The 72,089-nt window shown below is 39.9% G+C and overlaps 3 protein-coding genes and 1 long non-coding RNA gene across 8 annotated transcripts; all 4 read left to right on the top strand.

Annotated features, from left to right (window-relative positions):
• Positions 1 to 19,580: 19,580 nt before the first annotated feature.
• Positions 19,581 to 30,182, top strand: LOC143124934 (XK-related protein 8-like). Of its 2 annotated transcripts, XR_012987188.1 has the most exons (4): positions 19,581 to 20,088; positions 21,263 to 21,453; positions 27,862 to 29,940; positions 30,129 to 30,182. XR_012987188.1 is itself a non-coding variant. In XM_076286557.1 (3 exons), the coding sequence occupies exons 1-3, from the start codon at positions 19,760 to 19,762 to the stop codon at positions 28,566 to 28,568; spliced, it is 1,227 nt and encodes a 408-aa protein (XP_076142672.1). In that variant the 5' UTR covers positions 19,581 to 19,759; the 3' UTR covers positions 28,569 to 29,969. The 2 variants fall into 2 exon arrangements, 1 of the variants encoding a protein (XP_076142672.1); XM_076286557.1 differs by lacking the exon at positions 30,129 to 30,182 and having other exon boundaries at positions 27,862 to 29,969.
• LOC143124918 (polymeric immunoglobulin receptor-like) lies at positions 30,150 to 37,412 on the top strand. Its single transcript, XM_076286556.1, has 8 exons — positions 30,150 to 30,395; positions 31,518 to 31,832; positions 31,981 to 32,292; positions 32,897 to 33,208; positions 35,846 to 35,887; positions 36,077 to 36,178; positions 36,374 to 36,420; positions 36,916 to 37,412. Exons 1-8 carry the CDS (start codon positions 30,359 to 30,361, stop codon positions 37,150 to 37,152), a joined length of 1,404 nt encoding a protein of 467 aa, XP_076142671.1. The 5' UTR covers positions 30,150 to 30,358; the 3' UTR covers positions 37,153 to 37,412.
• A 2,678-nt stretch (positions 37,413 to 40,090) lies between these two features.
• LOC143124872 (polymeric immunoglobulin receptor-like) lies at positions 40,091 to 48,029 on the top strand. 4 transcript variants are annotated; one of them, XM_076286553.1, is made up of 8 exons: positions 40,091 to 40,274; positions 41,240 to 41,554; positions 41,720 to 42,022; positions 42,466 to 42,780; positions 45,256 to 45,357; positions 45,598 to 45,699; positions 45,792 to 45,832; positions 46,555 to 48,029. In XM_076286553.1, the coding sequence occupies exons 1-8, from the start codon at positions 40,235 to 40,237 to the stop codon at positions 46,813 to 46,815; spliced, it is 1,479 nt and encodes a 492-aa protein (XP_076142668.1). In that variant the 5' UTR covers positions 40,091 to 40,234; the 3' UTR covers positions 46,816 to 48,029. The 4 variants fall into 4 exon arrangements, with proteins under 4 accessions (XP_076142668.1, XP_076142669.1, XP_076142667.1 ...); XM_076286554.1 differs by having other exon boundaries at positions 41,711 to 42,022; positions 45,328 to 45,357; XM_076286552.1 differs by having other exon boundaries at positions 41,711 to 42,022.
• A 692-nt stretch (positions 48,030 to 48,721) lies between these two features.
• LOC143133089 (uncharacterized) lies at positions 48,722 to 52,541 on the top strand. The gene is made up of 3 exons (XR_012988465.1): positions 48,722 to 48,862; positions 49,833 to 50,156; positions 52,429 to 52,541. It is a non-coding gene; the product is annotated as an uncharacterized LOC143133089 (long non-coding RNA).
• The last annotated feature ends 19,548 nt before the right edge of the window (positions 52,542 to 72,089 follow it).

Below are 72,089 nucleotides of genomic sequence, written 5' to 3'. Positions count from 1 at the left end.
AGAACTATAGCCCACTTAAGAAAGTGAAAAGACGTAGCCTATAGCTTACTTATTTCGCAATATCTAAAAAAACCCACCAAGACCTACGATAGAATAATTGAAACATTCTTACAGGTGATCTAGTATATTTAGTGTTCTCACCAATCTAATATTGACCATCAAATGTCCAATTGCCCTCGTTTAGGAGAGGAAGGCATTCAAAAAGGCATTCGAACAGTTTGATAATGTTGGAGGTTATTGTGCAGTATTGGGAATATAGGATAGTATTTGATCATACAGTTTTGAATGTTAAAAGTGAATAAACTTTTTTTGAGAGGTGGATAAACTCTAATAAGAGGTGGGTAGGCCTAAACTCTATTTCTGAAATTTCAGAGGTGGATAAACTGCGTTTACTCGCGTTTAGCCTCCACTACATCCTAATTTGCGCTCATAGGCCTATTCCCAGCTTCGTAACAGAAAGGTAATATTTGACTGTAAGCTATACAATGTAGGCTATAGATATTTTATATCATATATAGCCTACACAACCAAGGGACGGAAGTTATCCTCTGAAAGCAGGGCATCTTCATATTTAGTGTTGCATCGGAATTGCGTAAAGAGGTGCAGAGCGCGCACCTGTTTGTTTTTTGACTGGCAGTGCCCAAGATCAGATGAGAATACGTGAGTTGAATAATGTAGGCTAAAATATAAAGGTAGGCCTAAAGCAAAGGACAATGTTTAAGCCATTGGACATTATTAAAAGAAAACGATAGCAAAGATATGCCTATCCTAAAAGAAACGTTAAGCCTACATGACATATCACGCTTATAATTTAGTCCTCTGTTTTGTAGGCTAAATCAGAGTAGGCCTAAACATAAATGCTGATTATTCACATTACTGCAAGCAAAGGGAATGAAAGCGAGCATTGGACAATTGACATGGATGCGATCTCTTTCCAGAAAGCTTTGCTGGAAAAAACATAATTAGTTAAGCTATTCGAACTGACGCATATAGGCTAGTTAACATCAGATGGCATAGGCTAGGCCTATACAGTGTTTATATATAATTTTACATAGGCTACAGCTTTTAGGCCATTGATTTCATTAAAACATATGCTAATGATATTGATGAGGGGGTGTTTACAAGGCGGAGACCTAAAACCATCCGGCTGCGCACAAGTTGACGTTCATTTGTGATTTATAATCGGCACATCTGGAAGGGTGGTGTACGCACGTTTTTTTGTGCGTACGTTCGTTTTCTCTGAATCACACGTACGATCATTTCAGAAATTATCTAAGATCAAATGAAGGATGGTTTCTACGCAACCCTTTTATAAATGAGGCCCCAGGCCAAGCTCTGTAGTGGTTGATCAACGGAAAATACTGTCTCCACGGCTTATTTTTGATGTGTTATAATGCAGAAAAACACCCTGGGGTCAATATCTGCCGGAATTACACTTTAAGAAATCTACAAATCTACACACCTATGGCTACTGAAAAATGTAAGGTTAATTTATCAAATGTTATTTTGAAGTATTAAAAAACATCTTTGTTTTAGAATTTTCAAACGAAAGGGCCGGGGAAAGCAGGGAAAATTGGTGCTTTTACATACGAGACACCACATTAGGATGCTTCAGTTGTTTCAGTCTCAGGCATGAAGGAGGAGAAGTCCAGAACAGGCAATGTTTGGCAGAACAGGCCTGTTTGACGACAAAGTTGCCAGGGTGTTGCCACTGTGACCATTAATGGGCTTACAGCTAATGACACTGGAGGTTATTCCTCACACCTGTTGTTTCCAAAGACAGGATGTTAGGGTACAATGTTTTCAGCAAAAGTAGAGTATTTTGTGGTGAAACCATTTTTTTGTCATTCTGTCACAGTTTGAATTCATGTCAGGTGCTGTTAATATAAATATAATTGTTTTTATGCCCATCCAGTGGGGCACAGTGTAGATTCAAAACAAAATAGCCACACACTAACATAGGAGTCATAAACAGGCCGACAAATGCATTAAAATAACATCTGATCCAGCGGACCGAGACAGGAAATGTTGCGTAGAATCAAAATGCTAAATAAATATTTTGATGTTACCATTTTGCCTGGGTGATGGGGACAGATGGGGCTAGACAATTCCCTACCTTACAAACAAAAAAAGTTTGATAACCACTTCCTTAAAATAACATTTCCAAAATCATTTTGATGGCACATGCTATTTTATTAACCAGCAGAGGACACTCTGTCACTTTAGGAATGACGATAAAAAATGTAGAAACAGTGGTTTGGATGAAAATGATCACTATAGTGCTTATAGTACTGTATAAAGACATCTCAGCGTACACACAGTATATGTTTCTGATGGCCACTGTAATATAACAGCTGCAGTATTAGATAGGGTTTGGTGAAGCAGTGGTAGAGTGGGCCTGGGTTTGGTTCCTGAACCTGCTCTTGTAGCATTGTGGTGCTTTGAAAGGTGTCTGCAAAATAATCAGCCTCAGCTAAATAAATAACTCATGTTTAAAATGACATATGGGGACAAACCCTCACTGAAAAGAATGCTTTAGAGTCCAGTGTCTACGACACAGTGGGCAAACCGCTGTTGATACCATCTTGCTATTCGTTTACTCCATCCAGCCCTGACCACACTTGCCTCTTCATTTCTCTAGAACTGTGAGGATGTCACACGTACAGAGGATGTGGCTGTGTGTAAGTGTGTGTGTGTGTGTGTAAGTGGGTGTGTGTGTGTGTGTGTGTGTGTGTGTGTGTGTGTGTATTAATATCATTCTGCATGAGCCAACATCCTTTCTTTAATGTGTCACCTTTAAGGTTTGGGGTCACTTACATGTAGAAATGTCCTTAATTTTGAAAGAAATGCACTGTGTTGTCAATGAAGATAGCATTAACTTAATCAGAAATACAGTCTAGACATGTTAATATGGTAAATGACTATTCTAGGTGGAAACGGCTGATTTCTAATGGAATATCTGCAGAGGTGTACAGAGGGCCATGCATTTCCAGCAACCATCACTCCTGTGCTGTTATGGTACATTGTGTTAGCTAATCAAGGCTAATTGATGATTAGAAAATCCTTGTGCAATTATGCTAGCACAGCTGACAACTGTTTTGCCGATTAGAGAAGCTCTAAAACTGGCCTTCCTTTGAGCTAGTTGAGTATTTGAATAGTTGCTAGTTGACTATTTGAGTAGTTGAGCTGTACCAGCATTTATGGGTTCATTTATACTTAAAATAGCCAGAAAAAGATAACTTTATTCTGAAACTTGACAGTCTATTCGTGGCTATTCCAAGCGAGAAATTGCCAAGAAACTGGAGTTTTCCTACAACGGTGTGTGCTACTCCTTTTAGAGAACAGCACAAATGGGCTCTAACCAGAATAGAATGAGAAGTGGGAGGCCCTGGTGCACAACACTCTGTCTAGCACTCGCTCTTTATCCCTTGATCTGTGACGTGAGATAACGGGGAATCTGTGGGTTGTGGTGAGGTTTACTTTTTTAAAATAACACCACATCAGACACCAAGCTTCTCAAACTGTTTCAAATAGATCATAACTGTTGACCTGGCATAGACACTTTAAGGTAAAAGGAAAATATAATGTATGTTAATAGCACAGTTATATTTCATCATTTATTTAAAGTTATTCTAATACTACTCACTCACTCTCTACTCCCTACTTTACACGTCCCTCCCACAGCCTCCTGTTTGCAGTTGGACTGAACTGGGACGGTCGTCAGCCTTCAGCTCTGCTCGCCCACTCCGTCTAGCGCTTTCAGTTCATCTCTTTCATCACGGATGTATGTGAGAGGAGGGAAGCTGTGTTTTTTCCCCGTATGTTTTGCATGGCAACGTGCAGAGCAAAGAGAGAAGCAAGTCAGAAACCAAGCCTCTGAAACTAGTTTATACATATTCATGGGTTTCACCAGGTCCCTTTCCACAGGTGTATAACATTAAGCACCATGATTATGAATGCAGACTGCATGGTGCTTGATTAATACACCTGTGGAAAGGGACCTGATGAAACCCATGAATACACATAAAGGGTGTCATTATTTTACTAACACAATTGCGTCATTATTTTCTATCCTAATACTAGCCGCTCATCACCCTCAGCCCACTTCACATGTCCCAGTGTTTGGAGTGGCGTGTCACACATAAGAGGAAATTACAAAACCACAAAGCCAGAGACTGACCAATCCTGTGTATAGTAAAGAGTCTTTAGCCGCAGTCTACTGTGTGTGACAGTCTCTGAGTTCTCTCTGCCTGGCGGACCAGTGATTCTTACACAGTGGACGACATAAGAAAACCTGTTAGGATGAAGATTGTTTATTTTCTCCTCATCGGCCTACTTTTAGGTATTGTTGCTATGGTTACTCACATACCTCTTATTAGTTAATAGTTTCACTATAATCAACATGTCCTGTTAATGTGCTCACATGCTAACATGCCAGCTTCATAGGCCTACATTTAGCCATTTGGTGTTGTATGTACTTTCAACTGTGTATGCAATTGATGGGCAAGGCAGAGTTTATAAAGTACATTTCACACATATTTTAAACTTGATGGCTTTTTTCATGAAGATGTTGAAAAGTTGCATGACCCTCCCTTGCCTGCAAGACATTTTTCAATCACCCTCCTATAGAATTTTCAAGAAAGACATGACCCTCCTGCCAATTGTCAATGTCTTCCGCCCACGCTGCTTTGCGTTTTGAAGACACACTGTCATAACATTCTAAAATCAACCTCTGCTTTCTGATCTTACACATCACACTACAACAAGATGGTGGCCATTTCAGTAGATTTACTCACTAGCATTGTGGAAACACAATAAGCATGGATACTAAATGCACACTTCCTGCATAACTGCATTACTTCAAATACTAAGTTACTACTTTAGTGAACTAGTATTCAGACAAAATAAAACAATAAAACATTGAGACCATTCAACAAAGCACACTGGGTAATAACAAATTTAACACATGAACTGATTGCTATGGACTCGTCGTCTCTAGGCTTCCTCAGTCATTGTATATTTTAGCATATAGGTAAAACTGTCGAAGCTGAACATTGTCCAAAACTCCATTTCTCAGACGAGCGTTAATTTGGGAGCTTGCAAGCTACCACTCCTTCCTTCTCAAATGACTTGAAAATGCTATTTGCACAATTTCACAAATAATCACAGGGTCCGAAATATACCTAACATGCCAACTTGCCGACATAAGAAAACCTGTTAGGATGAAGATTGTTTCTTTTCTCCTCATCTTCCTACTCTTAGGTATTGTTGCTATGGTTATTCACATACCTCTTATTAGTTAATAGTTTCACTATTGTAATCAACATTAATGTGCTCACATGCTAACATGTCAGCTTCATAGACCTACATTTAGCCATTTGGTGTTGTACGTATGAACTGTGCATGCAATTGATGGGCAAGGCAGAGTTTATAAAGTACATTTCACACATATTTTAAGCTTGACGGCTGTTTTCATTAAGATGTTGCTATAGACAATAATGTCATCATGTGTGGAAATAGACGGGTGTTATGTATGTCTAGAATGTGTGATTTTGCAAGGTGATTTTCAAACTCTGCTCCTCTAAGTACCACACTAATGGTAAAAGGCTCCTGTATGCAGTGAATGAGTAAACAGCAACAAACAATTATTGGTTGAGTTGAATGAGTGGACAGAGGAGGCTCTAGTATGTATATCTTGACAGAAACAAGATGCAATGTCCTACCCTTAATTTACTGACAATTTAATAACTTTGGGATATTTCATATGACTTGTGTCATTAGCAAGACCAATGGGAGCTGGTAATTATAATGACATCAATGCATACCGTGGAGGAGCCCTCATCATCACATATAGAAATTCACTAAATTGCGAGAGGATATCACCCCATTGGAAGTCACATCCTGAAGGATGTATTATGGATCCGGTACAGAGAGACGAATTGGAGTTTGGAACACATGAAATGGAGATAATATTCCTCTCAGGTCAGTGGTGGTCAACCTGTGTTCTTAGTTATTCTTTATATTTTTCAGTGATGGTAGAACATTCTTATTTGAGTCCACTGTAAAGTGTAATGCATTCTAATGGATGCTCATATAATTCAAAACACATCTTGTTACGACATAGTACAGCTGGCTACCTATTTTATACGGATTATGTAAATAGTACTGAACAAATTGAGCTTAAACAAATCTGATAAAGGTGTAAACACATGCTATTGTGTATTATCATCACCATGTGTGTTAGAATCTGTTGCATATATTTCAACACACCTTATTAAGCATGTTTCATTGACCCTCTAGTGGGCTTTAATGTGTTATGTTGTGTTTGACTCTTAGTTCCCTCTACTGGTAAATACTACAACCTGCAGCTCATTGCTGGGGGCAGTGCAGAAATTACCTGCAGCTTCTCCAGTTATCATGCTAAAAGGGAGAAATTTCTCTACATGGGAGCAGACAGTTCAACATGCACCCGCCTGAGTGATAATAGGTACACTGTTACTAGTGGGCAAAATGGAAAGACTTTCAAGGCCACCATCAATAACCTTGTCAAAGCTGATGCTGGAGTTTATTGGTGTGGATGCAAAGTCAATATGGAAATTATATCCTACACCACCCTTTACAAGAGAGCACAGCTTATTATTACAGGTATGAAGGCATATTTGAAAGATTTTAAATAACCACATTTAAATGAGTTCTTTAAGCTTTCGCTTCACATATATTTTATTGTGTTTTTGGGAGGAGGTTTATGTGGATCAGTCACAGTAAACCAACTGACTCTTACAATAACTACAATTTCAACATTCCACAGGGACAACCTCCACCACTACGACTACATCCCAAGCAACAACAAGACAATTAACATTTCAGTCAACATCTCCTCCAGGTCTGTGAATCATTCATACATTCATTTATTATTTTTTCCACATTTAGTCAACATCTCCAGGTTTGTGATTTTTTTCCACATTTAGGGACTGTTCGTTATTTATTGAAGGGGCCACCGGAGGGATTTTTAGTGCTTCAGTCAAAAGTTGCATGACCCTCCCTTGCCTGCAAGACATTTTTCAATCACCTTCCAACAGATTTTTCAAGAAAGACATGACCCTCCTCTGCCAATTGTTGATGTCTTCCGCCCACGCTGCTTTGCTTTTTGAAGACACACTGTCATAACCTTCTTAATTCAACCTCTGCTTTCTGATCTTACACATCACACTACAACAAGATGGTGGCCATTTCAGTAGATTTACTCACTAACATTGTTGTGGAAACACAATAAGCATGGAAACTAAATGCACTTCCAGCATAACTGCATTACTTCAAATACTAAGTTACTCCTTTAGTGAACTAGTATTTAGACAAAATAAAACAATAAAACATTGAGACCATTCAACAAAGCACACTGGGTAATAACAAATTTAACACATGAACTGATTGCTATGGACTCGTCGTCTCTAGGCTTCCTCAGTCATTGTATATTTTAGCATATAGGTAGGCCTAAAGCTGCCGAAGCTGAACATTATCCAAAACTCCATTTCTCAGACAAGCGTCAATTTGGGAGCTTGCAAGCTACCACTCCTTCCTTCTCAAATGACTTGAAAATGCTGTTTGCACAATTTCACAAATAATCACAGGGACCGAAATATACTTAACATGACAACTTTTTCTGGGTTTATCACATATTTAACATTTTTCCCCGCTGTCTTGCCGTTAATATTTTCCCGTAGAATATCCCATAGCCTATTAATACTCTCATAACATTAGCCCTGCCGTCAGGCCTGTCTCTGTGATGTCCTGTTGTTACCGCCTTGCCCTTCCAGCGAAACAGATGTCTTCAACTAATCGTTTTGTTTGCTTGAAGGTGAACTTAGAGTGATGTTAACCTATTTAAGTTAACGGCGTAGTTGTCGTGAGAGCACGATACATTGGCGCTTACATAGTGTTCGGCCGTATGTCTACGTGCGCACCTGGCTGCTTAGCTACGAGTACAGAAGGAATTTCCCCTGTTTGTATATTCACTTCAAGTTGGCCTACCATAACTTACCAACTCTACACTGTAGACCATAAACTGGCTATTTATATTTTTCTGTGAAATAACGTAACACATTTTTGTTTGCGCAGGAGAGAGAATGACAGCGATTAACAAATTGCACTTGTTGCTGGTTGCAAACAACAAAAACAGAAAGAATGGAGACAGAAAGCTAGTATGCTTTACTAATTAGTTACTACTTACAATGTACTAATGCACACTGTTTAAAGTTACATGGTAAACTAAGTAAACCAAAGGTTAATATAGCCTTTTTAGGGCTGTATAAAGTTGACCAAATCAATATAGGCTGGTTTCATAAATGCAAAAGTTGGGTGACCCCCCTCCTAGACAAAAAAAAGGTTGGGTGACCCTACCCTCAACAAAGAATAAAAAGACATGACCCTCCCTATTTTCCTCCGGTGGTCCCTTCAATAAATAATGAACAGTCCCTTAGTACATTGATATGTTTATATAAAACATAGGTGACTAAAGTGATGCGCAGGCTGACCCGTAACCCACGGGTCAGAGGGGTGTGGGTAGGATGTATAGATAATATTGCAGGGTGCAGGTGGGTCAGATAGCAACGTTCTGAGTTATATCCATAAAATATCCATGTGCAGAATTGCGTGTGAGGTTTCCACCTCCTCTTCCCCTCTCTGTCTCAAATGCACATGCACACCAGAGTTACAAAAATATCCCATCGGAGGGGACAACGCTTATCTACACAATAAATTAAACTGTTGTTTAGCCTAAATAACGCTTCTATTTCATAAAACACCTGATGTAAGCAAAGAGACATTTAGATCCTAACCACAATTATCTGGTAACAGCTCTGCTGCTCAGATCACTCTTTGAAAAAAGAAAAAAAGAATGTTATTTCCAGGCATGTTACTTACACACTCCACAGGCCTGTAATCTGTAGGCTAGTTCAGTTTAGGTTTTAATTACTCTACAGCATTAATTAGCTACATTAGCATGCAGACAAAATCATCTCAATGTTATTAATTGCTAAAGTGGTAGCCTTTTGCCTACCTTTTGTTCTGATTACAACACTTAAACTGTTGTCAGTAAGACAAGTGGAGATGATATGGGTAAATACTTTGCCCAAGCTCCTGTATAAAAATACAACCCATACACAAAAAACAAAAAACAAAAAACAAAAATATATATATATATATATATGTTCACAATATATTTTGAAAATGTAAATATTCAAAATTGGCCCACACATAATCTTTTGACAATTAAAAAGATATTTAAATATTTTTAAAAAAATTCTGTATGGGATTTTTTTTTTTTTTTTTGAGAATGCTAGACCTTCAGATCTAAAACAAATACACATCTACACATGTGTAGGGGAAGGTCTCAAGCCGTGATCAGTATTAACAAGGGCAAAGTCATACATATTCTGTGACTTGTTTCTGTTCATCATTATTTTTTATAATGCTTATTTAATCTAATTAAAGCATTAAATAATTACTTGATGATATGCTGTGTCGCATAGAACAATGCACAGCAGCAAATGGGTAGTTTGTTTATTTTATAGAGGCCTTTAATTTTGGTATGTCCATTATAACAGTGTACATAAACCTAAACAATATGGATGCACATTTCAATTCACAGTTAAATAAGGAGTTATTGGAGGAGGGAGAAAATGATTTGACATGGAACTATACTCTCATTCAGATGTAATAATCCAGTCACTTACCAATTTGTCTGCTGCAGCTCAACCTTGTTGCTGGAAGTTAGCCTAAGTGGACTATTTTCAGGTGCTGCATGATATTGTGCTGCTGTGCCCATGGTGTTCCTTGATTATTACACTGGAATGAGAGTATGGTTTCATGTCAAATCAGCCTAGAAAATCGCCACGTTTCATTTTCTGTTGATCTTATTACAGTTTCTAACTTGAGAGGAGACAAGTTTTAAAAGAACCGTATGTAAGAAATGTAATTCAATTAATCATAAAATGGCCCTGATTTGTCACTAGACATTAGGAAATCATGCTAATTTCAAATACTTATATCACTGACAACAGTAGTCCGGCCAGGATATCGTCATTTAAAAAAGTGAAGTTGCAGCCCTCAACTGATGTTGATGTTTACATATTTGTGTTTTAGCCTGATCCGCCACCCTCCACCTATCTAGTAATCACAAAGTCAGTAGTGTTTCGGCATCTGGGTTACCAGCTCTGCTCTAGTTACCACATCTGCGGTGTACACCGCTCTACAGTATTTTAAAAGTGATTGTAGTACCAGTTTTGGCCAAAATCCTACATACGGTTCCTTTAAATAGGAAAATTACTGGAAATCTTAGTCACTTTTAAACATGATGCTAGCAGGCGAGTAACCTGACTCCGCCAGATGAATTGCTTCGTATTTGCTCCGCATATCCATCTGGGAACTTTCCGTTGGAGAACGTTTGGGACGGGGCGAAAATATTGGTTAGCTTATTGGATAAACCATCTGTCTATCACCACCTATGTTGGTGATAGACGGGCCAAATCAACCAATCAGATCAACGAAGCGTTCTTCTAATGCCATTTTTTAACATACAAGTTAAATTTACCATTTGTATGTGACATGAACCTCATCAACGACAATCCCCACCAAGTTTTCATGATACGCTACACTTCTGAAGAAAGCATATTCCTTCTCGTTAAGTAACTAAGATTCAGGGCTACCAAACAGATTGAACAGTAGCTTCTTGTTGCTTCACACCTAAACCCGCCTCAAAACCAACGCTGATTGGACGTTCGTTTGGCTAACTGCTCCAAATTTTCTCTATCAGAGAGATGCCAGACTGATCTGCGAGTGAAAATCTGAAGCTCGAGAGATCAGGATGGTCTCACGAGACTAAGCAGGAGAGATGCTAATGGTCTAATCCGATTCAATGATCTATGCTAGGCTGGAGCTAAAAGTGGTATCGCCAGACTCCGAGAACGCCTGGATGAACTGGAGAAAGGTAAAAATCAATTGTTTAACTCAAGGGGAGGTGGAAAATGAGTGTAATTCCCCAAATGGTGGAATATCCCTTTAAGGCCTAATCCAAAACTCCTAAACTGAAATTTAAGATATCCTAAGTAAAGGTTCATTCACAACAAGAACAAAAAGAATAACAATGATGACAAAAAAATATCGCTCTAGCTAATATGAATGACAACATCCAGAAGAACTGACAGCGACAGCCAATCAGATTCCAATAAATGTTAGCCGTCACATTGATCAACACGAGGAGAGACTTTCCTTATTGTTCCTTATCACATTCAGTAACTAGATGTACCGCAGAGCGGTACAAAATATGACCGCCACCCAGTCCAGCACATTTTTTCCACAAAAAGAAATCACGCTGAAAGGCCTATATGATTCTAACTGTCTCACTAAATTGCATTATCCACACTCAATTCTGACTGGTATCTGCTAGACAACAAGTACCAAAACATGATTAGTTCATAGATTTCACATGTAAAATTAATTTTATACAACCCCACCTCCATCTTGCCTGTTCATAATTATGAGAAATTCTTGATTGTTTGTGTTATGTTTATGTTATGTGTGTGGGTGTGTGGGTGTGTGTGTGTGTGTGAGTGTGTGTGTGTGCCTGCGTATGTGCTTGTGCATGGAAGCGTACATATGTCTACTGTGTGAGTATGTGTCATACGCAGTGCCGGCCCAAGCCTTTTGGGGGCCCTAAGCAGAATTTGATTTGGGGGCCCCCTCCCACAACGCAGTCACCTGTGCTTGGTGATAATTGACAACTTCACACTATAATGTCATATTATAAATTAATACAGTGAGGTTATGTATTAATACAGCGACTGATTATGAACTACTGTCCCCTTGGACACAGATGCATAAGGACCCTCTCCCCCTACCCTCTTTGTGCAAATGTGGGTACAAACGGGTGTGTGTGTGTGTGTGTGTGTGGGGGGTGGGGGGGGGGGGTTAGATGTGATTTCCTGTATTCTGGTGCATTTTTGGGATGGTCAGCTGGAGAAGGGCAGTACCTAAATTTGTTCAGATTCATAGCCTTTTGCTTTTTGACTTATTGGTAGTGAATTCACACAACTACTTGGGGTTCAGGGTCCCTTGACCTCTTGGGCTCGGTAGGCTCATTCAGTAATCCATCCTTGCTCACATGCCAAAAATGTTTTGGGCCTCCAATCTAGACTTCTGGCCCCATGTGCTTGGTAAACCAATGTATTAATATAGTTGTTATTTACACCAACCCTGTCACCTTTTAATCTTAGAGGGTACTAAAATCACAGATTTATTTGAAACATTCATATTCAAAGTGAAGCACTAAGGGTGGTTTACTGAAGTTGAATTGACAAATAACAAAATACAACAGCATTTGTATTTGTTGTAAACAAGTACATCAGTTTAATGACTTGTTTTTCATCAGATTTGCTGAACAAATCCGCAAATGTGCATTAAATGAGCAATTTTCAACTACAAAATAAAAACAAAATAGACAAACATTAATAATCAAAAATAAAATGTCCCAAAAAATAGATAATTATTCCTACTTCGTTCCTGGTTTTTAGGCATCTGCAACTCTGCAGTGGACGAATCTGCAATGATTAAATAAATACATAAATAAAAATAAAAAAAACGATGTTAAATGTGTCGTGTCATATTAACAGGCTATGTAACCATTTGCCATCAAGAAAACCTCACCTTCTGGTAGGTAGAGTTAGGTAGAGGTAGAGATGTGCTCCAAAGGACTTCAACAGTGTCTCTAAAAAAAAAAAATATTGCATAAGTGCATAGTTGATCGAGCAGAATGAGTTTATTTTGCTATCATTACTTACACTCAAATAACAAGCAATTCCACATGTAACAATTCATATTCTATTGGCAAATGAGGCATACTCAAAAGAGTATACTTAATTGCAGTATGGTGAACGCTTAACATGGTGATCTACTACAGCCTAAATATTAGGGTAGCACCGCTACATCACTTGCCACTATCTTAATCAAATGTAAATTTATTTTCATCACAGTAGTCTCTTCACCCAACATGGTATATTTTCTCAAACACTACCATCTCTCTCCAAAGATCTTAGAGCAGAGCGGACGTACTGTTCCATCTTTGCCTATGAAGCTGGAACGTTACCGATGCCCAGAGTCGCGCTAGTCAGTGGGTTGGGTTGGGACTGGGAGCCTGGGCTTAGTCTGTTGTTGCTATCAGACTTACCACTATGTAACATATTATAGAGCAGTAATAAACTATCAACACTTTCAGGTGCGAAATCAGAAACAATCCCTCTGTGGTAAATTTGCCTTCAGCTACGTTTTCATGTAGCTACTGTAGTGCTAATGTCCACTTCAGTCAGCTAGCTAACTTTAATTTACGACATAATAAGACCACCTAGAGCTAGGGTACATGCTTGATTGAACATCCAAAACAATCCCAATATCCTTGACATCTGAAATACATCTAGATAAATATATATTAATGGGAGACATTTCTCTGTTGATGGCGGAGATTTAGCTCTGGTGATGGCTTATATTAGATCATGACAGCTAGCTAGCTACCTCAAGCACAAAACATACTGTAAATAATCATGCAAAACATACCTGTATCTTGCTCGTTTTTCTCCTCCTCTGTCATTTTCTTCGTTCTGTTTTCGGCACCAGAGGGATACGTCCTTTTTTGTGACTTGTCTGAACATTACCGTCTCTTCCGATTGTTGAACTTGATGCAGTGTCTGCACGAATTGTATATGCACCCGAGGTGTCTACTTTATGCGCGTGACTCAAAGGCTGGCAGACACAGTAGCAGTAGGCAGGCATATTAATCATGAAATCATAATTTTCTTGATTTGAATGATAATTGTTTCATTTATTCATTCATTGATGTCACTTGTTTACGTTATTTATTATGTAAAAAAAAAAAAGAAACTCGATTGGGGGCCCCCTGGTGGCCAGGAGGCCCCAAGCAGCCGCTTAGTTCGCTTATGCCTCGGGCCGGCCCTGGTCATACGTATGATTACTGTGAATGTGTGTGTGTGTGTGTGTATCTGTTTGTGCACATGTGTGCACATGAACTGGGTTAACATGACCCCTGGAGGCAAATATACGGAAAAAATGGTCATCCTAGGTCCTACAGTTCTCAAGATATTCACAGAGAACTGTGTCTGGCCTACCCTCCTTTCGGGGGGTCCAGTCCAGCGGGGGGGCTACAGATCAAAACGAAAAATGACAGTTCCATGCTATCCATGTGGGGGTACATGCCCACCAAGTTTTGTGTACCCCGGTCTTTCAGTGTCCCGGGAATCCTTGTTGGTGTACGTCACTAAATGTACACATAAATTGTTTAATTGTAAGGCCCCCCCATGAACGAAAGTACACAAAACTTGGCATGCATTCGGAGGGTGTCATAATGATCCTACACTTTCAATTTGGTGCAGTTTTGACCATGTCAGCCAGAGATATTGTGATGAAAACACCTAATTTTTTGCTTTTTAATTTTTAACTAGGTGGCGCTATACATGAAATAAGTGGTAATGGGATGGGTTGACATGGCCCCTTGAGATCAACATACAAAAAAAAGGTGGACCTCCTAGGCCCTACGGTTCTCGAGATATTCACAGAAAACTGTCTCCGGCCACCTACAGGCCAGTTGGTGTATAGTAACATAAATTAATTTATTGTGTGGCCCCCCATGAACGGAATTCCACGAAACTTGGCGTGCATTCAGAGGGTGTCATAATGATCCTACACTTCCAATTTCGTGCAGTTTTGACTATGTTAGGTCACAGATACCTGCGATTACAACACCTCATTTGTACTTTTTTGGGTTTAACTAGGTGGCGCTATACATGAAATGAGGGGTTATGGAATGGGTTGACATGGCCACTTGAGATCAACTTACCAAAAAAAAATGGTCCTCCTAAACCTTACGGTTCTCGAGATATTCACAGAAAACTGTGTCTGCCCTACCCTCCTTTCGGGGGGTGCAGTCCAGCGGGGGGGCTACAGATCAAAACGAAAAACGATGGTTCCATGCTATCCATATGGGGTTACATGCCCACCAAGTTTCGTCTACCCCGGTCTTTCAGTGTCCCGGGACTCATTGACAGAAATTTGGGCATGCGAAAAAGAAAAGAAAAAAAAAAAAAAAATCTGACTAAACCTATATGACCGCCGCTTCGCTGCGCGGCGGTCATAATAATCTCATCATGATCCGCTAGCTCTCCATTCCGTGAAAACATCGGCCTCTGTAGGCAGCCCTGTGTCCGAAAACTAGAAAAAAACTAAGTGAGGGCAGCCTGGGAATACTGAAGGGAAGGGTGAGCTATCTCTCTGGTGTGTTTTGTTTGGTCCTAGGTTAAAATGTAATGTACATTGTTGTGGACAAAAGCATCTGCTCAAAAAAGACATACTACTGTACTTTAACACAGTTATTCAATAGTGTAACAGGCATCTACACTGAGGCATGCAGATGAAGACAAAAAGTGATGACAAGAGAAAAATGCAATTAATTATTAGTTATACTTGTATTGATTTTGAGAGTCAAGTCCGCTATTTTGTAGTACAATAATCTGAATTACTTTATGTTCACTATGACATGGCATGGGCATAGCCACCGTGAAGCCCACCCTGATTCCTAATCATGAGTTGGAAAGTGCCACTGCAAATAGAATGAGAATATTCACATATATGACAACGATTCCACCTGCACTTTGACAGGAGTCCCCAAAGTCTCATGGTACAGTTGATTTTTTTACCATAAATGCTACACCCTGTTTCTATATGTGTGATTATACAGTATATGAAGACCCCAGTACTTCATGTCCAGGATCCCCAATAATCTATTTGACCATGGTGGTGGTGGTAGTGATGGTGGTGTTGGTGTTGGGAGCTGTAGTCTTCAAGCTCTACAGAAAGCGAAGAAACACTCCAGGTTGGCTCGAAATCCTGTTACATATTTGTATCTTGCAGAAGTGGAAACATGAAAAAAAGTGTGATTCTCTTCAACAGATCCTGCTGCGTCTGTGTACCCAATGAACAGAAGTGACAACAGATGGGTGAGCAGATACGAGGAGATAAATGAAAAGAGACTGTATCTCTGTAATGTGATTAGATGCACATCAATGATTTAATGAGGAACATACTGTAGCTAAGTACCTACTTAGTGTTTCAACTTCACATGTTTTTTTTTTCTGGTATCCAATCACAATCTTGTCCATCGTACATTGTGTGCTAAGCCAAATTTTGTTTTAAAGTGGTTCATTTAGAACTAAGAGAGAAAGAGAGAGACAGAGAGACACAGATACAGTAGAGAGAGATAGAGAGGAAAAAGAGAGATTAGTCTGTCAATTGCAGGGTTGTGCAGAATTCCAAAATTTAATTGAAACTGGCTCTTAAATTCCAATACAATTGTTGAATTTCACTTGCATTTCAATTGAGGTAGCAAACAGGAAGTAGAATCGCAATTCAAATTTTGCACAACCCTGGTCAATTGCACACTGAGTGATATATGATCTGTGTGGTTGTGTTTTAGAGTATTGCAGATTATGAGAACGATACAGCAAGAGATGATGTAACTCCACCCAGCATTGTGACACGCCCAGTCAATCAGAACCTGAACCCCAACATCATGCAACAGGAACCAGCCTATCAGAACCTGAACCTCAACATCATGCAACAGGACCCAGCCTATCAGAACCTGAACCTCAACACCATGCAACAGGAATCAGTCTATCAGAGCTTGAATCCCAACACCATGCAACCGGAATCAGTCTATCAGAGCTTGAATCCCAACACCATGCAACAGGACTCAATCTATCAGAGCCTGAACCCCAAAACCATGCAACAGGATTCAGCTTATGAAAACTCCTAACTTAACACACAACAATGATGTCCATCACTGCATTAGGGTGTGACTCTGAGCCCCAAAACTGAGCATTACCCATCCGGGTGACCTCTCGGTAGATACCTTGGCTGGTGTGTGGTGATCTCATCTTGTACTGTCTGTTTTCGTGTCCTGTTGTCCACTGTTGCTTGTCAGTCTTTTGTACTGTACTGTTTTAGTTTATATATTTTTTTTTATATCTTTTGTGTAACCTACCTGTTTGCAAGATAAGTTTACCTTTTAGATAACACACAACAATGTTGTGGTGTGTTGTGATCTCATCTTGTACTGCACTGTTGTTCTGTGCTGTTGTCCACTGTTGCTTGTCAGTCTTCTGAACTGTACTGTTATATTTTATACTTTTTATATCTCTTGTGTAACCTACCTGTCTGCAAGATAAGTTTACCTTTGGGATAATAAAGTTACTGAACTGAAATAATCCACTGCTTTAGTTCATAGACCCAACCCTAGACCTCAACACAATACAACTAGACCTACATGGTAATGGAAATTTTGTTTAGAAAAAAACAAAACAATAAGCTATTATTCTGTGTGGGTGTGTGTAGGTACCTAACCCTAGTGGCTTACATGCAGAGCTGCCTGGAAGACGATGTTAGGGGCTTAAAACACCATAAAATGTGTGTGTGTGTGTGTACGTGCAAAGGGGGAAAGGGAAGGTTGAAATGTGTGGCTGTGCCATTTGTCATTATGTGTGAGCTCTGCTACGTCAGCATGTACTTTGAGTGTCAATGTTAATCTTTCTGAGAAAGACTTGCACCTCTCCTTCATTTGATTGTGTGTGTGTGTGTGTGTGTGTGTGTGTGTGTGTGTTTGCACGCCTCTCTGGCTCAGTGCTGATGTGTTTATATATGGCGGCTGTGTTTATACACTGCTCTAGAAAAGTAATCGAATGTCGAAAGCAGAGTGTGCCACACTCATGTCGGCGTCGGTGTCCACAGCGCTTAAGATAAAATGTCTATTTCCTGTTGAGAATGTGACCCAGTTGGGATTCATGCAGTACCCATGTTCAGTAAGCTCATTTCTAGCCCATGTACAGTATATTCATTTGGGTTGCCCATGCGGATCCCAGCATCAACCTATTGAAAAACCCACTCTGAGTCCACTCTAAGCCCACTCTAAGCCCATGCCCAGTTGAAGCCCATCTAACCCAAATAAAGCCTGTGTTTGCTCCACCTGGACATGTTGGCTGGGTCGTTTTGCTTTCCTAGCTTATACAGCAGTGTAATAGCGATGAATAATGTGTGAGCCTGCATGGTTTGGAAGGACTGCACCCTATACCTTCTGCTGAGATGGCAGCAGCTCATACACCTGGAATAGGGGATGTAACACACATCACCAATAATTGACGTGTTGATTGTCCTTTCCTCACCACTCTGGATTCACAGATCATGGTCATGGAATTTCAAAGGCTTTGCCCAACAATGTCATACTTAAAAGTTTTAATAGATAGATGGATAGATAGATAGATAGATACTTTATTGATCCCCAAGGGGAAATTCAAGGTCTCAGTAGCATACAGACATCACACACAACATGCACTTACAGCAGAAAAAGTAATATAAGTATATAAATATAAAAAACTCCACTGCACAATAGAGACAGTAGAAGATAATACTAAAATACTAAATACATAATGCACATAATAAATTCATATTGGGCTATGCACGTCCCACTGATTTATATTATGTAATATTCACAGGAGCACAGTGGTGGAAACCCGTTCATCTCACTGTAATAGTTTTGATTATTATGATGATATGATTATTGGATTATTTGCACTGCATACAGCTGCTGAGCCCATAACTGTTCACACCCAAACATGACTTTGAACTTAATTGATGTCTTCATATTTCATTCCTTTTTTATTTTTATCTATAGCACAATGTACCATCATGTGACTGCTTATGTTGTTGCATTTTAGCCTGGAAAATCCAGACCCTGATAATCTAGAAAGATTAAGGGTCTGGCAAAGAACAATGTAATGGCCCAACTCGAGGGGCGGCAACAAGCATGCATTTAAAATTCTCACTGCACGCAATTGGATAACACTAGACCATATTTACTCTGAATTATTTCGGACTTCGACGCAATCGGATAACACTACGACCAATGTGTACTGTCCTCCAACGTTGCAGCGCTGTCTTCATCAGTTTAGCTGGTTTCCCGGAAAGTTGGGGTAAAAGTAACGTCTCGCAGAGACAATTCCATTGTGCTCTCGCGAGAACTCTGGATTTCCAGGGTAGTTGCATTTATGGGTTTGGCTCATTTTGGGCTCAACCATGTCATACTTTATGTTGATGAAGGGTTGTGTGTGTGTGTGTGTGTGTGTGTGTGTGTGTGTGTGTGTGTGTGTGTGTGTGTGTAAGTGTGTGTGTGTGTGTGTGTGTGTGTGTGTGTTTATATGTGTGTGACCACAATCATGGACATGGCTGAGGCAGAGGCTATGACAGTTTAGTTTAGTTTATTAGTTTAGTTGACAGGGACAAAACTAGTTCTATACCAGAGTTAGCTAGTTAGCTAATTTGCATCTGTGGTCCCTGGGCAGGAGTTATATCAGACTGATATAACAGCATGTTATATCATAGCTGAAGGCGGAGTCATACTCTCTTTAATGGTGTTTTGAGTTTGAGGACTTTTGCCGTTTACTTTCTTTTTCAATCACGGTCACCCCTTCAGTTGTGCACACCCTGGAGACTATTACAGGTCACCCTTGGGCTATTTTCTATTGAGGAAGTCAGTCTGTACACAGTGTGCTACTTTTTGTTGCTTTGTCCCCCTCTCCTCGGGAAGAATGCTTGCAACCCTTGATTGTGTCATTCCGTGAGAGGACATATCACAGCTCCACTCCTGAAGAAAATGGCCGCCTCCTTCCCATGTACCAGCTGTTGCTCCTCAGACTGCATTTTGAACATACTCGCTCTTGTTTTCTTTCTCTCAGACGTGGTGTCTGACGTCTTGGCAGTGGTGAGTTTTTACCAGGAGCAGGCGTACATCAGTATGGGAGCGCTGGTCTTCCTGTTAGTGGGGTCATCTGTGCTGGTGCAGGCGTTCAGCTGGCTTTGGTATAACTATCGTTCAGAAGAGGAGAGGAACTGCCTGGACAGATACGCATATCTAGAAAAGTACTTCAAGAACAGATGCTTTCTTGGGGCACTCCACGTGTGTCAGATGGGAGTCTTCCTCAGGTTGGTGATTGTTTATGCTTGTGTTAATCAGATAGGCACTGTGTCTCTGAATACAGAGGATGTTGTTCCCCTTAACCCTTAAAGGTGTGGGTTTTTGAACATTCTAACATAAGATTCCGTTCCGCAACAATTCAAGGTTCTAAAATTCTATGTTGAATTCAATGAACCCAGATATTCTATAGAACGTTCATTTTCCAACATTCCAGTCACACCGGTGTGATGGTATACCTTTAAGGGTTAACTTATCAGTGCAATGGGGAGCAGGAGTAACCTCCTGCAGGACATTTTGTTACTTTCTATTTACAAGTGGTCACCTGAATCAATCTGACCAAACACACAGAAGCAACACACATCCATGTTGGTTTCAAATTTGTACAACATTGGGAGTTACCGTAATCTTAGTTTGTTTGCTTCCATGTATTATTTGAAGTGACACTGTGGATCTTTTGGAGAACAGATCTTGAGAATTCTAAAACTAAATATACACACATAATATAATATAATAAATATCAGGTTACACTTTACTTGAAGGTATTTACATAAGAGTGACATGACACTGTCATGAATGTGTCATAAACATTATAAACAAGTCATAAATGTTTAGGACAACGCTTCTGTCACTCGCTTCTGTCAGTTGTCATTCGTTTTTTGTCATGACAAGTTAGGGTTAGTGTTAGGGTTATGACAGTGTCATGTAACTCTTATATAGAAACATAAAGTAAAGTGTTACTAAATATAATTTAATTATGTCACATAGACAGCCTCATAACTTCACCTTAAATTCAAAAAGGGTATTTACTGATATTTTATCTCATTTATAATTAGGTGGACTTCATCCTTATGTAACTTGTTACCCCCCATGCCAGTCCCCATAACTTTCCAAGCCTTTTTAATTACTGAGGTCACAACACTTTGGTGATCCACTACCCCATATAGCATAATTCCCACTTGCTTTGCTCTCTCTGGGACTTAATTTAAATGCTGGGCAACATGCAAAGTCAGTTGATGAGTCCTCATGCATGAACTAAAGAACCCACTTATGTTTTTCATTCAGATCTTTCTCATCTTATTACATTTGCAAATAGATTTTGCGTAGATATTAAGCAACCTTTGGTCAGACTTTAGACTTTGCCTAGCATTTGAATTAGGACCCTCTGTGTCTGACTGCACACAGGCTTGTCTGCATGATGGAGATCTCCTGGCGCAACCTGACCTCAAGCTCGCCCCTAACGGAAGGCATCGCCGTCTACCTGACCCACGACCTCAACCTGCTCTACCTCATCGAGGCGTTTGCAGAGAGCGCACCCCAGCTCACGTTCATGACCGCTGTCATCGCACACAGACAGGATGTGGAGTGGGTCACAGGTACCGCACCGTTATACACTCATGTACAATATGTATTCAGTAAGTAAGTACGTACAATTGGACTGTGCAAACGATATGTACAATATGTATTCAGTAAGTAAGTAAGTACGTACAATTGGACTGTGCAAACGATATGTACAATATGTATTCAGTAAGTAAGTAAGTACGTACAATTGGACTGTGCAAACGATATGTACAATATGTATTCAGTAAGTAAGTAAGTACGTACAATTGGACTGTGCAAACAGTATGTACAATATGTATTCAGTAAATAAGTAAGTACGTACAATTGGACTGTGCAAACGATATGTGCAATATGTATTCAGTAAATAAGTAAGTACGTACAATTTGACTGTACAAACAGTATGTACAATATGTATTCAGTAAGTAAGTAAGTACGTACAATTGGACTGTGCAAACGATATGTACAATATGTATTCAGTAAGTAAGTAAGTACGTACAATTGGACTGTGCAAACAGTATGTACAATATGTATTCAGTAAGTAAGTAAGTACGTACAATTGGACTGTGCAAACGATATGTACAATATGTATTCAGTAAGTAAGTAAGTACGTACAATTGGACTGTGCAAACGATATGTACAATATGTATTCAGTAAGTAAGTAAGTACGTACAATTGGACTGTGCAAACAATATGTACAATATGTATTCAGTAAATAAGTAAGTACGTACAATTGGACTGTGCAAACGATATGTACAATATGTATTCAGTAAGTAAGTAAGTACGTACAATTGGACTGTGCAAACAGTATGTACAATATGTATTCAGTAAATAAGTAAGTACGTACAATTGGACTGTGCAAACGATATGTACAATATGTATTCAGTAAATAAGTAAGTACGTACAATTGGACTGTGCAAACGATATGTACAATATGTATTCAGTAAGTAAGTAAGTACGTACAATTGGACTGTGCAAACAATATGTACAATATGTATTCAGTAAATAAGTAAGTACGTACAATTGGACTGTGCAAACGATATGTACAATATGTATTCAGTAAATAAGTAAGTACGTACAATTGGACTGTGCAAACGATATGTACAATATGTATTCAGTAAGTAAGTAAGTAAGTACGTACAATTGGACTGTGCAAACAATATGTACAATATGTATTCAGTAAATAAGTAAGTACGTACAATTGGACTGTGCAAACAGTACAATATGTATTCAGTAAATAAGTAAGTACGTACAATTTGACTGTACAAACAGTATGTACAATATGTATTCAGTAAGTAAGTAAGTACGTACAATTGGACTGTGCAAATGATATGTGCAATATGTATTCAGTAAATAAGTAAGTACGTACAATTGGACTGTGCAAATTATATGTACAATATGTATTCAGTAAATAAGTAAGTACGTACAATTGGACTGAACAAACAGTATGTAAAATATGTATTCAGTAAATAAGTAAGTACGTACAATTGGACTGTGCAAACGATATGTGCAATATGTATTTAGTAAGTAAGTAAGTACGTACAATTGGACTGTACAAACCCCACTGTTGCCCGTGTGGTACCTCTATGCAGAGACCTCAGAAGCCATTCACCACATCTGAATTCATCAGCTCTCAGTGCCACAGGATTTCTCTAATATTGTATGGACAGCATATAGTTATCAGTGTAACGAGCATTGCAATTCAGTTAGAACTTAGGTTTTCTGAGATAAAAAGAACTTTTGAAAATGTCAGTACTTTCTGCATTCAACACTACACCCTGTCAAGCAGTGAGTGTGGAGTCCTCTCTTTCTGTTTCACACTCACTGTGAGTTAAAAAATACATTTTTGATGGCATCTGCTATTTCAAGACATTCCATTACACAAACAGGAAATTCTTATCTCCGCTTCCTCTTCCTGCTCCAAGAGTTCATGCCCTCTGTGTGTCTCGTCAGATGTATCAGGTCTTGGCAAGCTGCCAATAATCTCAATCACATATATAAGCACACACACACACACACACACACACACACACACACACACACACACACACATAAGCACACAGTCTGCTGACTAAATATATTTATCTAAGCTATGGATGCCCAAGTTCTTCCATGTAAAGGGCCAAAAATGAGGCAGGGCTGCATGCCAAAAAATAGGCGTTCATGTCATGTCACTTCACATTAAATTGAAATGTATCATATCTCTGAAAGTATGCCACTGCCTCAGACAGCACTCCAGACAGCACTCCTCCTGGTACAGGAGCTCCACAGCGCCCTCTCTATTGCCTCATGTAAAACTGTGGTCAGATAATGAATTGCAGCTAACCATTAAAAAGTCGATGAGACAGAAATTCCCAGCGGCTTTCATACATTAGAACTAATGTAGATGGGCAGGGGGGGGAAAAACGTGGCTGTACAAAAATCATCAATAATGGTCTAGATTGCTGGCACTCTAGGACAAAGCTCCCGAAAACAGCTTGGCATTCAATGAGTTAAGTGTGATTTACCACCATGCGTGCAGCCTTTTAAGTGTTTCAACTCATGAATAGTAATGAGCTCATCAATTTCAGGTCAATCTGAAGAGCTTTTGCAATTGGCCTAATTTCTCTGCTTATTTCTTTTCAGTGGCTAGAGCTGACAGAGGAGGTAGCTGTTTATTTTCACATTTGCACATGGCACAAACACATATGGACCTAACATGTTAAAAAAAATACAAGTAAAAACGGTTCTGAGTGGCAGTGTGATTTACCACCATGTGTGCATCCTTTTACGTGTGATTTACCACCATGTGTGCAGCCTTTTCAATTTAATTTCAATTTATTGTGCTTATAGAGCGCCAAAACATAACACATGTATCATGGCGCTTTACAGAATGTAGGCAATCAGAGAAAGAAGGAAAGAAAGGAAGAAAAGGAAAGCAAGAGAGAGGCCCATGGGTAACAGGGGCGAGGAAAAACTCCCTAGAATTGGAGATATATATAGGAAGAAACCTCGAGCAGATCCACGACTCAAGGGCCTGACCCATCTGCCTAGGGTCAGTACATGACAGTAAGGTCTGTATACATGACAAATGCATATGATAGTCGGGTGTAGAGAATAAGACATGGTGTTAAGCACTTGAGCTGAAAGTTACAAGAGGTGGGATGATTACGTATCCGTTATGGTAATTCGTTATTCCTGATTTAGTGACAGAAAGTTCAATAGTCCAGCATTGGGATTGTCCAGGGGAAGGGAGTTTCCGAGGGGCATGTGGTGGGTTGGTGGATGGGCCAGTAATCCAGGCAGAGTTGTCATAGGCTGGTGGTGGGTCGCTAGGCTGTACGGGCCAGGAGTCCAGATAGGGGGCAGTAATAGGGCAGTCGAGGATGGGACTTCAGGTGAGATGGGTGAGAGGAGGGCCAACACACGGATGGTTGATGGCTGGTGATGATATACCTCACAAGTGAGGTACAGTAAGGGGGAAGAAAGAGAGATGTAGAGTGGGTTAGTATTACTGAAAATCAGAATGGTTAATGTCAATAAGTAATCAGTAGTACTATATATTGTTACAGTATACCATGGTGGGAATAGGCAAGAGAGGGAGAGTTGAGAGAGAGAGAGAGAGAAGGGGGGAGAGGAGAGGGGGGGGGTTGTACGGCGTGACACATGAAAAGTCCATGACAGCACTATGCTATAGCAGCATAACTAAGGCATGGTGAGGGGTAGTCGACACCAGCGCAGGTATGGTCAGTGACCACCATCGCACGTGCGACTGGGGTGCCAGTCACACGAGGACTCAGCAGGGTGGTCCATTCCAAAAAACCCTGAGGTGGGTGAATTTCCACGCACCATACCTAACTATGGGAGGCAGTAAAGAGGTATGTTTTAAGTCTAGACTTAAAAATAGGGAGGGTGTCTGCTAGTCGAATTGAGGTAGGAAGATTATTCCAGAGGAGGGGTGCGCGATAGCTGAAAGCTCTGCCTCCTACTGTAGTTTTTGAGATTCTTGGAATTACAAGAAGGCCAGTATTCTGTGATCGTAGCGGTCTGGGTGGGTTATATGGAACTAGGAGATCTTTAATATATTCTGGTGCCTGGCCATTAATGGCTTTGTATGTTAGAAGTAATATTTTGAAGTCAATGCGACTTCTAACAGGCAGCCAGTGTAGAGATGCCAGGATAGGGGAAATATGTTCATATTTTTTAGTTCTAGTGAGTGTGCGAGCAGCTGCATTTTGTATAAGCTGTAAGCTCTTTAGACAGGTGTTATTGCAGCCAGCGTATAGAGCATTGCAATAATCAATCCTTGAGGTGACAAAAGCATGGATTAATTTCTCAGCGTCTGGTAGGGATAAAGACTTCCTTATCTTTGAAATGTTCCTTAAATGATAGAATGAAACTTTGGTAATCTGTTTTATGTGATTACTTAGTGATAGGTCTTGGTCAATTGTAACTCCTAGATTTTTAACACATGTGGATGAGGATAGTCGGAGATCAGTAAATGTAGCCTGTGATGAGGATAGGATATCCCTCATCTTTTTAGGACCTAAAACCATGACTTCTGTTTTATCTGAGTTCAAAAGCAGGAAATTGTTTGTCATCCATGTCTTTATGTCTCGTATACATGTGTCAAGTTTGGCTAACGGAGTCAATTCGTCAGGTTTTATGGAAAGGTATAGTTGTGTATCGTCTGCATAAGAATGAAATTTAATGCCGTGTTTCCTAATTTCTGAGCCTAGAGGAAGCATATAGAGAGAAAATAACAGGGGCCCTAGTACTGAGCCTTGAGGCACCCCATATTTTACCATAGTCTGGGTAGATGGTTCATTGTGAACCTGTACAAATTGTCTGCGGTTGGAAAGGTATGATCTAAACCAAGCGAGTGCTGAGTCTTTAATGCCTATCGAATGTTCAAGCCTGTGGAGTAGTATGTTGTGGTCTATGGTGTCAAAGGCAGCACTGAGGTCCAGGAGGACCAATATTGATATATGTCCATTATCGGCAGCGATGAGGAGGTCATTAAAAACTTTAACTAAGGCTGATTCAGTACTGTGGTGAGCTCTGAAACCAGACTGATATAATTCTTGGATTTTATTCATATGCAAGAAGGTACCAATTTGTTTCGACACTATTTTTTCTAGTATTTTTGACAAAAAAGGGAGATTAGATATAGGCCTATAGTTGGCCAGGTTGTTAGGGTCAAGGGTAGGCTTTTTGAGGGATGGCTTAATGACAGATAACTTAAACGACTGTGGTACATGGCCTGATAGCAGTGAGTTATTTATAATCTGGAGCAAAGCATTATCCAACAAAGGAAGAGCAGTCTTCAGAAGATGAGTAGGAATAGGATCTAGTAGACTAGTTGTAGATTTTGATGAAGAGATTGTGGAAGTGAGGTCTAATATGTCAATAGGTGTAAATGAATTCAACGTTGTTCGTCTCATCTGTGATTCAATTATGTTTTCGCTACCGTTCAGCAATGGAGTATAAATATTTGGTGAGACTGACTGGATATTAATCTTATCTCTAATTGTTTCAATTTTGTCATTGAAAAAGTTCATGAAGTCATTACTGTTTAGGCAAATAGGGATAGATTCGGTTACTTCGGTGTGGTTCTTCGTCAGGCGGGAGATTGTGGTAAAGAGAAATTTTGTATTGTTTTTGTTTTCCTCGATCAGCGAGGAGTAGTAAGTTGACTTGGCTTCGTTGAGTGCTTTTTTGTAGGTGATAAGGCTATCTTTCCATGCTTGGCGAAAAACTTCCAATTTAGTGGTACGCCATTTTTGTTCAAGTTTACGCGCTGTTCGTTTGAGTGTTTTTGTCTGTGTGGTATACCATGGAGCACGCCTTACTTGTTTTCTCATTCTCTTTTTGAGTGGTGCTACTGAATCAAGGGTTGAGCGTAATGAGTTCATCACATTATCAGTTAACAAGTCGACCTCGGCTGGATTAAGGAATGGGCCTTCTGATAGGCCTACTACATGAGTCCGGAATGGGGCAAGCGTAAGCGAAATTTTTTCTAGAAAGTCTGCATTAGTTTTTTCAGATAAGCCGCGGCTGTAGTATTCAGCTAAATTGGGTACTGCATGTTGTAATGTCATTGTAAAAGTAATTAGATGGTGGTCAGTTAAGGTCGGGTGTTGTGGCAAGATTGTTAACTGCTCTATGTTTATGCCGTATGATAAGACTAGATCAATAGTATGGTTATGTCGGTGCGTGGGCGAATTAACATTTTGGCAGAACCCGACATGGTCAATTAGGGATTGAAATGCAATTGTACACTTTTAAGTGTGATTTACCACCATGTGTGCAGCCTTTTAAGTGTGATTTACAACCATGTGTGCAGCCTTTTACGTGTGATTTACAACCATGTGTGCAGCCTTTTACGTGTGATTTATGACCATGTGTGCAGCCTTTTCAGTTTGCTGCACCAACCTTTACCATGTGTCTTGCTTTCATCCCTGCAGGATTCAAAACTGTGGTTTCGCTCAGTGCGATCGCCCTCAGTGTGGTCCTGTACCACCGTTCCATGTGCTCCCTGCACGAGTGCAAGACCCAAATAACGTGGACTTTGTCTCTGCTCTACTTCCTGTGGAACTTCCTACTTATCGCCCCACGTGTGGTGGCTGTGGCCCTCGCTGCCTCGGTCCTGCCCCCTGGGGCAATTGCCATCCACTTCCTCTTTCTGTGGCTGGCGCTCTTCCTCTGGGTCTGGCGGCAGAAAACGCACTTCATGGACAGCCCCACCGGGGAATGGCTCTACCGGGCCACCGTAGCGCTCGTTTGGTACTTCAGCTGGTTCAATGTAACCAAGGGCGGCTCCCGAGGAAGAAGCATCATCTATCACGCCGTCATAGCGGCGGACATCACACTCCTGCTGACACTGTGGTGGTGGCAGAGTCACAGGGATCCGTCCCTATTTGGCATGACAGCATGGGGAGTGGTCATTTTAGAGGCTGTGTCCTACACCATGGGAGTCCTAGCCAAAGTAGCATATGACAAACTGTTCCGCCCTATGGAGTCAGTCACTGTGGATCGGATGCCGCGCTTTGAGGAAGAAGTGTCGAAAGTGGACGACGTGGACTTTTCAGTCTCGGTTCTGCCGCCCCCACTCCCACCTCTGACTGCTTCCCAGAGGAGGATGCAGATGTTGGCTGAGCATTTTTACTCATAGCACGGAATGATGTATAGATGTACGGAATGTTGTACAGAATGATGTACGGACAAAGATCCTTGATTACTAGCAAGATAGAGCAACGTAATTCGTTACTATGGGAGCAAAACTGGACAGTTCCGGTCTGCAAGTGGGAGTGTCACCTTACGTCACTAAATAAACTTTCTCTCTTAATAAGCAATAAGAACAGATAAACATAATTGTGTTCACAGTATTATTGTCTATAATCATGTATGATACCAATGAATCATTCTTTAGGACATAATATGAATAATTTAATTAGTCATGTGAACCGAGCTAGCTAGCTGGCTAACGCTAGCTAGTCAAAGTCAAAGTCAAAGTCAAAGTCAGCTAACGCTAGCTTAAAATGCTATACAAGTGGATGGGAGTTGCTATGGCAATACAGCTATGCGCTAACAAGTTATACATTTACACAAACCACTATTGATATTGTGGACAGCCATTGGCTGAAGTACTGCCAATTTGGCAATTGCTGTCACACCAGATAAAAAGTTTTTTTACGTTTAGTCATGTTACAACATAACTTTCTCTTTCTGTGTGTGTGTGTGCCTAATTATGCAAGCAGTGTGTTATTTCATGTTTGCTTTTGTTTCGGTGACCAAAATCCCTCTGGTGCGCATACGTGTATTAAGTGTTAAGTTAAGCAATTTAGTGGACCACATAAACACAGATATCTACAGAGTTTGGGAGGAGTCATTGCAGGATATTTTTGTATCATCATCATCCAATACAGTCTTCTTTCTTCTAAAACTGATAGTTCCGGTCCTTGATTGTGATTGGCTGAATCGCGTTCGATGCTGTTGTAAAATGCAGCATAAACATACACCTTGAGCACATTTCGTTTTATATTACTGTGATACCATAACTTGATACAGAAGTTTAAGTAGCTACGTCTCGACGTTGCTTGGCAACCATTCAGATAGAGGAAATATATTTCTTGGCGGAAGAATGATTATCTATTAATAAAGCGTTACATTTCTAGTTGCTGTGCTTTTACTTTATTAAATTTTGCCAGGTACAGTATTTAACAGTTTTAGAAAAGCAATAAGCCACTCGAGTCCCTTGGTTACACTGATTCTATAACAGCTACTGTAAGTGGGGTTTTAGGCACTACGCTAGCGTGTCATGCCTAACAACGCCCCTTAGCTGTTGTAGAATCAGTGTACCCCACGGCCTCTCAGGGCTTATTGCTTAATTAACTCACAGTCATCAGGTAAGCCAAGTCCCAGGGAAAGAACTTAAGCAACATAACAAGTACATTGTGATAGCTTGATATCTTCTCATAAAGATTTGTTTTATTTCTTCTAGAGTATAAGTTCTGTGAGGCAACACGGCAGAGGCAGGTTAAAAGGTGAAGTTGTTTTTTTTTCTCTAACACACTCTTTTGATCGCTTGCTCTCTCTCACACTCCCTTTTTTAATCTGAATCTCTCGCTCCCTCTCTGACACATACTGTATATGCTCACTCTATTTTCTTCTCTCTCTCGTTCTCTCTTCCTCTTTTTCTATCTCTCTCCTCTCTCTCTCGTTTTTGTGCAAGAGGTGACAGAGGCAGAGATGAGAAGTGGGAGGACTTGACAACTCTGAAATACACAGGAAGTGCTCAAACAGAAATAGAGCATAAAAAAGAGATGTCCAGTTTCATGTTAATAGCCAGTGCCTCTTATGACAAAGCACACTGCACAGTTTGCAGGAGTCCTTGTGAACACACAGCTGCCTTGTAAACACACAGCTGATCACACGTTTGGATCTTCTTGACCTAAATCCACAATGAACCTCATCTTCCTTCTTATCTACCTGATCTCATGTAAGTCACCTCATTTTAAGAATTATGGGTCAAGACTTGTTTCAACCTTTGACACTATAGGCCAACCTACATAGGTTCCATTTAGACAGTGACTTTGAGTAAACACGCAGGGTAGCAAAGTAAAACAATTAATAACAGTCACGTCACCTCAATGAGGTTATATTTTATTTCACTTTCAATAAAAAGTGTGCTAAATACTATAACCATATGTTGTTTAACAAAGCATATAGTTTATACAGCCTATGAGTATGTTGTGTAGTCCAAGCTTGACTTGACTGAGTTGGATATGAGTTGAGAAGAGTTTGTGTTGTGTTCACGTAATACAGTACACATACATACAGTTCTAGTTCTATTATCCAGGATGCCTGTTTTAAGTTGCACATTTTGACACTGAAAGGCCACTGTAGGTGTGCACTATTTTTGTAATGTTCCGGAAATAAACGAGTGAGTTGATGCATTGAAAGTTGATTCTAGTCGTTATTTTAGTAACAGTAACAATTTTAGTTAGTAACCATTTTAGTTATTTTAGTTCAACAGGAGAAGTTCTAGACTGGAGAAACCAGTCATTTCTTCATCGTTGAACACACTAATGCCTCTGCTTGCTTGTTTCATCCACGGGAGTTTTTTGGGGAAACTCATTTGCCATCTACCCCACAGTTAGATAAGAGGATACATACCCTTCTCTTCTATGAGTTACAACATTTCGCCCATAGCTCCCATTTAGCTATAGGTTAACTGGTGTAATGCACTTCCAGTGAATTACACAAAGCTTAATGGTGTCAGATTTCCCAAAAGAGTTGGCATGTTCCATTAAGTTGCCTTAGGAGTGTACTGGTGTGCAGCTGGAAGGGCATCACCATCAGATCCACCAGACCTGCTCAATGAAGTCCATCAAGACTTGCCATAGCGGGGGTTTCCCTTTCCAGCTTTCTGCTAAGTGCCATCATTGGCCCAGACTCTCTACGACTCGACATGTGTTCTTGACTGAACACATGTATATGGAATCAAAATAGTCCATACAAGCAGAGAGTAGATCCGAATCCAGCCATACATGCGTGACCTTTTTACTGTGATGAATCATATCAAGACAATGAATGGAATTTGTGTTTTGGGGTTTTATAGGTTATTGTAAGGATATCAAAAAGGAAACTGGACCTCCTGCTGGAGTAGTTACCATCAAATGTCCATATGATGCACAGTATGTAGACAGACACAAGTACTTCTGCAAGGGTACAGGATGTGACATCATTGTATCCGATGAAGAGAGCAGACAGCCAACATCTCAGAGACTGAACCTGACTGACCATAAACAGGACAGATACTTCATGGTGGCCATGACTAACCTGACTGGGGAGGACACAGGAGTGTACTGGTGTGCAGCTGGAGGAGCATCACCATCAGACACACCAGACCTGCTCATGGAAGTCCACATACAGGGTAGGCTCTTTTGGAGGGAAAACCTGTAAAACTATGTACTACTATACTAAAGTTTACTTTTTACTTACTTTTTAAGTGTTCTTTCTGCATTTCCTTTCTATCTATCTAACTGTCTATCTGTCTATTTATCTATCTATCTTGTTAAAAGTGAATCCAGTCATTGGAGATGTTGGAGATTCAGCAACATTCAGATGTCCATATGCAGAGGGCTATCAGAATAACAGCAAGTGCCTCTGTAAGGGGACATGTGATTACTGGGGAACAAACTGTCTGATTAAATCTGAACAAGGGCAGACTCAGGCTAAAAATGGAAATGAGACTCTGTATGACGACACCGCTGCCAGGGTGTTCAGTGTGACCGTCAGAGGACTGGCAGCTGAGTATTCTGGGAAGTACTCTTGTGCAGTCATTACTGGAGTAAATGTTGTAACCACTGAGCAGGAATTACTTGTCAGAGAAGGTAAGTGACAAACAAACAAACAACAAACAAACACACACAAAAATAGATACAGTACAAACAAATACTGCAAATCCACAGATGTCCAAGTCTTTCTCCTAAGGGCTATTCACACCAAGAACAATAACCAGCGATAATGGCAATAAAGTATCGTTCTAGCTAACGTCCACACATGAACTATAACGATAACAACATGGAGTGGAATATTGTTGGGGATCACTTTCAGAGGATCACTTTCAGAGTCTTTGACAGCCAATCAGAATCCATCAAATGTTAGCCGTCACATTCATCAACGCAAGGAGAGACTTTCCTTATTGGTGGCCAGAGTGGACGCCTTTATCAATATAGTTATAGTTATCTTTATAGTGATTGTTCCTGGTGTGAATGGCCCTTAAGTCCAGGGCCTCTGGATTTTCCACAGGTGGAAGATGGAAAACCAAAGGCTTTTACTCTGACACCAGGATTGTACCCTACTGTATATAGTGGAACAACATATGCTCAACATATGCTATCATGTGCTCTGTCTCTCAAATATTAAAAAAAATTAAATAATATAGAAGCTTTAATTATTGTTGTAATTATTGGTAATGTCCTTTACATTTCACAGTGGTGGTAAGTGATGAGGGAAAGTCTGTCATCATCACCTGCAAATATCAAAAGGTTAAGACCAGCGAAACTAAATTCAAGTACTTTTGCAGAGCAAAAGACGCTGGGTGTAATCTTAAAGATTTCCTGGTGTCATCACTAGCTCCAAGCCAGGGCAGATACATTTTAAAAGAAGACAAGAATCAGCCTGAATCTTCTGCCAGAACCTTCAATGTGACCATCACTGACTTAAGAGCAGAGGATTCTGGGATATACTGGTGTGGGGAGGTCGAAGGAGAAAGAAAGACTGTGGTCAGACTGGAGGTCAACAAAGGTGAGTTCTTACCCCATCATGTTTCTTAAAGGCTCCCTATGGATTTCACAAAGGCAGAATTAAGAAATCCAAGTTAAGTGATAAAGCGAGGCTTGACATAATGTTGTCTGGTCACCCTGAACACGTTTCATTAATACCAATACAGGATAAGTAGGAACGACTGTCAAATCTGGTGTGTTTTCTCCTAAAAAACAGGGTTGATATAAAAAAAGATGATGAAAATAGCATCCTTCACACAAAGTGAACAACCGCTTTTGACAGACTAACAATGAAGTAAAGTTTTTTTTTTGAATGGGGAAACATGGTTATATCTGTGAAATAGGGAGGGTAGGCATGGTGGACCAAGTGAATGCAAATTTACGTATGCACCGACGTGTGAGTGCTTTCCCTATCTCGACACGGGACGTCATTAAGAAAGCGCTTGCCACTGAAGATGCACATAGTATGATATGCCTTTATATTATATAACCAAATTTGTTGAAAACACCTTTGAAACCTTTAAATGCTCTCCATTTCCAATCAACTAGTAGGATATTCATCAAACGTCTGACACCAGACACCAGGATTTTATCCTATATAGTGGAATATGCTCAACATATGCTATCATGTGCTCTGTCTCTCAAATGTAAAAAAAAATAAATATATTGGTCATGTCCTTTACATTTCACAGTGGTGGTAGGAGATGAGGGAAAGTCTGTCATCATCACCTGCAAATATCAAAAGACCAGCGGAACTAAATTCAAGTATTTTTGCCGAGTAGAAAAGGCTGGCTGTAATTTGAAAGATTTCCTGGTGTCATCACTAGCTCCAAACCAGGGCAGATACATATTAAAAGAAGACAATAATCTTCAGCCTGAATCTTCTGCCATAAGCCCCACAAGGAAAGCATGGAACCATCGTTTTTTTGTTTTGATCTGTAGCCCCCCCGTTGGACTGGACCCCCTGAAAGGAGGGTAGGGCGGACACAGTTTTCTGTGAATATCTCGAGAACCGTAGGGTTTAGGAAGACCACCTTTTTTTTGTATGTTGATCTTAAGGGGCCATGTCAACCCATTCCATAACTACTCATTTCATGTATAGCGCCACCTAGTTAAAAACGAAAAAGTAAAAATGAGGTGTTGTAATTGCAGGTATCTGTGACCTAACATGTTCAAAACTGCACGAAATTGGAAGTGTAGGATCATTATGACACCCTCTGAATGCACACCAAGTTTTGTGGAGTTCCGTTCATGGGGGGGCATACAATAAATTAATTTATGTTACTGTACACCAACTGGCCTGTAGGTGGCCGGACACAGTTTTCTGTGAATATCTCGAGAACCGTAGGGCCTAGGAGGACCACCTTTTTTGTATGTTGGTCTTAAGGGGACATGTCAACCCATTCCATTACCACTCAATTCATGTATAGCGCCACCTAGTTAAAAATTAAAAAGCAAAAAATTAGGTGTTGTAATCACAATATCTCTGGCTGACATAGCCAAAACTGCACGTAATTGAAAGTGTAGGATCATTATGACACCCTCTGAATGCATGCCAAGTTTCGTGGACTTTTGTTCATGGGGGGCCATACAATAAATGAATTTATGTGTACATTTAGTGACCGTACATCAACAGAGTTTTCTGTGAATATCTTGAGAACCGTAGGGCCTAGGATGACCAATTTTTTGCATATGTTTGCCTCCAGGGGTCATGTTAAGCAATTTCATATGCACACATGTGCATAAACAGATATTCACACACACACACATACATTCACAGTAATCATACATATGACACATACACACACAGTAGACATATGTACGCATGCATGCACATGCACACACACAGGCACACCCACAAGCACATGCACACATACACACACACACACACACACACATGCAATTCAACAATTTCTCAGAATTATGAACACGTAAGATGGGGGTGGGGTTGTATAAAATGTATTTTACATGTGAAATCTATGAACTAATCATGTTTTGGTACTTGTTGTCTAGCAGTGAGAATTGAGTGTGCATAATGCAATTCAATGAGACAGTTAGAATCCTATATGCCTTTCACCTTTTGTTTTTAGCCAGCAGCCAGACCAGCAGATACCCTGACTTTGCTGAATTACTGAAGCTAAGCAGGAACAAAGTAGGAAATGAACACAATTTGACAAGCGTGACTTATTTTTGTGGAAAAAATGTGCTGGACTGGGCGGCGGTCATATTTTGTACCGCTCTGCGGTACATCTAGTTACGGATGTTCTTGATCTCAGCTACTTTGTGATCAGAGAATAAAAGTCTTTATTAATCACTTCCCTTGTAATTTAGGGAAACTAGGGTAAGATAAACTGCTTTACTGTATTACGTTTACAAAGATAAAAACATTACATGTTTTGGAGGTACATGTACTACTGGTCAATTCTAAATAAATATGATCGACATTATTTGTGCAGCTATAACAAAAATATTCAATATTATAACTGGCATTTACAATGAGGCATGCAGTTGAAGGGGAAAAAAGTAATGACGAGAAAAATGCAATTAATTATTAATTATACCTATAATGATTTTGAGAGTCAAGTAGACTGTCAGCTATTTTTTAATACAATATTCTGAATTTCTTTATGTTCACTATGGCATGATATGGGGATAACAGCCACCGTGAAGCCCACCCTGGTTCCAAATCATGAACTGGAAGGTACCACTGCAAATAGAATGAGAATATTCATATATGGGACAACGATTCCACCTGCACTTGAAAAGGAGGCCCTATGGTCTCACAGTAAATTGATTTTATACCATATATGCTACACTCTGTTTCCGCATCATGGAATTATATATGCAGACATTGGTATTGCGTGTGCAAATGCCTCTTGTCTTTTCTCAGTATTTCCCATAATCCTCTCTGTGGCCGTGGTTATGGTGGTGGTCCTGGTGGTGGTGGGAGCTGTAGTCTTCAAGTTCTACAGGAACAGATGGACCACGCCAGGTTGGTTCGAAATTCTGTTACATTGTTTTTACATCTTACAGAGGCGCAAACATGCAAAACCAAACAGTCCTTACTGTACCTAAACCTTACTCACTCAACTACTTGGATGTGCGTTCTGCACTCTTGAACTCAAAATGATTTATCAAAATGAAAAGACCTAACCCTAGGAAAAATGTGTGTGATTCTCTTCAACAGATCCTGCTGCACCTGTGCACCTTATGAACAGACGTGACAACTCACAGTGGAGCAGACATGGAGAAAGAAATAATGTAGTCTGTAGAAATAATGAGTCTGTATCACTGAAATCTGATTAGATACACTCAATAATGAAATTAAACATATCTAATCTCAACTTCATCCATGACAATAATTAATAAACTGACAACAGTTCAAGTTTATGAGAACACAACCTAGACTGGTCTTATGATGTAGGCTACTGCCCACTTCTGCTCCTGCTTTATTAGTAGCCTATACTATCAACTACAAACAAATTAGGCACAGCCTGTCTAAACACTGTGTGGAGGTTCTCAGGGAGTTCTGAAGAAGGGGTGAGCTCCCTCTAGGGTGTATTTTGTTTGGTTCTTGATTAAAATATAATGTATGTTGTTGTGGACAAAAGCATCTGCTAAGACATTTACACATGAACAGAAACAAATGCGATGTCATGCGAGATGTCAATCGCACGCTGAGTGAATACTGTTGGTGTATACTGTCTGGTCTGTGTGATTGTGTTTTAGAGCATTCCAGATTATGAGAATGCTACAGCAAGGGATGATATAACTCCTTCCAACATTGTGACAAGCCCTGTCTATCAGAGTCTGAACCCCAACACCATGCAACAGGACCCAGTTTATCAGAGCCTGAACCCCAACACCATGCAACAGGACCCAGCCTATCAGAGCCTGAACCCCAACACCATACAACAGGGCTCAACCTATCAGAGCCTGAACCCCAACACCATGCAACAGGACTAAGCCTATCAGAGCCTGAACCCCAACACACAACAATTATGTCTATCAACAATGTATATTAATGCAAATTAATTCATTAAATAATATATATATTAACAATTAAAGCTTAGAATCTTGAACTATACCACAGGCCTGTGTGTGAATCTTAGCCCCATAGCCATGCTTTACCCAACCTAAACTCCACTGTAATACACCACTGCTTTAATAATCTACTGCAATGCTGTAATGCCAATATTGTTTTGAAATAAACCAATAAGATTGTGTGTGTGTGTGTGTGTGTGTGTGTGTGTGTGTGTGTGTGTGTGTGTGTGTGTGTGTGTAGGGGGCAGGTGAAGTTGAAATGTATGGCTGTGCCATTTAAATGTGTTAGCAACGTCAGCATGTACAGTATGTACGTCATGTGGTTTTCTGAGAAAGACTCACACCTCCCCTTCATTTGATTGTGTTTAGAAGTTGGAAACCAAGATTCTCAGAATCACCAACGGATTATCACATATGGGCTGCGAAAAAAAAAAAAAAAGACATCAAATGACATCCAAATATACAATGTAAATAATAAATAGGCTTTTGAGCCCCATTCTGTATAGTTAAGATAAGACATCTTGTGTTCAAAACTAAGACAGTAGCCAAAATACCCTTCAGTGGTATTGAATTCAAAACAAAGCAGAGAAATAGTAGGTAAACGTGTGCCACTGTATCATAAACATAATTTGTTGAATTGTGCGGAATTGTGTTGAATTGAAAGGGCCCACAGGGTTTCTTTTGCCTAGGGCCCCCAAAGTGTCTTGAAATGGCTCTGCCGCCGTAAGGAGTCAGTCAATGTGGGCTGGATGTACAAAGAAAGCGCTAATGCAGAACTGTTCTATGTGTGAAAGCGAATGCTGTGCCTTGGTATATTGCGTGGAATTTACTAAGCTGTCACTTCATTAGGTACACAGCGCTTCTCACCACCCCTACAATGCAATCTGTGTGCCCACAGCTGATTCAACCACAAGTGCAGTTTAATGGAGTTAACCGATGGCGACATTAAAAATAATCGAAAGTTTAGTAATCGAAAGTTTAGTGATCATACATGAAAGTAATATGAGACTTTGTTACCTGTCCCTGCCAAGACATGTTGAAAGAACGGCCTAAGTATACACACCCCTATGTTAAATTTGCATAGAGGCAGTCAGATTTGTATTTTTAAAGGCCAGTTATTTCATGCATCCAGGATACTATTCATCCTAATAAAGTTCCCTTGGTCTTTGGAATAACAATAGCCCCACATCATTACAGTACATACCCTTCACCATACCTAGAGATTGGCATGGTGTTATTTCAGTTAGCCTAATAGATGGTTTGATTTGCATTGAGCTCAATTATGGAAAGTAGTGTATACTTATGCCCCCTGTATTTTAAGGAAGAACATTTATTTATTTACAATACATTATTCATTCACAAAGCAAATTGGTGTGCTTAAAAGGTTGGATCTTTCCTCATTTTCTTAATTAAGGCATGTCCAAAAGATGACCCCCCCCCCCCCCCCCTCTTTAGTGAATTGCGCATGAGTTCACATACTTTTTCATGGCACTGTATGTGATGAGGTATGAGTATAAATCTTTCTGAAAAAGTAATTCACAACACTTGTTCCTTTGAGAGAGAGAGATAGCTTCATCCACAGAAAACTGGCAAAAATACTGATCCTGCTAGCATCTAACAACCAAAGACACAAATAGACATCCACATGATATAACGTCATCTCCTCATCATAAGTATGTCATGTGTCTTGTGTCTGTGCCAACTGTCATTATGTATTAGTTACACTAAAGTCAACATCTATGTGACGTACTATGGGTATCCGTAGTGTATGTGTGTGTGTGTATTACCCAGACAAAAACAAACTGTAAAAAAGTTATTCTACCAAGTTGAAGTGGCTGTGACATCACCACCGGCTCTTCTACTCCAGAGAAGTGTTTCTGTAAGGCTGCCTTTACACAGGCAGGCCTTGATGCAACAACTTGGACATTGCTGAAAATGCCCACAATCTTTTACCTCTTCGCATTTACATTACACATAATGCTATTTCCACATGCACAACTGACAGAACAGTGGAATTAAAATGAAAATGGTAAAGCTGTACTTTCTATTTGGTGTTAAAATAAAAACCGGTGGCCTATTTTGCGGACTATTTTCCTGACCATTGAAATAGCTTAATAATGCAAGCTTGTGTTATTCCATGATTCTGCAGTGTCGTTTGTATGTTTGTTTTCATATCTGTGACCAAAATCCCTCTGGTATGCATGTACTGTAGGTTGTCTTAGTGGTTAAGCTAATTAGTGAACCATGTAAACACAGTTGTCTGATATGGGCCACTGTGAAACGTATATGTAAACAGGCAGTCCAAAAATTGAAGCCTAACAGAGTTGAAGACTGTTGACATTGACAAATTCAAATAAGTATATAAATGAAACAGACCGGAAACAAGAGACCAAGAATTGAAGATCAGCCATCTGCCCTCATCATCATCCATTACAACAAAACATTTCATTGGGTTTGAAGTGTCGTAGCTTGATACTGTATCTTCTCATAATATCTATAAAGATTTGTTTTATTTCTTCTCAGTATAAGTTCTGTGAGGCAACATGCCAGAGGTAGGTTAAACAGGAGAAGTTGTTTTCGATTTACAGGAGAGGTCTATAACACTGTCTTTTGGACGCGTGCTCTCTCTCTCACACACTCTTTTTTTTAAATCTGAATCTCTCGCTCCCTCTCTGACACACATACGCTCACTCGGTTTTTTCTTCTCTGTCTCGTTCTCTCTTCCTCTTTTCTATCTCTCTCCTCTCTCTCTCGTTTTTGTGCAAGAGGTGACAGAGGCAGAGATGACAGAACTTGGCAACTCTGAAATACACAGGAAGTGCTCAGACCTCAAACAGAAACAGAGCATAAAAAAGAAACGTCCAGTTTCACGTTGATTGCCAGTGCCTCTTGCTACAAAGCACACGGCACAGTTTGCAGGGGCCCTTGTGAACACACAGCTGCCTTGTGAACACACAGCTGCTCTATCACACGTCAGGTTGGATCTTCTTGACCTAAATCCACAATGAAGAACCTCATCGTACTTCTTATCTACCTGATCTCATGTAAGTCACCTCATTTTTAATGAATTATGGGTCGAGACTTGTTTCAACATTTGACACTCTGGGCTACACATGGCCAACCTACATTGGTTCCGTTTTCTGGTTTTGTGGTGCTCGTTGACTTTGAGTGAACACACATAACAGGGTGGTGAAGTAAACCAATAAATGTCATGTCATGTCACCTCAATGAGGTTATATTTGGTTATCTTTCATTTTGATTTGGCCTTTACGTGTCTGTTAATACTATAACCATAACCATGTTATTTAACAAAGTATACAGATAAATACAGTCTATGAGTATGTTGTGTAGTCCAATTCTGACTGAGGTGGATATGAGTTGAGAAGAGTTTGAGTTCCACAAGAGAAGTTCTAGAAACCAGTAATATGTTCATCACTGCCTGCATATCAATCACACACTAATACCTTCTCACTAGTCCCTCTCTGCTTGCTTGTTTCTTAATGGAAAAAATAGCTAATTTACCTTCTTTGAGTTACACCATTTAGCCTATAACTCTGTTTATCTATAGTCTAAATGGTGTAAACCACTTCCAGTGAATTATGAAAAGCTAGCCCAATGGTGTCACACTAGGTTATTGCACACACAGATAAGAGAAATGTATGTATCCTCTTGTCTAACTGGGAGCTGACGGCAAACAAGCTAATTTCCCATAAGAGTTGGCATGTTCCTTTAAGTTGCCTTTTGGCCCGTATGAGCCTGTCAATTTCGAGCTGTCATCGAGACTTGCCATAACGGGGGTTTCCCTTCCCAGCTTCCTGCTAAGTGCCATCATTGGCCCAGTCTCTCTACGACTCAACATGTGTTCTTGACTGAACACATGTACTGTATATGGAATCAAAATAGTCCATACAAGCAGAGTAGATCTGAATCCAGCCATACATGTGTGACCTTTTTACTGTGATGAATCATTTATGACAATGAATGGAATTTGTGTTTTGGGGTTTTATAGGTTATTGTAAGGTTATCAAAAAGGAAACTGGACCTCCTGCTGGAGTAGTTACCATCAAATGTCCATATGATGCACAGTATGTAGACAGACACAAGTACTTCTGCAGGGGTACAGGATGTGACATCATTGTATCCGATGAAGAGAGCAGACAGCCAACATCTCAGAGACTGAACCTGACTGACCATAAACAGGACAGAGACTTCCTGGTGACCATGACTAACCTGACTGGGGAGGACACAGGAGTGTACTGGTGTGCAGCTGGAGGAGCATCACCATCAGACACACCAGACCTGCTCATGGAAGTCCACATACAGGGTAGGCTCTTTTGGAGTGAGAACCTGTAAAACTAGAAACTACTATACTAAAGTGTACTTTTTACTTACTTTTTAAGTGTTCTTTCCGCATTTCCTTTCTATCTATCTAACTGTCTATCTGTCTATCTATCTATTTATCTATCTATCTTGTTAAAAGTGAATCCAGTCATTGGAGATGTTGGAGATTCAGCAACATTCAGATGTCCATATGCAGAGGGCTATCAGAATTACAGCAAGTGCCTCTGTAAGGGGACATGTGATAACAGCGGAACAAACTGTCTGATTAAATCTGAACAAGGGCAGACTCAGGCTAAAAATGGAAATGAGACTCTGTATGACGACACCGCTGCCAGGGTATTCAGTGTGACCGTCAGAGGACTGAAAGCTGAGTATTCTGGGAAGTACTCTTGTGCAGTCATTACTGGAGTAAATATTGTAACCACTGAGCAGGAGTTACTTGTCAGAGAAGGTAAGTGACAAAGAAACAACAAACAAACAGACACAAAAATAGCTACAGTACAAACAAATACTGCAAATCCACACGTGTACAAGGCTTTCTCCTAAGGAATCCATCAAATGTTACCCATCACATTCATCAACACAAGGAGAGACTTTCCTTATTGGTGGCCAGAGTGGACGCCTTTATCAATATAGTTATAGTTATCTTTATAGTGATTGTTCCTGGTGTGAATGGCCCTTAAGTCCAGGGCCTCTGGATTTTCCACAGGTGGAAGATGGAAAACCAAATGCTTTTACTCTGACACCAGGATTGTACCCTACTGTATATAGTGGAACAACATATGCTCAACATATGCTATCATGTGCTCTGTCTCTCAAATATTAAAGAAATAAAATAATATAGAAGCTTTAATTATTGTTGTAGTTATTGGTAATGTCCTTTACATTTCACAGTGGTGGTAAGTGATGAGGGAAAGTCTGTCATCATCACCTGCAAGTATCAAAAGGTTCAGACCAGCGAAACTAAATTCAAGTACTTTTGCCGAGCAAAAGACGCTGGCTGTAAGTTTGAAGATTTTCTGGTGTCATCACTAGCTCCTAACCAGGGCAGATACATTTTAAAAGAAGACAAGAATCTTCAGCCTGAATCTTCTGCCAGAACCTTCAATGTGACCATCACTGACTTAAGAGCAGAGGATTCTGGGATATACTGGTGTGGGGAGGTCGAAGGAGAAAGAAAGACTGTGGTCAGACTGGAGGTCAACAAAGGTGAGTTCTTACCCCCTCATGTTTCTTAAAGGCTCACTATGGATTTCACAAAGGCAGAATTAAGAAATCCAAGTTAAGTGATAAAGCGAGGCTTGACATAGTGTTGTCTGGTCACCCTGAACACATTTCATTAATACCAATACAGGATGAGTAGGAACGACTGTCAAATCTGGTGTGTTTTCTCCTAAAAAACAGGGTTGATATAAAAAAAAGATGATGAAAATAGCGTCCTTCACACAAAGTGAACAACCGCTTTTGATACAGACTAATAATGAAGTAAAGTTTTTTTTTTTTTTTGAATGGGGAAACATGGCTATATCTGTAAAATAGGGAGGGTAAGCATGGTGGACCAAGTGAATTCAAAGTTACGTATGCACCGACGTGTGAGTGCTTTCCCTATCTCGACACGGGAGGTCATTAAGAAAGCGCTTGCCACTGCAAAGATGCACATAGCATGATATGCCTTTATATTATCTTATATTATATAACCAAATTTGTTGAAAACACCTTTGAAACCTTTAAATGCTCTCCATTTCCAATCAACTAGTAGGATATTCATCAAACGTCTATCAACAAAAGGAGCAAACAGCAAGTACCGGTATGTTAATTATTACCTATTATGTTACACTTTACTTGAAGTTATCTACATAAGAGTGACATGACACTGTCATGAATGTGTCATAAACATTATAAACAATGACATAAAAATGTGTGACATCGCTTCTGTCACTCGCTTCTGTCAAGTGTCATTTGGTTTTTGTCATGACAAGTTAGGTTTAGAATTAGTGTCATTTGTTTTTTGTCATGACAAGTTATGACAATATCATTTCAATCTTATGTAGATACCTTCAAGTGAAATGTTACCAATTATTATAAGGCTATAAAATGACAATCATATTGTATTAGGCAGACAATCTGTTGTGTTTTGCGAGTAAACACATTTAGCAAATAGTATATTAAATGGAATAAAGCTCTTAACAAATTCACATGATTTGAATGGCAGCTGGCTGAACCAAAAAATACAACATAATTAACATTACAATTAACTAAGTCAAGACAAGGATAAATTCAGCCAGGATAACCAAAAATCCCAACTTAATCCCTTATCTAGGTTTTCTGAAATAACCCTCTGATCATTGTGTATTTTGTGTATGACAATGTCTACAAACAATCATAACACTAAAAACAATTTGTTTCAATTAGCAAATGCACAAAATATTGAGTTCCTTATCTTAAAATATTGAGTACCTTAACTCAAGCTATATTAGTGAAGGCATCAAACCTGGTTTTCACAGCAATGGGTGATTGTCTGTTACGATGGTTGCTGTGGACATTTGTTTGTTTATACTATGTATTGTTTTGTTTACACTGCAAAAGCTGTGGGGTATTTCACAAAACCTAGATGAGGGATTAAGGCTATGTAAACAAAACCGCATGGTATAAGAAAATAAATAAATAATAATAAATAAAATAGGAAGCCAGAAAAAAAAAAAACAATCACCCTCAGCCATGAAAACAATGTTTAATTAATATAATTTGAGTCAAGGTACCAACACACCATTTTGTGAATATACTATTCAAAACATGTTCTATCCAGTGCTATGATTGTTGTTTTGTGGTAAATGCAATAATTGGTAAGAAAGTACTAAACAGTAGTATTATATAAATAGATTCAAAATATTTGATGGGATTCATTGTCAAAGGGGGAAAAACATACTTACATTTTTCATAAATGAAATGTTCAGCAAGTCATAGCTTGGCAAATATTTGACAGTAACTGTATAACAGTATTATTTACAAGTTAAAGACAGTTAACAGTGTAGAATATTCCCTGAAAATTTCAAGAATCTAGCATAAATCATTCAGTGATGACACAAATAACTTCAAATAGTCATTCTAAAAAAAAAAGAAGTAGATACAACCTTACAATGTAAACCTTGTACAGTTGTTGTACATGTATGAAGAAAAAAAAGGTGCTAAGATGGGAATATTTTCTAAAATCTGTTGATTTGGCATGGATTAACTCCTCAATATTTGACCTATCCTATACTCAGGGATCACAAACACAGTAAGAGCAGTGATAACACAAACTCTAGGTGGTAGTAGTGCAGTTTGTGGTTTGCTCAAGGCCATGGATGATGAGGGAGGTGAAATTGCAGTTTGTTATGTTTCCTACTGGCCCAGGGTTGCAAGCCTGCTTCTCAAACTTGTAGGACATGATTGCACCCCATGATGTTTATCATTGTGCAGATTGAACACTATGGGCTTGTTTACATTGAGTATGTCCTAATCCAAGACTTGAATAAAGACAATTTTAAATCTAGATCTTGGCTTGTCAGGGAAGCTGGTATACTCTGTCAAATCATTCCAATGTATATTCCCATCATAGACTGATTGTAATAATGCAGTCTCTGACTTGAGCTTGTTTGTCTCATTTTGGACCTTTGAAAATGTGAAATGACATTTGAATACCAGCATCTACTAATGTGACTCATATTCCTGACAAATCAACCACGTGGCCATCATCTCCGGCATCCATGTCCCCAGTGACTCCAGTCACCAACTCAACATCTCCTGGTAAAGACTGCTTATTTTGGTCAGCTTGCGTAACACAGGGACAGTGTTCTGTCTCCACTCACATACACAGAATACAATGTGTCTGCAAAATGTACTAGGCTTTTATTCAGGGAACAAATGTCACAATATTAATGTATATTAACTATAAGTGTCATATCTCATAGATATAGCATAAGCGGGACAAACTGTACATATATGAAACAGACTGCCCACTAAGTTCTACTGTCTGTGTTTTGTTAGGTTCCAGTCCCATGATCCTCTCTGTGTCTCTGATTGTTGTGGTGGTCGTAGTGGCAACTGCAGTGTTCCTGCTTTACAGGCACAAAAGAAACAGGACACAAGGTGAGGTACACCCCATGCCAGAACAGAGAACTGTATTCACATCAATAGATGTATCTCTCTCTCACTCACTCTTCTGTTTTTTTCACCAACAGAACTTCCATCCAACGATACAAACACCAGAAGAAACAGCCAGGTAAGTGTTTATAAGTGGAAACATTTCCTTTGTTTGACTGTCCAATTGCTCTAACCTGACATCCACTCTTAGGTTTGAGTATCCAGTTTGGTCGGTTATAAGTTATTAGTTGATCCAACAGTATGGATTATAAAGGCAATGATATCAAGGATGGCCAAAAGGTTGTAAGAAAATGTGGTAGAAACATGGATTCAGAAAAATAAGCATTTTCATCTTTTTTAGCAATTTTATGAAAAAATATTAATTTCCTTTTTAAATAATCAATGGAAACATCTTCATTTGACATCACAGCTCTCAACATGATTATTATAATAGCTACCATGTCCCCACAACCACACCTTTTTAGCAGCAATCTGGGTTTTGAGGCAGGAACAATTATTTGCCATCATTCTGGCCTTGTGCTCACTTTTTTGAAAGTGAGGTCTGGACTCTGGCTGGGCTTCTCTTAAATGTTGTTATGGTTTTCTGTTAACCATTTATTGCCTTGTTTGGCTGTATCTTTTGTATCGCTGTGTAATTTAATGGTCCAATGCCATCTATTTGGACAGGTCTCTCGGCAGACTGCTTGATCTTTTCCTCCAAAAATCTTAATTTAGCCCCTTGTTTTAGTGTTACCATTTACTTTGAGAAGGTCGCCAGGTCCCTCTGAAAAACACCCAAAACTAATACTGTGTGTATCTTAAGTCACTTTTGATGTTCTTTGCTTTGTTTCTTCCAATCAGGTTCCTCAGCCGGACTGCATGTATGAAGAGATTAAAGATACCCATAATCCATCTCTCCCAGAAACCAACACTGTGTATGCCACAGCTCAATTACCCACAATGCCCTCTGATGACCTTACATACTCCACTGCTACGTTACCCACAAACCCTTGCACTGACATGGGCTACTCTGCAGTGAGTTTTGGTGAAGGCCCGAACACAGCGGCCATTGCTTTCAGACAGGGAAACTGTGAGTACTCCAGGACTAGTTCAGACCAGTAAAGCACACCACACACCAGAACCAACATGAATGCCCCACACACTGCACACCACACACCAGAACCAACATGAGTGCCCCACACACTGCACACCACACACCAGAACCAACATGAGTGCCCCACACACTGCACACCACACATCAGAACCAACACGAATGCCCCACACACTGCACACCACACATCAGAACCAACATGAGTGCCCCACACACTGCACACCACACATCAGAACCAACATGAATGCCCCACACACTGCACACCACACATCAGAACCAACATGAATGCCCCACACACTGCACACAACACACCGGCGCTAACATCAGCGCACCCTTCCGCACAATGGCACCAACATAAACGCACTAAAACATTTTATATTTGCAAAATGCATAGCTACAATTTACATATTCCATAATTTCTCTTGTTGTTTCAATAATAATAATAAAAAAAACAGCATGACTAGCTTAAGGTGGTTTGTTGGTTGACCAGCTTGTTGACCAGCTTAATGGACCACCCGATGAATGATGACCAGCTGAAGATATATGTTTCTGCAAGAGTTTTGATTGTGTAGCAGTAGCTGGTTCACCCAGCTTACAGTGGTAACTCAGCTGTTTTTGCTTGTCGCACCACCTCAAACTGGTTATTTTAGCTGGTGTTGCTGGTCTTACATTGCTGGTTTAACTGGCCATGCCAGGTTATGTTGGTCATTCTAGAAAACCAGCATGACCACCTTACAGCAACAATGTCAACCAGCAACCCACCAGCAAAGACCAGCAAGACCTGGAAGAAAACCAGCAAAGACCAGCTAAAACCAGCTAGCAGCTGGTTTCTAACCATTTTTTTTCTTTTAGCAGGACAATGTTTAGCATTTTCAATACCTTTAATTTATTTTATTTTTGTTTGTTTTTTTATTGTTGAATGTTAGTGTTAGCATTTCCATTGTAGATTTTCTACATTCCTATTATATTACTATATACAGTATACTGTTACTGGGGCGTATACATGCTGTTGAATGTTAATGTAATGTAATGTAATGTAATTTTACAATGAAAGGTCACCAGCTAATGCAGGTGGCAGTGAGTTACCTGAATGAGAAAATGTAAAGTCCTACAAGGCTCTGTATTTAGACCGTGGCCATGCATCATATTTGTTACTTTCTTAGTTGTTTCTTACTCTGTAATTTCTATCTTGAAATAAAATAAACATTTTCCCTTTTTTACAGTACATTGAGGCATTTTGTCTAGTATCTGTTCTGTTTCCTGTCCGCCAGAGACTTGTGTGTAACCTCGTGTCTAACACTCGCAAGATACACATCCACTTCCTAGTGGTGGGAAGACAGTATTACAGTGCCATTGAGTTGTACCAAAGTGCCTTACAATTAAGGTTAATTAATTTTACATAATGGGCAACAACAGCAACAATAAAAAGACTAATTAAAATGTGAAACATGTGGGCCACAGTCATTAGTCCAAGGCTGACTGTAATCAGACTAGCAGTTTACGTGGCAGTGAGTGACACCATTGCCATTAAGATTATATTGAAGATGAGGTTCAGATATTTTAACAATCTCAGGTTCTATTTACTTCTTTTACCAACATATCCCTTTTCTGAATTTTATCAACATATCTCTTTTCAAACACATGAGCCAACACATTCATATTCAAACACAAGCATGTTTATGGACTTTTATTATTACTAGTTTACTAGTTATTATTACAAGCATGTTTATGAACTTTAATTATTACTATAGTAACTATAGTTTTAAGTCACTTCCCCTTTCTGGTTGAGGCCTATTTGTAGGAAAGTGCCGGAAAAGAGCTAGATTAGATCTCTGGTGCTGGTACTGCAGTGCAGAGGAAGTCACTAAACCACAGCATGCACACAAAAAAAGGATAGATGTTGCAGGCATTTGAAGAACACATAATCTACAGACATTGAATACATACAAACCATGAGATCGCCAGCTACAAACTCTGCATCAAATGAGTCACGGAACAACTGTGGACTTCGTCTCAGAATGATGACCCTTCTTGTCCTGTCACTCGTAATGACCTCAGGTAAGAATTCTGACTAAATAATATAAATTTATATTTAATCACAGACAGACAATGTAGTTTAACAATGCACTGTCTAGCCTACAGGCACTTGTCCAAGCATGAGCTAATCTTGTCAGTGCAATATGTTTTATCACAACTTCTAATATACACATTTGTGGAACTTGATGTCACTGACTCACATTTCTTCTTCCTGTCCTCTGATAACATTGTCATGTAATTGACAGTCTGACACGATGATTCAGATTCAAACTTTATTGTCTCCAGGGGGAAATTTGTTGACGCTGTCTATAATCACATTTAACAAGAAGACAAGTTTACACAAACAAATTACACAAGCAAAAAAAAAACACAAACATAGACACCATTACCTCCTCGCCAGATTATTGAGAGTGACGATGGCAGATTGTTGATAGCGGTGATGGCAGATTATTGAGAGTGGTGATGGCAGATTATTGAGAGCGGCGATGGCAGATTATTGAGAGTGGTGATGGCAGATTATTGAGAGCGGCGATGGCAGATTGTTGAGAGGTGATGGCAGATTATTGATAGCGGTGATGGCAGATTATTGAGAGTGGTGATGGCAGATTATTGAGAGGTGATGGCAGATTATTGAGAGCGGTGATGGCAGATGGGATGGAATTTTTACCAAACCGTGAGTGATGGGGGCGGGGGGTGGAAGGCATCATGTGCTATGTCCTATGGTCCTTTGGTGAGTGATGGCAGTGTAAGACTGGTAAATTGGGAGTGGGGAGGCCACATATTTTGAGCATGTTACAGCATTATACTATAGTTACAGCATGATACTATAGATGCTCTATAAAAACTCCAAATATACAGATGACAGACGCGTTACAAATGACACCTCAACTTTGATGATGCAAAGCAGTTCTTGTTTCCTGTAAATCAACACACCTTTTGTCATATTTCTACCTTATAGTTTGATTGATACACTTTATTATATGATATATAGATGCTGTTGATGGGGTCACTGTGACAGGGTATACGGGAGCAGCCGTCAGCATGAAATGTGACTACAAACCTGAATATGAGAGCAACAAGAAATATTTCTGTTTGGGGTCACGTGGATTTACATGTGTTGATAAGGTAAAGACTGACCTTAAGAACCAGTGGGCAAGTGATGGCCGCTTCTCTCTTTATGACAATACCACTGGGCGATTCGTGTGGGTGTTCATCAAAGACCTGGTGGCCGATGATAAGGGGGATTACCAATGTGCTATGGACAAACAAGGACACCTTGACGATTACAGAAAAGTCCATTTGGACATCAAGGATGGTGAGAAATGTTGTGCTATGACATGGTTAAAATAAATAAATAAATAAAAAAAAATATTATACACTTTGATTAATGTCATCATATGAAATGTGTACGTTTTCACAAACAGCAGTGATGTAAGTAAACACAGGAACCACCATTTTCACAGAAACTTGAGGCATTGTAGTTGACTGCATATGGCGAAAGTGATTACCAATGTGGTGTGGACACACACACACACTGTCTGGGATAAATACACAATACATTTAGAAATAAAGAAATGCCCCAACACCACAGTAATAATTTCAAGGAAAAGGACATGGATAAACCAGGCCATAGTCACTGATTGAGCTATTATGGTTTGTACAGAGAGAAGATTGTAAAAATCTGTTTTAATTCATATTGGCAACCCAAGCTAGTTGAGTTTGGTAGTAGTGACAAAACATATTGAGTGTACAGTATATTTTCATGACTCTCTACTCTGTAATGGCAGTAGGGATGTAACGGTATGAAAATTTAACCTCACCGTTATAGTGACCAAAATTATCACGGTTTTCGGTATTATCACGGTATTTTTAAAAGTGTGTTCAATATGTTCAGAAAGCACTGATAGGCCTACACAAGCTGAAATAGTTTCAAAAAGTGTCCCGTTCATGTTTAATTGGCTATGTGCTTATAGCTTAACTTACCCTAACATTACTTGGAGGTTGCTATTACTGTTATTTGGATCCAATGAGTGAGACCAGGCTTGGAATTTCACCATTCTGGGGGCAAGGCCACTTGGCCTTCAGTTGGGCATATTTGGTGGAGGGCACAAAGGCCACATGTTAGGGCACCAAGGCCAAAGTTAACTATACAGTAGTAGGCTATAAAAATGATCAAAGTTGTATAGCCTATTCACTGCAGTAGACCTGGATCTCTGTATGAAACATTACAAAAACATGAAACATGACATATTACATAGAACTGCAAATCATCTAATATTTACAGATATCTAGGCTATATTTAACATTTATTTTAAATTTGGCTTGTTATGAAATCATGTATTGAACAATTTAAGCACAGTTCAGCTTTAAGAAACTCAAATAGCCTAGATGCATGCTTAGCATTTTGTGATCTACTTTCACAAACTCTTAGTCAGCTGTCCTCTGATTTACCGATATCTAGGCGATATTTGTAACATTTATTTTGTATTTGGCCCGTTATGAAATCATGTGGAACAATTTAAACACATTGTAAAACGTAAAGCCCAAATTTGGAGACATCCATGCATGTCAAAATTTACTGCAAATTCAAAACTGGATTACTCTGGAACGGCTAACTGTACAGGGGACTGCTTTACACCTTTGTGCTCGGTAAGGACTGCTGTTTATTCTGATATATGGTTTGTCATGTGTTAAACGAAAGGTTCGTGAAGTATTGCACCGAGAGGAATGGGTAGGGAGATGGACGCAAAACCTTCAGTAGAATTTATGATTAAATTGAATTATTTACTTTTCTCGCGAACCGTTCACCACAGCAATTCGCGGCTAACATCGTTTAAAAGCTGAGAAAAAGCTCTTTCATGTGATACTTGTGATGTCTGTGTGATGAGTAGGCTACTTCGCGAGTAGTTCAACTGAGAAGAATGGGTGAATTTAGACGCACTTACTTTCTTGCGCTGTCACTTTCTCCACTGCGTAAAAGACTAAATTAATTTGCGCTGTGAACATTTTGACAGGGCATAGGCTAAATGAAAATTGCTATTAGTAGGACGCAAAGCAGAATATTGAAAAAGAAGGGCACCAAGGCCACCGTGGCCTGTAAACCTCTGATTTCCAAAGGGCAAGGGGCAACGACGTGGCCGCCGTGAAATTCCTACCCTGAGTGAGACCAAATTAAGTGTTCGAAATAAAACTTTAGGCTACTGTGTTCTTCTGATAACGTGAGTGGAATGGATTTAATGTGGACGCGAACATAAAAAGACGCAGAGTGGCTAAATGATACAGTGCAAGTTTTGCGGTGAAAATGTTCTGCCTTTTAAAATCAGTTGTAGCCTAATCCAAATAGCAGTTAAAACCATCAATTAGACAACAGAATCAGTAGGGTACCAATTTTGCTTCATTGTACCAGGCCTACTGTGTGTCAAAAGCAGGCTCGGATGAAGCTGGGAAGTATTAAACACACGGTTTCAACACCGTGGTAATCAACCGTGATAATTATGATATTTCAAAAGAAAATGGTAATTGTTATCGTCAACATTTTTATCACGGTTTATCATTATACCGGTAATCGTTACATCCCTAAATGGCAGGTAGTTCTTTTGTGAAGAGAGTACACAAATCAGCTATTGCAGGACAAGCCGTCAGCATTAGCTGCAAATACCCAAAGGAGCTCAAGGGGCGGCCCATACTGCAAGCAATCTGGGGGTCCTATCTGCGACAGGGGCTCCAGAACCCGAGGAAACACCACTGTGACAAAATCACACGAATGGTCTGTGCAGGACAACATAGATGACTCAGTGATGACGCTGTCCTTGGACATTGACATGGTCAGTGGCGCAGGGACGTACTGGTGTGGAGTGGATACGGAAGAATACACAGTCTTTACCACACAAGTCACGCTCACGTTACACAGTAAGTTCAATGTTCAAAGTACAAAGTTTATATTTTAACACCTTTTTTTGTCATCACCATAATGCACACTACTTCAAGGATTAAAGGGTATTTATTGTCATTCCAACATTTGCATACAGGAGCGAAATTAAGTCCCGGTTGGTTAAACAAACAATGCCCCTTTCCCCCCAGATCAATAAAATCAAATTAATAAAATATAATAAAATAAATGAATTTAAAATAGAGTAAAAACAAATTCATTATAATAATTTAGACTTTGGTAGCATAGTGTTACGTTACCACTTCGAGTTGAGATTCATGTGAAAGACACTGGAGTCGAAAGGCCCAAATATTCGTTGCTGACGCAATTCTCGTCACATGCTCAACAGTCACTGTTGAGCATGTGACGAGAATTGCGTCAGCAACGTAGGATACGGGGTGGGTCTTGTGACTCCCAAAACCTATTACCAATACGTCAATAGACCTCTGAAGTTTGCATACAAAAAAGAACCAAAACGGCCATCTTTGCCTACAGTATATAAGGAGATCCGGTTGTTAATTGAAGCTAACTACCTATGGCAAGTTGCATTGCAAGTTAGCTCTGAGGTAGCAAAAATCTAAGTGTGCCGCCTTCGCATATACCGGAGATCATAGTATACAATCGAAGGCAGAGGATAAAAGTGTTCAGGAAAATGTCTGCATTTCAGACGTTTTCATCCCCGCGAGAGTTTAACAGGTGCGATAATTCAAAATCCCCATGTTATTTTCCCCATATGAAAAATCGTCAGATACCGGATGTCAAAAATGGCAGCTTTTTTGTAGGCCAACTTCAGAGGTCCATGACGCAGATATTCACCACATGGTAATGTGCACAGAGGAGTATACCACTTAACTGTGAGCTGTAAGGTATGAGCTACACCAGGCACGTAACTGAAGTGTTCCGTTTGCGACTCGTAAAATCCATTTTAGATGAATGGTCTATTTTTTTCGAACGTACGCCCCACTGTCACGTCTGGTGTAGCTACTTCCATTGATTATAATGGAAGCTAATTGTTGCAGCAGACGCAACGCGAACGCAACGCTTCAGTTACGCGCCTGGTGTAGCTCAGCCCTACGGCAACAGATCAACATGAAACTAACATAATTATTCATTTGCAAGCGAGATAAGCATGAAAGGTCCAAAATATCTGCTAAAATTAGTCATGTTATTTATATTCATTAGAAGCTGATGTAATGGAGGCAGACTGAGCTAGCGTGCTAGTTGCCCGTGTAAATCCTCACAGCCCTAACCTTAAGAGCGCTTCTAACTGCTGAGTTGGAAGCCTGGGCTTTTAGCTCAGTGGTTAGAGCTGTCACACACACAGCTTGACACACACACCATGCCGGTGTGTGTGTCAAGGTGGCGGGTTCAAGGCCCGTGAGCGGCGAACGAACCGACCTTGTGACATTGGTCCCGTGACCCGGATGGGAGTGAGGATTTAGGGAGGTGAGTGTAACGGAGGCAGACTGAGCTAGCGTGCTAGTTGCCCGTGTAAATCCTCACAGCCCTAACCTTAAGAGCGCTTCTAACCGCTGAGTTGGAAGCCTGGGCTTTTAGCTCAGTGGTTAGAGCGCTTGTCTCCCATGCCGGTGTGTGTGTCAAGGTGGCGGGTTCAAGGCCCGTGAGCGGCGAACGAACCGACCTTGTGACACTGAACATGTTTGTTTACATACCACAGTTGAAAAACAGTCTACAGTATTAACATAATTCAGAGAAAAAGGTAAACTACTCTGTCCATCCATTCATCTTTAATACTGCAAATACCACATTATCTATGCCTAGATCTAAGTACACATGAACTAAGTTGGGATAACATACTTCACTGTAACACTTCAGTCCTTGTATTTGTTGTATTTGTTGTTGTTGACAATGATGATGATGATGATGATGATGAGAGTGATGGCATTTTGCAGGTTCCATGGTAATCCCCTTAGTGTGTGCGATGGCAGTGCTCTTGATCGCGGTAACAGTCTCCATTGAGAGCAGATGGAGGAAGAGAAATGCACAAGGCAGGTGTTACACACACAAACAAACACACACACACACACACACACACACACACACACACACTCACACACACACCTATGTAACAATTACTTCATTACATTACAAGCTTCTCTTCAGTGGTCTGAAACAAACACACACACACACACACACACACACACACACACACACACACACCTATGTAATGCTAACTAAAGTGACTATTTACTGCTTACCAAAAATCCACTCTCATATGACCTATTTATTATGACCGCCGCGCAGCGAAGCGGCGGTCATATAGGTTTAGTCAGAATGTTTTTTTTTTGCATGCCCAAATTTCCGTCAATGATTCCCGGGACACTGAAAGACCGGGGTACACGAAACTTGGTGGGCATGTAGCCCCACATGGATAGCATGGAACCGTCGTTTTTCGTTTTGATCTGTAACCCCCCCGCTGGACTGGACCCCCCGAAAAAAGGGTAGGGCAGACACAGTTCTCTGTGAATATCTTGAGAACTGTAGGGCCTAGGATGACAATTTTTTTCCGTATGTTTGCCTCCAGGGGTCATGTTAACCCATTTCATGTGCACACATGTGCACAAACAGATACACACACACACACACATACATTCACAGTAATCATACGTATGACACATACTCACACAGTAGACATATGTACACTTGCATGCACAGGCACATACGCAGGCACACACACAAGCACGCACACACACACACACACACACACACACACACACACACATACACACACACCCACACACATAACATAAACATGTACATGCACACATGCACACAATTCAAGAATTTCTCAGAATTATGAACAGGCAAGATGGAGGTGGGGTTGTATACAATTAATTTTACATGTGAAATCTATGCACTAATCATGTTTTGGTACTTGTTGTCTAGCAGATAGAATTGAGTGTGGATAATGCAATTTAGTGAGACAGTTAGAATCATATAGGCCTTTCAGAGTGATTTATTTTTGTGGAAAAAATGTGCTGGACTGGGCGGCGGTCATATTTTGTACCGCTCTGCGGTACATCTAGTTTACATTACTTTATCTGGTTATTATGACTGCCGCGCAGCGAAGCGGCGGTCATATAGGTTTAGTCAGATTTTTTTTTTTTTTTTTTTTTTTCTTTTTCGCATGCCCAAATTTCCGTCAATGAGTCCCGGGACACTGAAAGACCGGGGTACACGAAACTTGGTGGGCATGTAACCCCACATGGATAGCATGGAACCATCGTTTTTCGTTTTGATCTGTAGCCCCCCCGCTGGACTGGACCCCCCGAAAGGAGGGTAGGGCAGACACAGTTTTCTGGGAATATCTCGAAAACCGTAGGGTTTAGGAGGACCATTTTTTTTTGTATGTTGATCTCAAGGGGCCATGTCAACCCATTCCATAACCACTCATTTCATGTATAGCGCCACCTAGTTAAACACAAAAAAGTAAAAATGAGGTGTTGTAATCGCAGGTATCTGTGACCTAACTTAGTCAAAACTGCACGAAATTGGAAGTGTAGGATCATTATGACACCCTCTGAATGCACGTCAAGTTTCGTGGAATTCCGTTCATGGGGGGCCACACAATAAATTAATTTATGTTACTATACACCAACTGGCCTGTAGGTGGCCAGAGACAGTTTTCTGTGAATATCTCGAGGACCGTAGGGCCTAGGAGGTCCACCTTTTTTTTGTATATTGATCTCAAGGGGCCATGTCAACCCATCCCATTACCACTTATTTCATGTATAGCGCCACCTAGTTAAAAATTAAAAAGCAAAAAATTAGGTGTTTTCATCACAATATCTCTGGCTGACATGGTCAAAACTGCACGAAATTGAAAGTGTAGGATCATTATGACACCCTCCGAATGCATGCCAAGTTTTGTGTACTTTCGTTCATGGGGGGCCTTACAATAAAATAATTTATGTGTACATTTAGTGACGTACACCAACAAGGATTCCCGGGACACTGAAAGACCGGGGTACACAAAACTTGGTGGGCATGTACCCCCACATGGATAGCATGGAACCGTAATTTTTCGTTTTGATCTGTAGCCCCCCCGCTGGACTGGACCCCCCGAAAGGAGGGTAGGCCAGACACAGTTCTCTGTGAATATCTTGAGAACTGTAGGGCCTAGGATGACCATTTTTTTCCGTATATTTGCCTCTAGGGGTCATGTTAACCCATTTCATTTGCACACATGTGCACAAACAGATACACACACACACACACACAGTAATCATACGTATGACACATACTCACACAGTAGACATATGTACGCTTCCATGCACAGACACATACGTAGGCACACACACAAGCACGCACACACACACACTCACACACACACACACCCACACACATAACATAAACATAACACAAACAATCAAGAATTTCTCAGAATTATGAACAGGCAAGATGGAGGTGGGGTTGTATGAAATGAATTTTACATGTGAAAATCTATGAACTAATCATGTTTTGGTACTTGTTGTCTAGCAGATACCAGTGAGAATTGAGTGTGGATAATGCAATTTAGTGAGACAGTTAGAATCATATAGGCCTTTCAGCGTGATTTCTTTTTGTGGAAAAAATGTGCTGGACTGGGCGGCGGTCATATTTTGTACCGCTCTGCGGTACATCTAGTTTATTCTGTCTCTATGTTTGTTTTGGTGTATGCAGCAGGATTTGAAGCAGCCTCTAACTTGAGAGTTGACAGTATGGAGGTGAGCAAACTGAATACGGTAGGGTAAGTCCCTATAGTTTTACATAACAAGGTTGTAGTCATTCAATTTCATTCTCTCTTTTTTTTTCTATCTCTCTCTTTCTCTCTCTACACACACATACACATCCCTTTACCTATCTAATAGGCTTGCAGCACCCGCATATACGAGGAGATTGGAGAGACTGGTCAGTCTCCAGGTGTTACGGCCAACCTTGTTTGTACTACAGCGCAATTACCCACAATCCCCTCTGATGCCACACCCAACCTTGTTTGTACTACAGCGCAATTACCCACAATCCCCTCTGATGCCACACTCACCTCTGTGTATACTACAGCGCAATTACCCACAATCCCCTCTGATGCCACACTCACCTCTGTGCATACTACAGCGCAATTACCCACAATCCCCTCTGATGCCACACCCAACCCTGTTTGTACAGCACAATTACCCACAATCCCCTCTGGTGCCACACTCACCTCTGTGCATGCTACAGCGCAATTACCCACAATCCCCTCTGATGCCACACTCACCTCTATGCATGCTACAGCGCAATTACCCACAATCCCCTCTGATGCCACACTCACCTCTGTGCATACTACAGCGCAATTACCCACAATCCCCTCTGATGCCACACCCAACCCTGTTTGTACAGCACAATTACCCACAATCCCCTCTGGTGCCACACTCACCTCTGTGCATGCTACAGCGCAATTACCCACAATCCCCTCTGATGCCACACTCACCTCTGTGCATGCTACAGCGCAATTACCCACAATCCCCTCTGATGACACACCCAACCCTGTTTGTACAGCGCAATTACCCACAATCCCCTCTGGTGCCACGCTTACCTCTGTGCATACTACAGCACAATTACCCACAATCCCCTCTGGTGCCACGCTTACCTCTGTGCATACTACAGCACAATTACCCACAATCCCCTCTGGTGCCACGCTTACCTCTGTGCATACTACAGCACAATTACTCACAATCCCCTCTGGTGCCACACTCACCTCTGTGCATGCTACAGCGCAATTACCCACAATCCCCTCTGATGCCACACTCACCTCTGTGCATGCTACAGCGCAATTACCCACAATCCCCTCTGATGCCACGCTCACCTCAGTGCATACAGTGCAAGTTCCCACAATCTCCCCTGAACCTGCATGTTATGCAAAGCTTGTTGATGATTCTGGTTGTGCTGTGCCTCCGTTACCCACAATTCTCACTGATGACTCATAGGACTGTGAGCACAAAAGCAACAAACTCAAAATAATCACAACCCCAAATCAGAAAAACGTTGAGACGTTGTGTAAAACATAAATAAAAACAGAATGTGATCATTCATTCTCATCATGTTGCAAATTCATATTTAGTTGAAAATAGGACATAGACAATATTGAAAATGACAAATTTGACTATTGGAAAATAAAAGTCCCAACTTTATCTATATTTAAATAAAGCTCTACAAAAGAGTAAAGAGTAACAGACTATATTCCCATCCCTATGTGCTCAAACCTGTAAATGTCACACAGTCTTGGGTTTATTGCCAGGGATGTACAGTAGTGGAGGCTAAATGCAATTAAACACAGTTTATCCACCTCTGAAATGTAAGAAAAAGAGTTTACCCACCTCTCAAAAGAGTTTATTCACCAATTGCAACTTTTAACATTTAAAAATCACGTGTGTGAATCCGCTAATTTAGGCTCAGAGACCATTTTTTCTGCTAGGTTCTGTGAATGTTGTGTGTTGATAAGGAAAGTCAGGCTTTTGACACCACTTCTGTATAGAAAAGGGAAACTGTAGCATTCAATAGTTTATGTTATCTCAAGAATAATGACAATCCTCTCTCTCTTTCCCTGTCTGTCTCTCATGACAGAGAGAGGGAGAGAGAAAGAAAAACAGACATAAAATACAATAAACTTACATAGCCTATAAGAGATGTCTAGTTCTATCACATTCTTCAATCTGTCACAAACTCTCACTCTCTGTCATGGTTTTGACTTCATGATTATTTGTTTGTTTGTTTGTGGGTTTGTTTACTTGTTTGAGCATCTGTACTCTAACTTGCCAGTTAGAGAAGTTCTGCTGACCTCTTCATGTGCTGACGTACGTACGTGTTAAACCACAAACCCCTGATGTAAAATAGTTTATGAACTGATGATCTCTCTCTCTCTGTCTCTCTCTCTCTCTCGCTCTCAACGAGAAAGATATAAAAACATAATACTATAATGTTACATAGCCTATAATATTGGTCTAATTTTCTATCACTTTCTGAACTCTGAAACAACATGGGCTTAGCTGCATGTTATGTGTTGTGTTACAAAAAAAAGATAAAGACAATAAACCCTAGTGTTAATGTTCCCTCAGACATGATGTTGACATGTGATGTTTCATCTTTCCAAGGACTGTCACTTCTGTACATTTTATTTGTGTGTGTGTATGTGTATGTGTATGTGTGTGTGTATGTGTGAATCTGACCCTAGGCAGATGGGTCGGGCCCTTGAGTCGTGGATCTGCTCGAGATTTCTTCCTATATGTATCTCCAATTCTAGGGAGTTTTTCCTCGCCCCTGTTAACCATGGGCCTTCCTTCCTTTCTTCTTTCTTTCTTCCTTTTCTTTTCTCCCTCTTTTCTTTTTCTCTGATTGCCTACATTCTGTAAAGCGCCATGATACATGTGTAATGTTTTGGCGCTATATAAGCACAATAAATTGAATTGAATTGAATCTCTTTCTCTGTCTGTCTCTCATGGCAGAGAGAGGGAGAGAGAAGATACAAACATACAATACAAACATACAATACAATAACGTTGCCTATAAGAGATGTCTAGTTCTATCCGTCTGTCACAGACTCTCACTCTTCATCATTGTTTTGACTTCATGATTATTTGTTTGTTTGTTTGTTTACTTGTTTGAGTATCTGCACTGTAACTTGCCAGATGGAGAAGTTCTGCTGACCTCTTCATGTGCTAACGTACATGTTAAACCACGAACCACTGATGTACCTCACAGATAAAAACAGATCTCTGTCTCTGTGTATGAAATGTGCTACATCAATAAACTTTCTGTGCCTTGCTTTGACTCTCCACCCTTATTTAAGCAACACAGATGGAATTGTTCTGTCTATGAAATGTGATACACTTCCATGGACTTCCTTTCCATCTTATACTGCTCAGTTCTTTGAAATGGGTGTCTTTTGTGACCTGTGAGGATTTTTTTTTTAAAATTTAAAATCAAATGAGAGAGAAACACACCTTTACAACATACAATGTCATTATTCTCTCTTTCTCTGTCACAAACTTCATGTCTTTCCAAAATGTTCAAGTCACAGCTCTCTTCTCAGCAACACCAACATAGGACTGTTCTTTGAAATGGGCGTCTTTTGTGACCTGTGGTTAAGACGTCAAAAAATAGAAGTATGACGGCTTCGCAACAGTTAAATAAGAACATGACACAAACTTCAAATACAGCCAGGATGCACTCAAATGGCACAGAATCATACTTATGTCTTTTCCTTTACAACATAGACTACTACAAATCCTCCTTCTCTTCCTCTCTATCTGTCACAGACTTCATTCCAAAACTAACTTCAGAGCCCAGCAGCAGAATTCTTAATTTGTTTGTTTAAGTTTGTGAACAGTAACTTGCCAGAGATAGAGGGAGAGCAGCTTCACAGAAGAGAACTTCTGACGGCAAATTTGAGGAAAAGTTGGTAAACCACCCTTCTTACCTAATTTGAGGGTGCTGATTCTGAATATTTTGTTTACCAAGCTCAATTCTGAGTTCTAAGCTGCATAATCAGCATTTTAACATAAAATAGTGATTATTTTTGCTTATTTTTCCCTAAATTGGGTTGATTTCAAAAGTAATCACTAAAACCAAATAAAAGTGTTGTCTAAATACATGTTTGAGCATTAAAGAAGCCATACTATAGTTTATTAACATATTTAATGGGAACATGATTACAGTTAACATGTAATAAACTCGGAAATTCTAATCAAAACACAACCATATTTTTATTGCTAACATAGTGAGTCACTCGTGGTGTTTAATGCATTTCATCACAATAACAAATTGCACAGATAACCTTCAACTCAGAATATATCCTACAGTACATATGAATTTAGATAGTGGGAATAAGCCTAATGCAGAACTGCATCTACCGTCAGCAACAACCGACAAGTAACATTTTACTTCTAGTCATTTTGGTATGTGTGCTTGCCTCCATACTAGAGCTAGATAATGTGCTCTTCTAATATGCCATTGAGCAGCACCACTTGTTGGTGGTAGAGCCTCCGATCCTCGACATCTAGAAAACAGAGTGGCTCTGGCATAGTGTTGTCACGATACCAAAAGTATGACTTTGATACAATACCTGCCATAAATATCTTGATACTCGATACTGAAGCGATATCCAAATCCCAAAAATATCTGGAAAAGAAAGGACGCAGGCCTCCTCCAAGTGTATTGAGTCATTTGTGTTGAATTTGGTGCACTTTTGGTCAATTCTGGGTTTCAAACTTCTAAACTTCCTACATAATTATTATTTTTGTAGTCAGTAAAATAGTAGTTTGTGTGTGATTAAGTCCTTTATTGTTTGTTATAGCTCATTTATATTGTGTGATGTTTTGACAATAAATTACCTTTAAATAGCCAAAGTAGGCTAGATCAAGGTCAGTGTTCAAATTACTGCATGCAAATCACTTAATGCTATGCAGAAGAGCCTAATCTTTAGGCCATCTGATGTAGGCTACCCTAGGCCTTCCTGTGTCTATGGGATTTCTTTGACAGTTGCAAAGGGAAAAAAGTGAAGATAGTCTTCTTTGCTCCCATTGTAATTTAATAAGTACGTTTCAACCACTCTTTGGGTCTTAATCATATAGGCCTACACCATTATTACATTACATTACATTTGGCTGACGCAAAGCGACTAACAACATGGTAACAGTTACGTTTTAAAGCAATTCTCTCAACAATTTTAGGACAATTTAAAAACGGTAGAGTACAGTAAGAATAAGTGCATCAGTGAGTGCTGTTTTTAAACAGTTAAGTGTCAGTTCAAGATGGGTGGTAAGTGCTAGGATCAGCAAGACTTGTTGTGTAGTGGTGCTATGAGAGGATATGTTCTCTAAAGAGATGGGTCTTCAGGAGTTTTTTGAAAATGGAGAGGGATGACCCTGCCCTTGTAGGAACTGGCAGTGTGTAAGAGGGAGACATGATGCAGACATCTTGATAACGTCATCATTATTTTGACTTCATGATTATTTGTTTGTTTGTTTGTTTGTTTACTTATTTGGGTATCTGTACTCTAACTTGCCAGATGGAGAAGTTCTGCTGAACTCTTCATGTGCTGACGTACGTGTTAAACCACTAACCCCTGACATACCTGACAGATAAAAACAGATCTCTGTCTCTGTGTAAATTCGCTACATAAATAAACTTTCTGTGCCTCATTTTGTCTCTTCACCCTCTAACTGTACACAGGTGGCCATCTTGTCTGTATTTCTCACAGCAACACCAAAGGGTCTGACAAAAAGGGTCCATCAGCACTGGTGCCCGCCAGGGGTGGGTCCTCTCCCCGCTGCTCTTCTCCCTCTACACCAGTGGTCACCTCATTTTGGGTGGCCCCCCAAAACATGTCCGTGGTATATAGCATCCGGCCCGCACAGGAGTACGACATCGTCAAACTATAACCTCCGTAATTTCCCCCATTCATTCTCTATGGCAAATCTTAACAGTACACATGTAATACTCTTTCTGTCCACTGGTGGTTGTTTTGGCGCTGTTTCGCGTCGAAAAAACGGAATGAAATGTATAATAGTCCTAACTGCAAACAATGTAAGAGGCCTATGCTGACTGCATCAGTGCTCAAAGTATTCTAAAAGTTTATCAATTAATTGTTAACTAACTAACCTCTATTCAACATTTAATACTAAAGTCTTTTTATTAGTAATATTTCATTTGATATACTCCGAGTCTCTGGCCCTCTCTTAGAACCAGGCATAGTGAGCTGGCCCTCGGAAGAAAAAGTTTGGGGACCACTGCTCTACACTAATGACTACTCATCTGTGAAACTCCTTTGCAGATGACACCGTCATTTGGAGTTAAACACCAAAAAGACTGTGGAGATCCCCCCCCCCACACACACACACTTTCCCCCCTCACCATCCAGAACGACTGTGGATTCCTTTAGGTTCCTGGGAACTACCATTTCACAGGCCCTAAAGTGGTCTCCCCACATTGACTCTGTCCACAAAAAGGTCCAGTACACACAGAAAAAAAAAGGTGCAAACCAGAACCAAAAATGGTTCTTTAGAGTGATGCCATAGGGGAACCATTTTTGGTTCAACAAAGAACCTTTTAAACAAAGGTTCTTTAAAGAACCATTTCATTGAATGGTTCTTCAAAGAACCCTCAAAGGAGCTTCAAAGAACCATAAAGAAAGGGTTCTTCAAGGCACCATTTCTGGTTCTTCAAAGAACTTATAGAAAATAAGGTTCTTTGGAGAACCTCTTTTAAAGGGGTTCTTTAGAAACCCATATGGTTCATTGCAGAACCATTAAAAAATGGTTCTTCAGATAAGAATGGTTCTTGCTTATATGTAAATGGTTCTTTAAATGCAGTGTATGGTTCTTCACTATTGCAGGGTTGTGTACAGAGGAAAAAAACAAGTTTTTTTTTTCAAATTATATGTATTAAAAACACCTTTTTCATTTTTTTTACATTCAAACAAAATTACTTATGAAAGATATTTTGTAACCCCCCTCCACCCCCATGTTTTTAAACATCTTTCTTTTGTTTCGGTTTTGTTTTTTACATTTAAATAATCACCTGTGAAAAATCTTTTGCAATTACATCCCTGTCCCCTTTACAACTTTACAATACTTATAATATTAACTTATCATATTTGTACTCTTATATTTTATATATTTCTTTTTCAAATCATTAAGCATTCAAAAATATAAGAACCTAAACACATATATATTTTAAATCACTCATTTAAAATTTGTGGAACCGCTTGAGGAAAGAAACATCTCCTCAGGCAGTTTTAGACATGTGGGAACAGAGACGTCTGCTTGACCTCAGTGGTTAAAACAGCCCATGGCCAGGGAATGAAATGTTAAAATAATTTGGACTCTTGTCCGTACTCTTCTATGTCCTGCAGGGTAGGGAGGGGGGCACTGATGGTACCTTCGGCAGTACAGGTCAAGTGTCTGTAAAAGAGAAAGAAAGCATATAAGAATATATATAACGATTGACCCTGTCAATATAATTTAAGGTGCTCTAAGCAATGTTGCGTTTTTTGTCATTTTTGGTACAGCAAACATCACCTGACCATCCGCTAGCTGCCTGTCCCCTGAGAACACTGTAAAAAAAAGTGGTCTCTGTGGACAGCCCAGGCTCCAAAAACAGCCTGGTCCATGACACATAACTGTTCCAGCCAATCACCGACAAGATGGACGTTCAGGAGATTTTCAGTTGCATGGGAGGGAGGGGCAAGCTAGCTCTCTGTTTTGTTTGAACGTCAACAGAAGTGACCATCGCTTAAAGCACTTTTAATGCAAAGTACTCAGCTTGTGTGATGAATAAAAGCAAACCCACACTAGCAGCCGAGAAGTCAGGTGCAATAGAAGTAATGCAGATGTGTACTATATACAGTATACACCACCATTATAAAGTTTGGGAAACACTTTTGATAAAGAGGACATTTAAAAGTGACCCTACACTTCTGAGCAGTAGTATGTCTGAGTGATATCATCATCATAGCACTTGCCTTCTTGCTTACACCACCTTTCTGATGCCTCTGGCTCCAGGCTGGGACTGCTGGATGGCACCTAAAAAAATAAAACAGCAATTGCCATAAATGTTGTTATTGTTGATTAAGATAAAAAATCATATCATTAAAAAAATAAGTAAGGTAAGGTCAGGTGTATAAAACAGAAATTGTAATTACCTTTTGAAGGCACCCTGCCACCATCACCAACTATGTTAATTCTTGATATCAGTTTATTTGTGAGGGCTCTGTCAATAAAAGATAGGATTAAATAAAAAGTATGCATGCTGTAAAATAACTTGAGTTGCTGTACAATTATTGAAACTAGATGTACCGCGTAGCGGTACAAAATATGACCGCCGCTCAGTCCTGCACATCCATTCCGCGAAAATAAATCATATTAATGAATTTGTCTCCATCTTCTACTCCATTCCCCACTCTTGAAACTTTTGTGTATGCTTGTTTGGAATGTGTGTTTGCACACATTCCGCACACAAAGTAGCCTACTGGCGCTGCAAAGGTGAATAGATTTGTTTCTGGGCCAAAAAATCTGTAACATTGTTATAAAACCTTTAAAATCTCTAAACAATCACAAGTAGGGCAGTTCATCACAGTCCATCCATTGCAACTGGACTGATGAAAGGTACACCTGTAGGCTACATTGTATTTGGGAAAAGCAGAAGGTAGCAGCATAATGTATTTATTTATTTATTATTAAACAAAACAATCTCTGTCAGTTCCATGCAGTTTTCAACAGCTATCAAGAAGAGAGGTCATGTCATGGATTTTTGTGAATGTTTCTTCTTCTACATATGCATAAGTTTAGTCATCTAGTTCAAATGATATTCAGCTTTATTGTCAATGCACAAATTAAATACCAGTAGTCTAAAACAAAATGCCGTTTTTCCCAGTGGTGCAAATAACTGACATGTCCAAAGGGCCTTCATGAAATGCGTTGCGAGACTGTTCATACAAATTTTAACGGGCAAAGTTGAAGAGCTACTCTCCGTTATTGTTTGTGCAAATAATATGCTGATTCATGTTCCCTTGCATTTTGCAACCATGAGGTCAATGGTTAAGCTCAATCTTTTGACGCAATCTTTTGATTTTCACCCAGCCTAGTCCATGGTAGGCGCCCGATAGAAATATTGTTTAATTTTGCGATTGAGATATCCACGCACTGGCGCCCCCCCTGCGACGTGTTCGCCCCCCGATTTTAGAGCTATTCTAAATGCAAAAATGCATAGAGGGAGTTATGACAAAACCGTGACTGTTAACAAACTATAAGCTATATAAGGTAGGCCCTATGCTAGGCCTATTACACAACACAAATTGTCGCTAGGCTATGCTGGCGACCCAAATAAAATCTCTGTTGGAACCAATGGCTTACACCTTACAGTATCAAGCTGCCACCTCTTGGCGAAAAAGTTAATAGTTTTGCATATCAGTAATACATTTCACGTAGCTGTGAATCACGGAAAGGGCGAATGAAGTGGACACTTCTAAACGGAACCCAACCCACTGTACAGTAGCTCAAGGTCTGTGGCTAAAGCAGCCATAATGAAAGCGTTATCATTGTTTGGATACTTCACACACACGTGTTTTTTAATCGCATAGACTACAACTACCAAGCTGGAATCAAAGCACATCGACTCCCCTCTCACACCCTAAACACGCACTTCGAACAAACAAAAAGCGCCTCAGTCTCACGGAATAGCCATAGGCAAAACTGTATCTGACCCTTGTAACGTTGGTACTAAATCATTCATCGCAAAGAATGATTTTTGTAGCACGTGCAACAAATATGTGTAGGTACAGCCCTGCCCTGAATACATCTCAACGTGCGCTCTAAAACATCTGGTTTAAATGGAGATGTAGATCATCACGGGATCATAGACAGGTTATCTTTCAGGTAGCCTATATATTTTCCATTAAAAAACCATCACGTAGCGAACGTGTTGTGGCTAACTCACTTAGCTCCTGTTAGTAGCCTAGGTTATGGTCATAAGCAAATGAGATGACAGTCGAAAGATACAATTAGTGCTGTTATCGATTTGCTTGGTAGCTTATAAACGCATTTATGGTTTTCTACAAATACATCAATAATCAAATTGGCCTCCATCACTCAACCATGCTAACGGTAACATTATTTTACCTACGTTCTGCTATTGATAGGATTAACGTAGCCTACCTGCAGTAAAAAACAAGCATGTCCGATAAACATTCTCAGATTTATTTCGGCTTCAAGAGGAAATGGGAATTACATGTCATGCAGAAATCATCCTACCCTTAGACGTTCTCTGCGGTAAACTACTGTAGCCTACAGTCTTGTCCTTGTAGGAAGCATAGTGTCTTTCCAACCCATTTAAGATTAACTTCCAACAAAATTACGTCTCACTGCAACGATGCGCCATCTAGTGGACAAACGACTACTTATCGCCAATACTGGAAATGCAGCCATGATGATGATGATGAATATTTATTTTGGCTTTCTTTTAATCCTACTGAATTTGTAATTATGTATCGGCCGTTCTAATACCGATAGTATGTGGGTGCCTGTGTGTGTGTGTGCATGTGTATATGTGTGCACCACCATCTACAGGCCAATGAGTGTAGAGTCACTAAATGTACACATAACTTAATTTTTTAGACCCCCCCATGGATGAAATTCTACGAAACTTGGCATACCCCCAGAGAATGTCAGGTTAATCATACACATAAAATGTGGTGCAGTTCTGAACGTCTTTACTGAAGAGAGGGGCGATTAAAGCAGAATGATATTGCATTTTCATTTTTTACCGGGGGGGTGCAAATCACAAATGAGTGATTATGGGCTAAGTTGATGTGGGCCCTTGAGACCAACATACCATAAAAATTTCTTCATCCTCGGTGCCACGGTTCAGGTAGTTATTGAGGAAAAACTGCATTTTTTGGGTTTCGGGGGGCCCAGCGCGGAGGGGGAGTGGCCCCCGGGGACCAAACGAAATTTTTCCGTAAAAGTCTAGTGGGGCTACATACCCACCAAATTTCATGTGCCCCGGTGTTTCGGTGCCCCGGGTATCGTTGACCAAAATTTCAGGAAGTAGATGACGGGAAAAAAAAAAAAAAAAAAAAAAAAAAAAAAAAAAAAAAAAAACTTTGACAATCCCTATATGACCGCTTCGCTAGCTTCGCTAGCGGCGGTCATAATAATGATCAGTCAATGATTATTATTTGAAATAATGATCAGTTTGGCAGATATTTAGAACACTGCTCACATTACCACCAACACAATGGTAAACAAAAGGCTAAATTGCAAAATTCAAAACTATTTTAAGTAGCTGCAATAATCATGATTAGTATTTGCAATACATAGCACATATGTCAAAACAAATTAGTGCATGCACAATAACATACCCCATAGCCCTCACCATGTAGCAAAAAAATACAATGCAATACATTCAAAACACAAACACTTACACCACGTTGAAGGCAGCAGCGATGAATACCAGACATCATCAAGTCAGGACTGTGACCTGGACAGTTGAAGGAGCCCACTATACAGTCATAACAACAAACACACATGAAAAGAGGGGTTTAAACTAAACACAGTTACAGACACAAATACTGTACATGCTTACATATTAACATATTATAATGTTATATGCGATGCTACGTGTGTGTGTGTGTGTGTGTGTATACTTAAAACAAGTAAGGACTATGAAATAAAGAACATGTAGCCTAACACTACCCTTCAGAAACAATCTCTTTAGCAGCTACTTGTCCGTATGACCCCCTACCCCCCAGTCGAAATTCCCCAAATGCATCATGCTTGCCCCCATTCACATCCATTGCAAGACAGGTCTGTTAATGACCATGCTAAACTGCATAACTTACATATTACTTAATTCATTTGTGGTACCTAGAATGTCCCTTGGAAGTTAACAAGGTAACATTATTAGTTAACGTTAACAACTTTCATCTGTGTCTGTTATGTTAGCCTGCATGATAACAGCCACTTTAAATGTAGCTAGCAGCTAACTTACTTGCACCTGATATTTAATTGAAAGTAAAACTCTACATTCAAAACGACACCCCAGACAGAATTATTGCTAGATATGATATTAACTAACTTTACCATTCCAGATATTCCACATAATGGTGAAGTTAGTTACTGGAAGCTAACATCGCTAACGTTAGCGATGTTAGCTCGCTAGCTAATTGCTAGCTAATTCTAACATGACTATCGATAACGGCTTTGAAAAAAATAAAAATTATATTTTTTAGTAAATTCCCGTTTTCAATTGGCACACAAAAGTACTGTAATTCTTACCTTGGATATGATGATGGCAGGCAGAGTTTGTACAGCTTACACGTGCAGTCAGATGGCATGACAGAAAAGTGACGGTTGAAGTCACTGGCTGGAGTTGAAAAGGGGTGGGGGATGGGAGTTGCTGTGTGTGGAATGCTTTAAGAACCCTTTCATATACTAAAGATCCATATAGCAATCATGCAGAACCATCCACTGCAGAAAATGGTTCTTGAGTATGTGATGGTTCTTCTAAGAACCATAGAGCCTTTTGAAGAACCAGTTAAGAACCTTTTTTTCTGTGTGTGTAGAGGTTATACAGTACTTCCCGACAGCTAAGGAAGTTTAACCTGCCTAAGGAGCTGCTGACCACTACTCAGCCATCATTCAGTCTGCCCCCCCCCCCCCCCCTTTATATATGTATACAAGAATATCTTAACACAGTCTCTCACTTCACTCAGTGGCGTGGAAATAACTATCTCAAACTCAACATCAGCAAAACAAAAGAAATGGCTTTTGGATTCACACAATCCCAACACCCCATCATCATTTCCAACGAAACAGTGGAGACAGCGGACCATTTCAAATACCTTGGACTCACAAATGACAATAGCCTCAGCTTTGAACATCACACAACAGACATACAGAAAAAAGGAAACCAAAGACTGTCAGCAGTGCGCAAACTAAAAGGACTTCATGTTGACCCCCATCTACTACTGTATATCAGCATTGTCCAACCCATCCTAATATACTGTTCCACCTGCTTCTTTAACATGCTTAGGGGAGAACCGGGACAAATGAAACACTTCTCAATTAAATGTAATTTACAAAGACATCGTAGAACACTGAAAGTTAATATTTTGTCTTTAGCAACCTACATCTATCCTCTGTCAAATACAGTTGCATCTACAGCTCTGAACAAAACCATTCAAGAGTTATTTAAGGAGAAGTCGAACGTGCGTTTTTTTTCATTCGTCCCTCCTGGCTGGGACGAATGAAACAGCATGGGGGACGAATGAAACATACAGCTTAAATTATGTAAACTTCCCGCAATTTCAATATTTGACAACATATCATAAATGGTACTTCAATTAGGTGTTATTTTAGATAGATTGCTGCTGGGCTATATGTCTTGGTTCATGTCTGTTAACAACTGATTGACGTCATGGTAAAGCGCTTATCTCGCGGTTATGGAAATAGCATGCACTATGCCATTAATATAGCTAGAATAATGCAGGTTTCGAATTATATAATGTTTCTATAGTACAAAATGTTATTTCACTCTGTTTTTGCGTGGTTAAAGCCACCACACATCCAAATAAGTGCCCTTCATGACTGACAGGCCGTCGGTCTCCATAGGTTAACATGGCAAAACTAGACCTCCTACCTGATAGCCCCAAATATATTTGCATCTTTCTAAAACTACTTTTCCATGTCTCACCTGCATAAAATATAGTGTAAACACAGATATGTGTGCATTGACTTAGAATAAATGGGGTTTACTGCCTGGTCGGGACAAATGAAACAGGTGTTTCAATCGTCCCGCCATAGACATCTAGCATTATAGGCTGTTTTGCATCCATTACAAACAAACATGCAATGTGAACGTCTGGGATTGGGGAGAGCACTAAATGCTCTACTGAATAAGCATGAAGTCAAACCTTTAAATGAAAAACACTCTTTAATAATCAAAAAAATAAACCGCTAATGAAGTAAACTTGTGACCATAAAAAATCGTTTATCGCCTGTAACTCCGTGATACCAGGACGTAACAGGAAGGCATTTGGCTGAGCAACGGAGGTTAATATGCTCTATGTTTTGTCTACATGATGACTGTCTATCATCGTTGCACTCGGAGAAAACCGGAATGTTTCATTCGTCCTCCGTTTCAATCGTCCCGGTTGTACCCTACTGTAAAAAAACGTACAAACTTACTCAACTAACCAATACTGCCACCAAAATAATAGGTCTGCATACCCCAAACTTACAAGAACTAAACACTAAGGCCACCGCACGTATTGCTCATGTAATATCTCTGGACATCACTCATATCGTGACCTGTGGTTATGAAGTCGAAAATAAACGTATGGTAGCTTTGAACTCAAATGAAAGAGAATCACACTTATGTAATTTCCCTTACAACATACAACACCCTCCCACCCTCTTTCTTTCTCTGTCACAGACTTCATGTCTTTCCAAAATGTCTTTTCAGACCTCAGAGCAAAGCAGCAGAATTCCTAATTATGTGAGTCCGTAGATTTGAGTTAACACAAACACTTACAGCTCTATCTAAAGTGCGTCTAAAGTGAAGTCTAAAGTCGGTAACACTCCATAATAAGGTGCCATTTAAATAGTAAACTAGTAATTACCTAACCCTTTGTTAATATTTGTTAATTGTTACTAAAATATTGGCACAAGTTAATCGTTTTTTCATCATTAATTCAATATTAGTTGTTTGCATAAAATCTGTATGTTAATATTTTAACAAATCTATTAACTAATATTGTATTAATATTTGTTAATAGTTAACTAA

The sequence above is a fragment of the Alosa pseudoharengus genome, unplaced genomic scaffold, assembly GCF_046254945.1.
Source record: "Alosa pseudoharengus isolate Yale_2024_CS ecotype anadromous, Long Island Sound unplaced genomic scaffold, YU_APseudo_1.1 YU_APseudo_1.1_scf_1, whole genome shotgun sequence".
In the NCBI taxonomy this organism is placed as follows: domain Eukaryota; kingdom Metazoa; phylum Chordata; class Actinopteri; order Clupeiformes; family Clupeidae; genus Alosa; species Alosa pseudoharengus.
This window is presented reverse-complemented; position numbering and strand designations above follow the sequence as displayed.

Excerpts from the sequence above, each read along its gene's own strand:
- LOC143124934 (XM_076286557.1), top strand. The coding sequence starts at position 19,760 with ATGGCCGCCTCCTTCCCATGTACCAGCTGTTGCTCCTCAGACTGCATT. Across the intron at positions 20,089-21,262 it reads CAGATGGGAGTCTTCCTCAG|GCTTGTCTGCATGATGGAGA; the intron begins GTTGGTGATTGT and ends GACTGCACACAG. Across the intron at positions 21,454-27,861 it reads GGATGTGGAGTGGGTCACAG|GATTCAAAACTGTGGTTTCG; the intron begins GTACCGCACCGT and ends TCATCCCTGCAG.
- LOC143124918 (XM_076286556.1), top strand. The coding sequence starts at position 30,359 with ATGAACCTCATCTTCCTTCTTATCTACCTGATCTCAT. Across the intron at positions 30,396-31,517 it reads TCTTATCTACCTGATCTCAT|GTTATTGTAAGGATATCAAA; the intron begins GTAAGTCACCTC and ends GGGGTTTTATAG. Across the intron at positions 35,888-36,076 it reads TCCAAATCATGAACTGGAAG|TATTTCCCATAATCCTCTCT; the intron begins GTACCACTGCAA and ends GTCTTTTCTCAG.
- LOC143124872 (XM_076286552.1), top strand. The coding sequence starts at position 40,235 with ATGAAGAACCTCATCGTACTTCTTATCTACCTGATCTCAT. Across the intron at positions 42,781-45,255 it reads CAGACTGGAGGTCAACAAAG|CATCTACTAATGTGACTCAT; the intron begins GTGAGTTCTTAC and ends TTTGAATACCAG. Across the intron at positions 45,833-46,554 it reads ACACCAGAAGAAACAGCCAG|GTTCCTCAGCCGGACTGCAT; the intron begins GTAAGTGTTTAT and ends TCTTCCAATCAG.